Raw genomic sequence first — 72089 nt, forward strand, 5'->3', positions numbered from 1 at the left:
TCCATTCCTTCCTTGCATCCTCACTTTTTATAAGATCTTGCTGAAGAGATCAGAATATTTTTCAGCCATCTAGCTTTCCTTTCTCTGACCTTCTTCAAGGGATTAGGGAGCAGTCTGGAAGCCTGAACTGTCCCCAGAGTTTAATCATTTTTGTGTTTCACTGGGCTGATAAAGGGCTAAAACTCAGAAAGGACAAGGGTCTTGACTAATATTTGACCAACAAGAAGGAGGGAGAAGAGAGTGATGGGGGAACCCTGAAACTGTCCTTCTTGAAACTGTCCTTTTTGACTTTTGGGGTGAACCCTCCTGACAGGGACCCACCCTTCAGGGCAATTAAGTGATTTCATTAAGACTGGCCCAGGACCATTCCCTACTTAGCTCCAATTTAACTGGTCTCATTTAGCTGGAGATCTGGACCTGATACTTCTATGGATTTCTATTGAGATGAAAATTGGTTCAGAGTCATTCAACTAGAAATCTAGGCTGGAGGGAGTGACATTGAAGGAATTTCATTCTATTAAAAAAACACGAAATTTTGGGCTCATTTCTTTGCAGAGGCCTAAAAGCAGGACCATAGAATAGCTGCCTGCAAGGACCCTGCCCTCTGTGAAGACATTCTCTTCTCAGCATTAACCCTCTTTATCTCTCTGCCAGGATTTCTTTGCTAGACCTTTACTTCTCTGTCAGGACTTTGCCACTGAGGAAGATAGCCTCCTAGTAAAAGCTGACTTCTCAGTGCCAATAAACTTCTTTTTGCCAGTCTAACTTTTCAGGTTTGTGAATTCTTTCATGTTGGGCCTGAGTCGACCAGAGTGGATTCCCACAACTCTCTGCGCTGCCACTAACTGCATCAGGAGGAATGGGAAAGACCCTGAACTAGGAATCAGATATAGTGAGTCAGGAGGAATCAGGTTTAGCTCCTGACTTACTATGTGACCTTAGTGAAGCCCCTTACATTTTCAGGGTCTCAGTTTCCTTCTCTCTAAAATAAGGAGAATGAGTTAAATTTGTACTAAGGTCCTTAGGAGGTCTAGGTCTTATAACCCTTGTGGTCTGGGGGAGAAAAGAACCCAGTTCCAGATCCTATGATAGAAAATGACAAGAACCCAAGGCAGGATCCAGCTCTCTAGTGTCCTGGCTGTTTCCCCTTCCTGTATCACTGTTTCTTATTCTCTTGTTGGTCATGGCCTCTCCCTTCCTCACCTTCCCTCTTTATCCTGCATCCGAACCATAAACCGTCTGGATGAGCAGCAGCCCATAGGGTCTAAACTCAGATTAATCAGGAAGAGGTAGAACTGGGGGAATCTCATGGTGCTGGGTGTCTTGGCTTTGGATTTTCTCCAGCTTCCTGACTTTTCCCTGAACCAGCCCCACTAAATGGTTCAGCTAGGGGAGTCATAGGGCACTCATCCTTGTGCTGCAAACTCCATAGCATTCAGTTCCTACTCCCAGAGGGAAGAACATATGACACCGTGGTTTCTTGATTCCAATAAATCAATGACAGGTAAATAAGGCAGCTGAATTGATTTTATTTAAATCAAAGGTATATAGTGAGAGGCCCCCGAACCGAAGAAAATGCTGACCTCAGCTACTCCAGTCAGCTCCTTGGGAAAGATCTGGTTGAGAATCCTGTAGCTGAAGGACTAAAGTTATAGCGTGGCTCTCCAGAAGATGTGGACCTTGTCAGGTTTTCCAAACATATTCTGGCAGAGAACCTCAGGACAGGATGAGACAGGGGATGATTCTAGCCCAGGATAAACAAAGGACATCAGCCTTTAGGACATCAGGTCATTCTTGGAACTAAGTTCTCCCTGCCTCCACTCCATCTTGTTCAGCCATCTTGGGAATTCTTACAGTAATTCCCATTCTTTTCTTTTTTCTCTTTATCTTCCGACATGAGTTAAGATTTAGTGTTTCTAGGGCAGCTGGAGAGCACAGTGGATAAAGCACCAGCCCTGACATCAGGAGAACCTGAGTTCAAATCTATCTCAGACACTTAACACTTCCGAGGTGCGACCCTGGGCAAGTCACTTAACTTCAATTGCCTCAGGGGGAAAAGATAGTGTTGCTTTTTAATATAATTTATTCAGAAGAAAAAAGAGTACATCAATCTAAGAAAAAGATAATTGTTAAAGGATTGAAGAAAGGTAATGTGGTATAGAGAAAAGAACATTGGGAAATGAGAACATTCATTTCTTCCTCTGTCTTTTTACTTTGTGATTTGAGTCAAATCACACAATCACTTTTGGACCATACTTTGTCACTGGAAAAAAGTGTGGGTGGCTGGGGACTATTATTTTCTTTCAGCTTTAAAATCTCCAAATGCAGGGTCTTACCTGCTCCCTTTCCACCTCTTGGGCCCCATTCCCTCAGACTCTGTCTCTTCCCTGCAGCTTGGGAAGAAAAAAGCAGGGATAGAGATCTGATCCTGAAGTTCAAATTTGGATTCAGTGGAAAATCACTTACTCCTAATTGACTCACTTTCCTCATCTGTAAAATGAACTGGAAAAGGAAATTACAAACTGATCTTTGCCAAAAAAACAAACAAAAAAAAAAAAAAACCCAAAAAAGCCCAAATGGGATCATGAAGAGTTGGACGCTACTGAAATGACTTGACTACAAAAAAGTCCTGGCTCTGGGTGTTTGGGGACCATCATGGTCCTCTTGGCCTTGGGGAGCCATGTTTACATGTCTATTCATTGTGGCTCCACAGAGGACACCTCTTTTTTTCTACAATCACTGCTGACATTGTGAGATCTGCCGTGCTCAGCATTCCTCCCACAATTCCAAGCAGATTTTCCATCATCCTGGAGAGACTGCTTATAAATTAGAGCTTATAAAATAGACCCTCAAATCGCACCTCCTCATGGGACAGAGGAAAAAAATAAGGCTGGCAAAAGGGAAATGCCTTACACAGGGTCTCACATCTAAGAAGTGTCAGAATGTGAGGGAGTCTGATCCCAAGTTTTGTACTGACTTCCTGGGGGGCCTTGCGCATATGATCAAACTTTCTGATATGTAAAAATGGAATGGATAGCTTCAGAAGGGAGTGAGCTCCCCATCCCTGAAGGCCTTTAAGGAGATGCTGGAAGACGCCTTTCAATGGGATGTTGGGAGCAGATTTTGGAGAAGTAGACAGAAGACAAGAAGACCTCTGAGATGCTCTGTGAAACAGAGATTCCTGAAGCACGTCAGAGAGCTGCCTTTGCCTAAATTAGCACAGTAAATGGCTCCCCTTCCAGCTCAAAGAGTTTTATCGCTGTTCCATGTCCTAGAAGAAAGAAGAAAGTACAGATTCCTCATCTCCAAACCTCCCTCCCATTGGCCCCAGACCTCCTCCTCCTCCCATCTCTCCACAGGCAGGATGTCCAGCCTTATCTCATCCTCCCCTGGATCATGGACTGAATGTCCCAGACAACAAGGACATTTCCACACGGCAACAATTCATTCTGACTTCCTCATTTTTTGCCTTTGCTCATCCTTTGCAGAGCATAGCATCCCCCATACCTCCACCCCCGTGGCTCCGTCTCATCTCTAGAATCCAATATTAACTCCTCTGTTTTGGCATTCAAAGTCCCCTCATAACCTCCCAGTCTTCTCCACACACTTCCCCATAGGCTCCTTGACCCAGGACTCACTACTCCAGGTCCATATACATATACCCACAGAAGGGGGTTAGCTCCCCGTCCTGGTAGATAACTCACCACCCTTGCTTTGTTTGCACCTAGATGCTCCAGCTCATGCTAATGAGCATTATATATATATATATATATATATATATATATATATATATATATATATATATATATATATATATATATATATATATATATATTTTTTTTTTTTTTTTTTTTTTGCAAAGACATTGTTTACTGAGAACCATTAGGGTTCTTACAGTGGATAGTAGACCAGATAATGAAATATTAGTGTATTAATAATATATTCCCAGTAGGAGTCCTTTAAGAGAAAGAACCCCATTGGATTGTCTGATAATTAGGCTCATCTCAGGAAGCTTTTGCAAAACTAAGTCTGGCAGCCAGTACAAGCTGGAAGCCAGCTCTGGCCTTGAGACAGAAACAATTGGTCAAAGGAAAAAAAAAACTGTGTTCCTCTGGCTGGGTAGCAATGAGCACCTTCAGGAAAGGGGTACCAGTAGAAAAGTTGTGCATGGCCTCTGGCAGGAGTAAAGACTGGGGGCGCCTTGTTACTTCCCAAAGGACCAGCTGCCAACTGTCCACATGGTGGCCAGGAGTTAATGGGGATCAGAGCCTAATTGGATCCCTGGAGTCTGCCTCAGAGTCCAGGGCTCTTTCCATCAAACCCCGCTCCTGCCTCCTAAGTTTCTCACCAAATTCTAAACAGGTCCTCCTGCAAACTTGACGAGTCTGAAAGCTGTTTTTGCTTTTACTGCATTTGTTGAACTCAATGGGGAGACAACGATTTTTTGTAATATTGAAGTACCAGCGAGTTATAGATTGGGCACAAGGTTTAACTCTGGGAATCTCCTCACATGGATCTGAAAAGAGATTACAGCATTAGGGGATCAAGGAAAGACTTGGAGGGTTAACATTGGCCTCTCTTTTCCCACCCCCACACCACAAATGCTGACTATTTTATTTGGAAATCTTTCCCTGGGAATACAGGGATGTGGGTACCAGGTCCAGCTGTGTGCCCTTAGGGTCAATGTTTGTGATCCCAAGGTCCCATTGCTAAGCCGTGGCCCCGGATCACACAGTCATAGGGCTGGAGCCAGAATGCAAGTGTCCCCCTTCTTATTCAAGCCCTTTCCCACCATATCTGCTTCCTCAACTTAGAGCATAGGCTCCCAGAGTTCCTAAAGCAGGACCTTGGTGGTCCTGAATGCCGGAGAAGGGGCAATGAGATTTGGGGCTGTCAGCTGGGGCCATAAGCAGAAGTAGGCATCCTGCTGTAAGAGGGAGAGCAGGGAGCCCTGCCTAAAACAGACTTTCTATCTCTCCTGCTTTGAAATTCCTAACTAGTTTTGCAAGCCCAACTCAAATCTCCTTTGAAATTCCTACCTGTCTATGCAAACCCAGCTTTTCTACAACGTCTTCTCTGGTTCAGAAACCACCTTCTCTTTGGGCTCTTAAGTTATATTTGACATTTCTGAATTCCCAGTAATATTTATTCTGGATCTGTACTTGCCTTTTACCCAGTAGACTGGAGAAAGCTCCATAAGGACAGACACTTCTCAAAACTTTCTATCATTCCTAGTGGTCAGCCCTGCTATCTGAGTCTAGTAGGGGCTTCATAAACGCCTGCTAGCTGACTGGCTGAAGGAACGAAGGAAGGAAGGGATGTTGCTTACTGTCATCGATGCCCATGCATTTCATCCCACAGCTCAATATACAACATTTCTCCTGGATTTTGCAGTCCCAGTCACTGAAGCAATCAGGGAACTCTCTGTAAAGGCACTTCACTCTGATTTGGGGGCATGTCCCTAGGGTAGAACATGGTATGATTCATTCTGTTATCACCCTCTCTTTCCCTTGCCAACACCGCCATTCCCTCTCCCATTCTATGCTTGCTTCTGAAGGAAACTCTTTGGGGAAATTTTCTGAGCTTCAATAGATTCTTCTTTCCCGTTTGGATTTCGTTCTTTCCACAGTCTTCCCCTGGTCCCCTCCCCAGCTTTAGGAGTCTCCCTCAGGGATGGATATAGATTCTTCCCTCATACTTCCTCTCATCACTCCCCACCACATTTCCCTCCATCACTTACAGAAAGGTTTCATCTTGAAGAAAGCCAACAGCCTATTATGGTCCTGACTCAGCATCATTAGCAGCAGCAGCAACATCAGCAGGCAGCTTCGAGGACCCATGATGCTGAAGGTTGGCAGAAGTCAGGGCTCTTCTCTCCCACAGCCTCCTGCCTTCTTGGATTCTTCTTAATCTGGACTGTACTGACCTGACTCCCCTGCTAGTCTCTGAGCAGGTCTAACTATCTGTGGGCTGGTTATATATGTCAGAGCCCCTCCTACACTGATCTCCCTGAAGAGTCTGATTTGGCAATCCTTTTAAAATTTTTTTTAAATTAATTTTATAATTGTAACTTTTTTTTTGACAGTACAAATGCATGGGTAATTTTTTTTTTTTACAACATTATCCCTTGTACTCCCTTCTGCTCTAAATTTTCCCCTCCTTTCCTCCTAGTTAAAAATGATATATTTCTATCTGACCAGGATGCTAAGGCTACAAATATTGCAAGACATCAGATAACAGCCTGTTGGTCAGAGACAACTGAGTTTTTGTAACTAATGAACAGCAACAATGAGATGCTTAAAGGTCACACAGGAGCATACAAAACTGGGTGTTTGCCACTTGACCTAGTGCTGCTTTAGGCCTAAAAACATACCTCCAGAAGCTCTGCCCAGACAACTAGAGGTCCTGCACCTTGCACAGACTCAGAAGTAGACCACTCCTGAATTCTCACTCCAAGCTGTAAAATTAGCATGTCAGAGACATGAAGCACCTGGCCCTTCTCACCTTTCCCTATAAATTTGCTATTGTGCTCCTGATTCTTTGCTAACTTCTTGTGGAACTTAGCTTGTTTTTGGTAGCAAAAATAAATCTTTGCCCCTTAACTTGGAGACAAATTGAGCTCATGAATTCTTTTGTCATACCTGCGACAGTGATTTAGGGACCCTAACAGTGTTGAGATGTCTTACCCCTCAACAAACTCATCCCCTCAAGCTTCATTTAGAGTGAGGCACAGTGCCTCCTTTTCATGGTTCCATTTTCTTTTGTTTTACTCCTCAAATATGGTACAGGACATAACATCCCATCTCTCCCTCCCATCATGTGATAATGGGATGACAGGCTTTGGATCTGGATGGGATCCAAGATATAATCTAGTATAATCCGTTCAGTCTTCAGTGACAAATAGTCCCCCCTTCCACTGTGCTATCTGTTCTTTCCCTTGATACTATTTTCTTACTCCCACTGTTCTTTCAAGGAAATAATGGAAACCAGCTTAGTCATTGGTCCACATTGCCTTTATTGACAACTATTGGGAGGAATGAACAGTCTGGGAATATAAGATGATAAGTTGGTACCAAGTTGATTTACAGGAGAGAGTGTGATCAAAGAAAGAAGTGATTAACTTTCAAATTAATCAGGACCTAGATGGAGTAGAAATTCCATGAGTTATCTTGGAAGATGGCTCAAGAAAGAAGGCTGCCTTCTGTGTGGATTTTGTGGGTTTCCTTTTGAATCCCTTGCTGTTGTTTATCTGGAACTTCTCCAATGACTTATTCTGCTTCAACAAGATATTAGTGAATGAGGATTTATAGAGGGAATAATTTATCTCATCTAAGCTCATCATTAGTACATACCCCCCTGTATATACACACATATATATCTTATATATGTGTGCTTCTGTGTATATATGTATATGTGGGGTATGTGTGATGCCCAGATGAAATTCTCTCTTCTAGTTTAATCCCTTCAATCCCCCATTCATCTTAAATTTTTTGTATATTTCCTATATATAGCAATAAAGGGAATGGAAATTTTTTTAAAAGTGGAAGATGTTGAACCTGGGAATGGAGGAAGTAGGTTGCAACACTATAATAATTGTATTTATTTTCTGATAGATTTTAACATGTTTATCTTGATCCTAGAGGGCAGAACTGGCAGTGGGTTGTTAAGAAGGAAGTTTCAGTTCCATTTAAAGAAAAGCTCCCTAATAATTGAAACTATCTCAAAGTAAAATATTCCATCCAAGGAAGTAGTGAGCTCCCAACACTGGAAATTTGTTAGAAATGTATAAGAAGTATAAGGGTCACCAGTTGTCAGGGATGTAAATGCTGTGTTTTTTTGGCCACTAAAGCTGCCATTTTTATTAAGCTCAGCAATTATTTTAAAATGAAGATTTTAATTGATTATAAACATATTTTAAATACAGGAAATATAACAAATACATTCAAATGCTTACATTATACATTTACATTCATTCGAAGTACATGAAGTCATGTGTCTGTGTACTCTTTATATAACCAGCACTTACTATGCCCATTTTCTAAATGCCATTTTATATATGATCATTTGACAATTAGGACAATTTCCCCTCTGAAAAATAATTAACTCTGTCCATTCTCAAAAATAATTAGCTATCCCTAAATGTTTATTTTAAACTAATGTTCTACAAAGAGAAGTTATATAATTTGTAATATGTGAATTTCTTGGTATCAGGCTCTCTTGTTAGGTTTACAGTCTTAATGGCTCATAATAAACGAGGCAGCAAAAAGAATGAGACATAGATAATTTTGTCATGCCATAAATGAAATCACCACATAATGACCTCAGATAATCACACTAAAATCATATAATTTTAAAAGCACCCATTCAAAATGCTGAAGTTTGTCATTTATAATGAGGTGACTTAAAAAAATACAGAAATGATGAAGGTGGTACAAGCATTACTAACCTAAGACATTTGTTAGATTTTTAAGTCTGAACAATTCTAACTCGAATAACATTGCTTGATTTGAGAGTATAGTAGACTTTTGTCCAAGTCAGGACTGGCTTACATGCTCTCTGAGGGCATCATAATCCTGAGATTCCAAGAGTTATGATTTTCAACAATGATTTGGAAATTCAGCAGTGAAAGGTTGGTCTTGACCAAAAAGAATTATGGTAATGGAGGAGCTAGTGGTAATTTTTGGATAAGGGATTGAAGGATATTAAGTATTATATAAGAGAATAGTGAGGAACTGATAGAATTAAGAATTTTCAGAGAGGTAGGTATTTAACTGAAGCAAAAGAGGTTAGAAGAGGCGGCAATAATTATAAAAGAACTATTCAGAACTTCGAATCACTGATAACCACAGTAGTGTAATTACCGCGCAAGAGCCACTCATCCTGGAGAACGAAGTCGAATGGTCCTTAGGGAGCATTGATAACAATTAGGTTAGTAGAAATGATGGAATCACAGCTGAGCTTTTGAAAATCCTAAAAAATAATGGTGCTGTAAAAGGGCTGCACTGAATATTAATCACATTTGGAAAACTCAACAGTGGCCACCTGATTGAAAAAGATAAGTTTATACCCTAATCCTAAAGAACTCCAATGAATGTTCCAACTATCAAACAGTTCCAGTCATTTCACTTGCCAGCAATGTTATGCTTAAGATTTTGCAAGCAAGGCTAGCAATATGTGAATGAGAAATACCAGATGAGCTGGCTGGTTTCCAAAGAGGAAGACAAACTGGAGACCAAATTGCCAACATTCACTCATTATGGAGAAAGCAAGAGGAATTTTGGGAAGATGGCAGAGTGGATCAGAAATTTACAGGCTTTCCAGATTTCCTCCACAAAATAACAATGCAAAATAAAAAATAAAAGTATAAAGCAGTAGTCTCCCAAGATAACTTAAGAGGACCTCAGAGACAATAGGGCTTCTAGGGGTTGAGGTTTGTCATGAGTGACGTGTAGACATCTCCAGACCAGCTCTACTGAATCAACAAATAGTAGGCCTGGAGGGATGCTTGGTTGAGAAGAGGATTTGGCTTCAAAAAATTTCATCTCACAAAACTTTATCTCATAGCCTCCGGAACTTTTACATCACAACGAGATTAAGCCCAACCAAGATTGGAAACATAAGGGGATAAAATTTTCTGACAAGGTTTAAAGGGGGAAAGGGTCAAACCTCTTATCCTCAAATTAGGTACTTTATAAACCTATCAATTTGCTAGGAAGGGATTTAATAGTACAGTTGTATTTAAATTAAGTTGTGCAGAACAAATTAGTTATGGTTTCTATGGCTGTCTTCCCTGAAGAAGAGGAGAAATAAATCAATCCAATACTTTGGATGAAAGGTGATGATAGAAGTGGATTAAGGATACCCCTTTGAGGTTAACATTAAAGGGGGAGAGAGAAATAGTCAAAGGAAAAGATTTGGTTCATGAAGAAGGTCCATTTGTCAAGGAGATATCAGCAAGTTTATTATTAAATGGCCAAGGAAGCTGCTTTCTCTTACTTGCCATGACTACCATGGTGAGTCTCATCATATACCACAGTTTTCTTAAAACCATCTAAGTTTAAGCAGTTTGAAAGCTAGAAAAGTTATGTAATTAGGAGGACATGTATTTTAATGTCTTTATTTTGGGGAAAAAAGTTACTTTCAAAAAAGACAGCTTCAGAACAAAATGATTATATGGTTGCATATCATTGGGGATTCTTTTAAAATAAATATTTGAGGGTTTTGGATTTAAATTTAAATGTTATGCTCCATATAACATGGCTTTATACTTTATCTGGGATTTTTATTTTCTAACTTGGATGGTTATTTACAAACCAATCCATGAGTGGGGAGGCTGGAGTATTAAAGGGATTCTGCTGACATCTTGGGCTTGTTTTTCCCAGAGGTTCTAGACTTTAATCTTTATCTTTATATGTTACATTTGAACTATAAGAAGTAGATTTGGTTTTGTTTTAGAAACTTTGTGAACACATTGATTGTTTTCCTCATGATAATACTTTTTGTAACTAGATGACAGCTGAATTTTTTTCCTTTTTCCTTTTTTTTATATATTAATGAAAAGTCTGAGCAGGCAAAATTTCTCTGGGTCAGCCACACACTTTAATGACCAGTACTTGATAATCTTTTCTGTATATAATGTATATAATAAATACGCAGTTTTTTACACACTAACAAGCATGTAAAGGCAATGGTTGCCATGGACATAATGGAATCATGGCTGAACATTTGAGTTTCTGTTGAGAGAATATTCAATTTTCTCTCAACATTTTGTTGAGAGGACTTGATCTTGTACTATTTCCTCATAAATTGATTTTAGCACATCAGATACATTTAGTTAATAGAAAGGAGTTTGCTATCTTTTTGATTCTTATAATGATGTGATAAAAATATTACTGCTTATTATGGGACAGAAATACCTGTTTCATTTAGTAAAAGTAAAAGCATATCTGTGATGAAAATAGATATGTTAAAATACTGGGAAGGAACAAATCTGTATTAGACAGAAATAAAAGGAAACTAAATGTGGGCCATTGTGTATGTGTGTGTGGTGTGTGTATATCTCGTCTTTGGTTTGTTCTAAGTTTCTCTCTGTCTTCTGAATTACAAATGGAAAAATCTGGCCCAGTGTTTGAGTAGGTCTATTAGCATATCTAAAAGAATACCTGGGTATGTTGGTTTCTATGGGAGGTTGGAGCAGCAGTCTCCCTTGCATTTTTTTGCTCCTAACTGTAGGTGGAGTGAATGAAGGGTGGAAATATTAAGAAGAACCTTAATATTTTAAAAATAGAGCTTTGGAAAGATTCATTGCTGTTTTGTCCTGGAGAACCACTTGGAAAGGCCTGTTTCTCTCAGTTTCCAGGCCATTAGCTTAGTTTACTGCCATTTCAAAGATTTTTGAGAGTCTAAGAGAGTGGAGTTTCATGGGGGAAGAGGAGTTTTCTCCTAAAAATTTAACAAGAAGCTTTGGTCAAGATCCACTAAGGGGATGTGTATGTGGAGGGGAACATGAAGAGGTTTAAGTATGTGGGAGTGAGAGGAGGAATGAGGGGCCGCAGAGATGAGACCAAAGTCAATTGTTGCTTGCCTCTCCTTCCCCCTGCTGGTGCTCCCAATGTGGGAATCATTAATTTTCTCCAACGTATCTTTTATTATTAAATACAATCCTTGAAAGCTGAGCCTACCTAGAACTATAATTATTTGCTATTTGCAAAACTTGTACTTGGTGAGAGTTGTTATTTGAGATAAAATCTCTTGGGATCAATCATAATGTCTCTATTTCTGTCTGTCTCTATTTATCTTTGTCTCTGTTTCTCTGCCTTTCTGTCTCTCTGTCTTTCTCTGTTTCTCTGTCTCTGTCTCTTTTTCTTATCTCTCTCTGTCTCCCTTCCCTTTCTCTGTCTCTCTTGCCCTCTCTCAGTATCTGTCTATCTGTGTTTTTCTCTCTGTCTCTGTCTCTTTCTGACTCTCTGTCTCTATCTCTCTCCCCTCCCCCCTTCTTTTCTTCCCCTGCCTCTCTCCCTCTGCCCAACCTCACAGGCTGGAATAACAATTTGGTCACAACTATCCTAACCCATGCTTGCTAGGTTTGTTTTCTTTTAGGCTTTGGTCAACTCACCCTCAAATGATCAGCACTTGGACAGTTCTATTAACCAACTTCATGGATCTGCCCTGGATCCATCGGATGCTGCTTCACTCAGCTCCTCAAGCTCAGGACCTCTCCAAATTGGGAACCTCTACGCCCATTCCCAGCTAGAAGTAGTTTCAGAAGATAAGACATCACTCCATACTCCAAAAGACTTGGATTGGGGCAACTGAAACTGATTGGTGAATGGACCCTAAACTCCAGTGACTGAGTAGGTAAAAATCCCCAGTAAAGATTTGATTGATTCCATGGGAGTGGGAGGGACTTGTATAGTATTAATTCTCCTGCCCTGTTACCATGGTATTTGGGACTTAGTGAGGAGGCTGGCTCTAGCAAATTGGATGTGTGGAAATGAAAGTACTCAAGCCAGGAAGAAACCATCAGTGCAGTCCATTTATTGAGCTGAGAGCCAGAGTTTATATCCTTTTAAAGAGAGGATTGCTATAATATTAAATGTCTCCAGGTGGTGCTGTGGTCATTCCAGCCTTAATGTATACTGTGGAATTAACTTTAAAAAGTAACTAGCATTAACAATCTATTTGCTGTAACAGAGTCATCAGTTGCTCCTTTCACAGCTTGCTCCTGTTATATGCATCCTTCATTGATTCTATTGTGGAAGATGGAGCTACAAGCACTGTAGCCACATCTCCTTAAGCTCTAGAAAAGAGGGGCAATGGATAGAGCACCAGCCCTAAAGTCAGGAGGACCTGAGTTCAAATCTGGCCTCAGATACTTAACACTTCCTAGCTGTCACTTAACCCCAATTTCCTTAGCCCCCCCAAAAAAAACTTAGAAAAGAACTTCCTTGTTACCAAAGTCTTTGATTTTGTAAAATAGTTCAGCATCAGAATCTGACCTCATTTTATCGGGAATGACATTTAGGAGCAACGACCATTTATTTTGCTGCTGTACTCTAAAGATGAAGGAACCTTTCCTACTGACTTGTAACTGAAATCTTTCATATGTTCTGCACTGAAATGCAATTTTCCTGAGAATAGGGACTGTTTTTTCTATTTGTATCCCAAGCAATTAACACAGTATTCTGCACACAGTGAGTGGTTAATTAATGCTTTATTCACTCATTCAGACAGCTGTCTGACCCTGGGTAGAGAGAGATCTTTCCCCCAGAGATATCCACCGACAGCTTCCAAATTCTGGAGGGGATGGATTAGTTACAACAGGGTTTCCTGTATTTGTCCAACGCCTTACACGTCTTCCTACAGATCTCCTGGGTCTGAAAGTTGTTGTTGTTTCCCTCGCAGCCCCCATAGATGAATTTGACACAGTCTTTGATTTCATCGTCATATGCCCAGCGCATTATAGAAGCCAGGCAAGGCCCAGGGTCTGCAGGCAGCTTGCATATGACTGAGGAAAGAATAACCTGATCAGGGGAGTCAGCTAAAGAAGCCAAAATAACAATACCCCCGCTCCCCTTTGCATTTTTCCCATCACGCATAGCTCTCATCTTTATTACTTGGGGGAAAATCCAAGTAATGGTAAATAGGCGTCCTGGGACCTGGATTTGTGGCATTACCCTTCCACCATCTTGCTAAGTATCCTTGACAATTGATTCCTTAATATCTCAAGGCAAATATGAATAAATGAAAGAAATTTCAGATTAGGTGGTTAAAGAGAAGGTGACATTTTGAATCACAGGATCTCATTGTCAGGCTAAGGCCCAGAGAGGGGAAATGCCTTTTATAATGTCCTCTGGTAAATTGTGGAAAGATCTGGGAATGGATAGCTAACATGTAATGACTTATTTATATGACACCCAATGCCTTGAATTGTGTCAATTGAAATTGTTATGTCAGGTCCTTAGACCAAAAGATGATCAATATCTGACCCTTTGGTGGAATAAAGCAGGGAAGGGTTTCATCATGGGACCCTAAAAGTCTGGTCTGAACCTTCGGTGAAGTTCATGCATTTCCTTCCACAGCTAAACAAGCAGCACTTCTCGGGGCCTGGGCAGTTGCTGTCAACATCACAAACATCCGTCTCCTTGTAGACACAATGAACCTTGACCTTGGGGCAGCTCCCTGGAAGACAATTTAGTTTTCACCTTGAAAAGCAATGACCACTTCCCCTTTTGTTTTCTGCCAGTCTTTCCCCTCATGCATTTCCTCACCTTAAATAGAGTAAGTGCTTAGTAAATGTCTGTTAACTTGTCAGGCTGAATCAGATTTGGTCCAAGGGCTTCATTTAGCAGAAGAATAACTGGACCCAGAGAGGAAGGGTTTTACTTAAGGCAATGGGGAAGGGTCAGAGGTAGATTTTGAAACTAAGTCTTTTTATCCCCCATTCAATTTCAGAAATCATATCTGAAGATTGTCCTCTTCCTAGGGACCTCTACCCCACTCTACTCCTCCTACAAGTAACCCTAACCCTAAATGCTCCCCCATCCAGGATGATTAATGAGACTCCTGCTGTGTGTTTTCATTTATTAAAGGAAAAGGTTTGGAAAGAAAAAGATTCTAGAAAAGAACAGATTCATATCAAAACATAGGACTCATAAAGTTAGTGGGAAGAGGAAGGAAGAACTGATACAAATGGGGAAGAGGTGAAAAGAGAAGTGGGAATAAGCATCATCAGGAGGGCCCTGGGATGGGAGGGAGAAGTCAGCCCTAGTGAGGTGGCTGGGAACTTTGGGCATTATCTTTTGGGTTAAATTAGAATTGCGTTGGGAGTCCTTAAACTTATTTTTTGTTGTATGTGTGTGTGTATATATATATATGTGTGTGTGTGTGTGTGTGTGTATGTATAAAGACTAAGGCAATTGGGGTTAAGTGACTTGCCCAAGGTCACACAGCTAGGAAGTAGTAAGTATAAGTATTAAGTGTCTGAGATCAGATTTGAACTCAGGTCCTCCTGACTTCAGGGCTGGTGCTCTATCCACTGCGCCCCCTAGCTACCCCTTTTTATTTAATATTTTGATAACTATTTCAATACAATTGGCACATGATTTATTTTTATGCTTTTAAAAACCTCATTTGCCAAGGACTCCATAGGTTTTACCAGGCCACAACACACAAAAGCTCAAGGGGAACTGGATTAGATCATTTCTAAACATCTTATTCCAGATCCTAAAATCTTTGAAATAGTCCTTAAAGCAGCCTTGTTGACCTCTCATGGGTCTGTCCTTGGGAAAACTCAAAAGGTCAAGGGGAACTGGATTAGATCATTTCTAAACCCTTTCTTGCTCCAAATCCTAGAATCCTTGAAATAATCCTTAAAGACCTCTCATGGGTCTGTCCTTGGGAACAGAGACAAGATGACCCTACCCAAAACCTCTTTCCCCAGAAGCTCCTCTTGTATTCTCCCCCAACCCATATTCCTCCTCCTTCACCTCTGTGCCCAAGGGTAGGGGGAGGGACTCCATTGGGGTACCTACTGTTATTCACATCAGCCTGAGTGATCTGAGTCCCCTGGATCTTCAGACACACTGAAAACAAAAATGGGAAAAGAAGGAAGCTCAGAGTACCCATGATGCCTAGGATTTGGGGTCCCTCCTCAGGGCTGGTCCCTCCAGTCTGATTGCCTCCCCTTCTTGGCCTTGTCCTTGAGTCCTTCTTCATGCAGTCAGGCTCTGGGACTATGGGAACTGACTGTGTTTGGTTCTTTCTAGTTTCCCATCCTCAGGACACCAAGTCCTCCCACCCACATGTGGGTCTGAAGCTTGATGCCAAATACACCCACGACTCCTCATAGGCAGGTAGGGCAAGTTGAAGGGGCAGGGAGATTCCATCAGCTACCCTGACTTTAAACTGACCTCCAGATTTCAAAGAGATCTAGAACAAGAATTCTTGAACTTGTCTATGGTCATCCTCTTTGGAAGTATGGTGAGGCTCAGGATAATGTATGAGCTTGACTTTTGCGGTTGTTGTTGTTGTTGTGGAGGCAAACAAGGGTGACACAGATAGTTAGTGTCAAGTGTCTGAGCCTGGATTTGAATTCAGATCCTTCTGTCATCAGGACTGATGCTATATCTATTGTGTCATACAGCTGCCTCCATTTTCTTTTTAATGCATAAATAAAACACATAGGATTAATAAGTACAGAAATCATAGTGAAATACAATTATCAAAATATTTTTAAAACCAGGTCACAGACCATAGGCTATTACTCCCCTGAGAGAGGCTAAACTCAGCAACTATATGCAAGTTTAGTTTGTTTCCAAAATCTTTCAGGGTAATTGATACTGATTGACTAAGGGAATCAATCAGTTCCTTATTAGCAAACATTATCAATCACCTACTGGGTTAGGGAACCACTAGGAAGCTCCATGATGCCGGCCTGGAGTCAAAAAGACTGGCTTTGGACTCTTACTAGCTATATGATCCTGGGTAACTTATATGAATCTATTTGCCTCAATTTCCTCATCTGTTAAATAAGTTGGAGAAGGAAATTCAAACTATTCCAGTATTTTTGCCAAGAAAATATTGAATGGGGTTCCAAAGAGTTGGACATGACTAACAACACAAAAAAGTATCTGAGTCAAAGAATGACATGGAAGTTTAAAAAAATGATATGATGTTAGGATGCATTGAGATGCAGGGCTAGGGAGGTGATGGATAGCCCTGCTGTACTCTGCCTTGGCCACACCACATGTTCAGAGTACCGGACTCCATATTTCATCAATGATATTGGCATATTAGAGTGTGCTCCGAAGAGAAATTTTGGGATGATGAGGGGATTAGAGGCTGTCATACAAGTATCAGTTGAAGGAAGTGGAGACATCTAGCCTGAAGAAGACAGGATGGGGAATGTGATCACTGTCCTCAAGCATTTAAGAGTCCTATGGGGGAGCAATTAGGTTTATTCTATATATCAGAAGTCAGATCTAGGGAAAATGACAGGAAGATACAGAGAAATAATTTCCTCTCAATATAAGGAGGACTTAAACTAGAGTTATCCTAAGGTGGGAGTTAACTGTTCTGTCATCCTGACTCCTTGTGAGCTCACTTGGGATCTGCTTAGCAAAGATGCTGGAATGGGCTACCATTTTCTTCTCTTGCTCATATTATAGATGAGAAAACCGAAACAAACAGGGTTAAGTGACTTGCTCAGAGTCACACAACTAATAAGTGTCTGAGGCTAGAACTCATAAGAATAAGTCTTCCTGATTCTAAGACCAGTGCTCTATCTACTGTTTTTTTTTTTTTTAATCAGTATCTATTAATTGAAAGATCTTAAGAACAAAATATTATTATGAATGTAGCCATTGTTTTCAATGGGAAAGTACTAAAACATGCCATTTCCCCAAGTTTTAAAGATTTTGTTTCTTTCTTTAATTCTGATACTTGTTAGTTTACATACTATCTGGAGTCATTTGATGAGAGGGTTTTCCATAACTCAGGGAATCTTAGAGGGCTGCTTTGGAATCCTCCCATCTCTGACACAATTTTGGGGGCCTCGGTTTTCTCAGCTGGAAAAATGAAAGCATTAGATTAGTTGACCTCTAAGGTCCCATCTGATCTTATGTTCCTAAATCACTATGATTCACTGTGTGGCCCCCTTCTGAGGTGGTCTACATTCCTTGAGCAGAGGACCATTGGCTCATTGAAGATGATGTCCGAGATTCTATCTTAACTCTAAAGCTTATGACTGACAAAATATAGAGAATGATTCTCACACTCCTTACTGGTTCTTGTATGGGCAAAAATTCATAAAAACTCAAAGGATTAAATAAAGATGAGTTAATATTATGTTCTCTGTTCACTTCAAGACTAATGTTCATATCTCTCTTTTCTCTCATCTCTCTCAATCATTTCTTAGGTGATACACAATCCTTATCCCCAAAGGGATGAGAAACCAACTCAGAAATCTGTGATATATAATATCAGGGGGAAAATGATGAGAAAGTTGATTCCATAAGGACCCCTACTCTAATTCTAAACAATATTAGTTCATTAGGGCTTTATAAAGGATAATGATTGTTAGTAATTATTCACCTAGTAATATGTATCTAGCCAATTATTTAATAGGAGGTAGAAGTAATGTATATTTTGTATAAATTATATAGGGATATATATCTGGATAGAAAGGTTTTATAATAGGCCTCATGCTTTAATAAAATGGATATTACTTGATTTTTAAATTAAAGCTTTTTTATTTTCAAAACATATGCATGGATAATTTTTCAACATTGATCCTTACAAAACCTTGTGTTCCAAATTTTCTTCTTTCCCCCCCATCCCCTTCTTTAGATGGCAAGTAATCCAATATATGTTAAACATGTTAAAATATATGTTAAATCCAATATATTTATACAATAATCTTGCTGCACAAGAAAAATCTGATCAAAGATGAGAAAGAAAACAAAATGCAAGCAAACAACAAAAAGAGTGAAAATGCTGTGTTGTGATCCACACTCAGTTCCCACAGTTCTCTTTCTGGGTGAAGATGGCTCTCTTCATCACAAGATCATTGGAACTAATCTCAATCATCTCATTGTTTAAAAGAATCACATCCCCTTTTTTTGTCATGGGACCTTTGAAATCATCTTGGATCATTGTCTTGGTCAGAGAAGCTAAGACTTTCATATTTAATTATCCTTAAAATATTTCTTTTCCTGTGTATAATTTTATTCTGAGTCTGCTCACTTTATTTTGCATCAGCTCATGTAAGTCTTCCCACGCTTCTCTGAAACCATCTTGCTCACCATTTCTTTTAATACAATAATATTTCATTTTAATATATACCACAGCTTGTTCAGCTGTTTCATAATTTAAAGGGTATCCCCTCAAATTGATTTATGGATTGAAAAATACTTCACAAAATAAATGTAAATACAATAAAAGATAGATAATGTTTATTGGTGATTTTTTAAGTCAACATGTGACCCTCAGGGATTCTTAGTTATGGCTTAATGGCCCCCATTGCTACTTGATCTTAGCACTACTGGCCTAGATCACTGACCTACCCAGGTTTACAGAGTCAGTATGTACAAAAGATCAGACTCCAACCCAAGGTCAAATTTTTGTTAATAATGCTATGTCACCTTACGTTACATGATGAATATGTTACGGAGAGCAAACAAAGTGAGGTACCAGAACAGCCATTATTTACTAAGAGGAATAGGGAAGGCTTCATGAAGGAGGGAGCATCTGACTTGGAAGCTGAAGAGTAAATAGCCTTTTAACAGACAAAGATGAAAAGGGAAAACATTCTTTTTAAAGGGTAAATAAAAAAAAAGACACTGAAGGATATGGACAGGAAGTTCTAGAGGGTAGAGATTATTCCATAATACATGGGAAAAGAATTCTTTGGCATGAAAAATGATGGTGGCGTTCCACAAATTAGACTCTTCCCAAGATTTGGGAAGGATTCCTTCTTTTTTTCATGATTCAAGTTTTTTCTTCATTTGGATCTTTTCCAGTCAAAAGTTCAGCCAATACAGTTGCGAGTCATCATGACAGCTAGATTAGGACTTGGGTTAATTTCCTAAATCAAATGAGATGACATACATAAAACCTTTGCAAATCTGAAAGCATTATAGAAGTATTAAATAACATTATCATCATCATTATTACTATCTACTTCCCATATGATCTTAGGAAAGTTATTTAAACTCTCTGGGCCTCCGTTTCCTTAAATTGTAAAATGTGGTGATGATCCTCAAGGTCAGATTAATCTCTATATGAAAAGTTCTTAACCTGGAGTCCATGAATTTAAAAAAAATTGACAACTTCATTTCAAAAAAGATTGAATTCCTTCATAATCGTATATATTCTATTTCATGAATTAAGAAAACATTCAAAGATGGGGTCCATTGACTTTACTAGAAATGGACAAGATGATTGAGGGATCTATAATACAAAATAGATGAAGGACCCCTCACCCATAACTTAGGATGTGGATCCAGCAGCTACATAGCAAGGTGACTCTCAGCAATATCCTAAGATCGAGGGACTTCTTCGAAGGCCTTGAAATTGGCTCATTTCCCTGGAAGTCTGGTGCAGGATGTGGTAGATGAAAGGGAACTTCTCCTAACCCTAGCTTTTGTTACAGATCTTGGTGGCAATGTGCTCTGGACTTTCTAATTAGGAAAAAATTTGCTCCATCTTTTTTCTCTTTGAGCCGGGCTTCATTTGCCATCATCAAGTCTTTCCCTTCCAAACGTAAGAGCCCACAATCCAGTAAGGAGGGGGACTTGACACTCTTTCCAAGGGCTCTTACTTCCCTTCCATCCCACCTTCCCCCAATCTAACCCATTACTAACTTTTAATGCAGGTGAAGCCACAATTAGGACAGCACTTTTCATCAATTTTACATTCTTCATCACTCTGACACATGGGCTTCTGAATAACCATGCAGGTGGATGGTTGAGGAGGACAGTCCCAGGGCTTAGCTGTTACAACACAAGAAAGTAGACACCTCTGTGACCCAGGCCTAGAACTCAGCCTTTAGTGGTTTTAATCGATGCTTAGGATTTTACCTCACAAAACAGGGGAATTATTTGGATAAATATCTGATGGGCTACCACAAAGCTAGACTGCCAAGTTTTTCTTCTGGCTGTGCCCTTTCCTTCATCCTCTTAAGGACTCACCAGAGACAATAGCCCTGGGTCTGTTCTTAAGATAAAATGTCTATGTACTCCTAAATTTTCCTCTAATAAATCTGTCACAGGAAGCGGATTTCCTTACATTATTAGTCCTTTTAAATAATAGATTCCTAGAATGTTGCATCTAGAAAAAACTTTAGAGTGCAGAACATAGAATGTTAGACTTGGAAGGGAACTTACATGATAGAACACAGAATATTAGAGGTAGAAAGGACTATGAAATATCCAAATGTCCAGAATGGCAGAAATCTGATACCTGGGGTTGAAGTTGCTTTACGGACACATATTCCTAAGGTTATAGCTTATGAGCTCATGCTGATGCATTTACCTTTAATAGTCACCCAGTTGACATAATTTTTCTCCCAAAAGAGGTATTTATTGTAATTCATCATAGAAATAATAACTACACAATACTCCCCTTGTAAAGTTGGGGCATAGTCTCCCACAGACACATATTGCATTAGTAGGAAGATTGAGGACATATGGGCTAGTAATAAGTAGAGCAAATTAAAAAAAAAACAACAAAACAAAACACTTAGGGAATATATGTGTCAAGGAGACACAGATCTCTGATGCTGCAGGATCTTGATATTCTGCTTCTTCCTATGTCCTCCCTGGGCGTGGTGTCTCTCTTAAGAATGTTTCTCTCTTGGTCTCTATGGTCCTGCTTCTCTATGTAGCTCACTTTCTCATTGTGGAGACTAATTCTTTCTTGAATCCATGATTGGCTCTCTTCTCTGCTTCTTGGAGTCACGCTTCTTATAGTGGCAACAATTGACCTTTGATTAAACTGAAGGAACTAGAGAACAGCCAGTCATTGACTTTAAAAGTTTGGCTAGCCCCCTGAATTTGATTGAAACAAATTGGGACGCTCTCTAAAAGTCAAAGATTCCCCCTGAATCCCAGTGTCCTCCTTAGCAAAATGAAATGAATTCTTTTCTCCTTCAGTTAAATATTGTTTATGAACAACTTGGATGCTGGGAATCTTTGCTCATGGCCAACCTAGATGTCCCAGATCTCTAATTCTGGTCTTGTGTCTGGCCAACGTTTAAAATTTTTTATTTTAAAACTTTTTTATTTTCAAAACATATGCATATTCCTTAAATATGCTTAAAATTAAATAAAAAGAAAAAAGTTATGCATAAATAGTTTTCAACATTCACTTTTGCAAAACCTTGTGTTCCTTTTTTTTTTTTTTTTTTTTTTTTTTTGAGGCTGGGGTTAAGTGACTTGCCCAGGGTCACACAGCTAGGAAGTGTTAAGTGTCTGAGCCCAGATTTGAACTCGGGTCCTCCTGAATTCAGGGCTGGTGCTCTATCCATTGCGCCACTTAGCTGCCCCAAAACCTTGTGTTCCCAATTTTTTTCTCCCTCCCTTCCCTCACCCCCACCCCTAGATGGAAAATAATCTAATATATATTAAACTCATGCAATTCTTCTATATACATTTCTACAATTATCATGCTGAACAGGAAAAATCAGATCAAAAGGGGAAAAATGAGGAAGAAAACAAAATGCAAACAAACAAACAAAAAAAACCCCAAAAAAGTGAAAAGACTATGTTGTGATCCACACTCAGTTCCTATTTCTGATTGCAGATGGCTTTCTCCATCACAAGACCATAGCAACTGCTGGCCAGCTTCGAGCAAAAAATCCCACCTCCAGAGCTCACCTTTCCAGGGTGGGGTACACACCAAGCCACAACTAGAATCACAGCATTTGTATGGGTTTTGACAGTGCTGGTCTTTCCGACAGGGCGCAGAGCAGTTTTTAAAACCTTTGAAGGGGAATGGTGGACACTTTCCTGGCCTGACTGAAAGAGAAGACACAGGTACTCCCATTATTTGCAGCCACCCCTGCTTCCCACCAAAATCTATTTCACCAAAATAATATCCGTCTCATCTTTCAAAGCATGATCTAAACCCTTCTCCAGGACATCTTCCCTCTAATCCACTCATCACTCCTCTCCTTTTTCTAAGTCTAAAGATATTGTTATATAAGATTACTGAAAACTGCATCTTCCACATCCTTGCAACTCTGCTCCCCATCATGATCAAGATGAGGCCCTGAATATAGTCAGCTAACTAACCATAGGCATGGACCAATCTTTCCTTCCCCCTCTCATACACTGCCCTAGTCTGGTTTCTAGTATCCCTTATTCCTGTAATGTCAGTTAAATCCTCTTTCCTGGCCCTGCATCTTTCACTAGAGGGAGAGAAAGGACAAAGATGGAACTGTAGCAAGTCTTCTCAGGGAGGAGGGATGGACCAAAGAGACCCAGTGTCTGAGGGACATGACCTTTAAGAAATGCTCTTCAGAATGCCCTGCCAGAAGTCAAAAAAGCACAGGATTCCAGGTTCTAAACTAAACTCTTCCATTTACAAACTATGACCTCAGTCAAATAATTTCCTTTTCTCTGGACTTCAGTTTATCCCTTCTATAAAAGAATCAGATTAGACATAGTTAGGTGTCAAATAGTTTTCAGTTAGACTGTTAACTTGAATGGTAGAAAGAAAAATACATCTTTATTTTAGTAACTTCTAGCTGAAATTGAACACTTCCTTAAATGATTAATTAAAATGAAAATACCATTATTCTGAGGAGTACATATTCTCCAGACTGCCAAGGTAGCTTTCCATACAAAAAGGGCTAAATACCTCTGAACTAGATGATTTCTAGGGTGTCTTGAAAGATCAGGTAGGCTCTTCCCTTTATCCCAAGCCCAACCCTTCAGCCCAGGTCTGCCATACTTAGCAACTCACCAGTTCCTGCACAAGTCTGCTCACAGATTTTCTTGGTGGGAAAATTATTGACATTCCCATTGCAGCCACTGTAGAAGAAATATTTGCAGGCCCGTGCCTCGGTACTATAGTACCATCGGAAGGAAAACATTTCACAGTCACCCACTTCTGGTATTAGCCGGCATACGTCTAGGTGAAGGATGAAAAATGAGGGACAAGTATGGGAACAGATTCCTTTCCTCTATGTGCTGTATCTTCCCAGTCCCAGTCAGGTCTATGGGACTTAGCCTGAACTCTGTCATTCCTTATTCCTGTGGTCTTAAGCAAAATCCCTTTCCCTCTCCAATCCTCCATACAAACTGAAGATTGGTATAAAACTATAGGTTTATACTTGTTTTTTTCCCTCTCTTGAAGATGTCTCATGGAGATTGGATGGAATAGTTGAGTACCTTTGAAACTAAATTGAAAGTACCCAGCAAACAAAAGGAGCTAATGTGGACCATTCACATTGAGTTGGAAGGACTTTGGGGGTCATCTTGTTAAAGATCCTCATTTTGTAAATGAAGGTGATTGTTAGTAGCTAACATGATTTAAGGTAATCTGTTCAGTTTTCAAGGGTGAATAGAAAAATGAATAATAAAAAAATAATTATAGCTGCTTATATTATCAAGAAAATACTTCCAAATCCATTATCTTATTTAAGGCACAAAATATTATAAGTCTAGTGAGGCAGATATCATTTTCATGTGATGAAAGAGTAAATAGCCTTGGGAAGATTAAGTATTTCATCTGATTCATAAAATAAGAGGTGGGGAGATGACTTGAGTCATATTTTTTGATTTCCAGATCTAGCTTTGTTGGGGTCTCGTATGTAGATACTAGAGTAGATAAAATGTCAGTCTTATAGTCAGAGAGATCTGAGTTCAAATTCGATCTCAGACACTTACTAACATGTGACCAGGCAAGTCCCTTAATTTCTGGCTGCCTCAGTTTCCTTAATGATAAAATGATGATAGTAATAGCATCTACTTCCCGGAGTTATGATAATCAAGCACACAGTTGATGCTTAATAAATACTTATTTGCTTCCTTTTAAAGGAAGTAAGTATCTCTCTCCATCCACAAAGTTAGTTAGCAAAGATACCAGTGAGACAACCTTGCCAACGACTTTCTGAATTTTAGTTTTGTATTGGAAGGATCAGGGTGTAGAGAACTTTCAATTTTCATCTTTAGCATTTTCTTTATGTTTTATTATCTTTTTAGTTTATTTACCATTTATCCTTATCTTTATGTTTTGGTCCCAAATATTTCATTTCATTCAGTTCTAGGATATAGTTTTAGGATGAAGAAGAGTGGTCACAGTCACAAAAGGAGCAGAGATCCCACCTGTTTAAGGAGCAGACCGAGGGTAAAAAACGGATCTCTTCCTGGATCATACTATGTGGAGGTACTACAAACTTGTAGGTACCCATATTTAGGTATTAAAAAACTCATACATTAACTAATTAATGTCCATTATTCATTGCAGAATGTAAATATGTACTTTATATTCATACATACATATGTTCATACATACATAACACATATATACTTGTTATCTCTATATTTATGCTGTATATAATTTTCTGTGCATTTTAATAAATGCTTACTATGTAACAACCTCTTCACTTTTTGGTTAAGGAACTGAGCCCTAGAGTCCAAGGTAACATAGTTGCTTAATGCAGAGTCATCATTTGAATACAGGTTTTTTCCTTTTACCTTTTAGGAGCAAATGTACACCAAGGTATTGACTAAGAAATTGTTATAAAATGTTCCCTAAACCTGGGGTACACTCTCTTGCATTGCAATTAGAGAGTGCCGGGAGAAATGGACTTGGATTTACAGGATTTACAACAAAAGACTAACTGGATTTTTAAAAAACTTTTTTTAAATTTCTTTTTTATTTTTTTACTCCCATGATAACATATCCATTGACATTGCAGATGCTCTGCTGAGCCGTTTACCTGGAAGGTTTGTTGACTGTTCAGGAGAAGGAGTCTGAACAGAACAGTTGACTTGCCCTGATACTAACTCACTCTTTTTGCATTTGAATCTTGGTGTGAGAGGCTGATAACAGCCCAGTTTTGCCTCACTCAAATCCCTTTCAAGTCAACACATCCCTCTTGATGTCCTTGGTCTTTTCCTAGGAGGAAGGGTAAACAACAACAACAATCTGTTGGTGGGAAACCTAGAACAATCCCTGTTCAATATCTTTCTTTACCTGTGTTTGGCTTCAAGCATTTCTTTCCACAGCTGTAATTGCAGCACTTCATTGAATACTTGCAGTTGAAATCCGAAATACACTGCTCCTTTTCGACAAAGCCACATGTTATATTTTGGGTTGGACATATTCCTGGCTTCTCAGGTACTTAAGGAGATGAAGGAGAAACATTAGATAAACATTAGATGGATGAGAACTTTGAAGGGGTAGTGTGATATAGTAGAACAAACACTAAAATTAGGGTCAGAAGATCTGAATTCAAATTCTGATTTTTGCCATTTGCTAAACTGTATGGTGCTGGGAAAATCACTTAATTTTTCTGAGTTTCACCTCTCTCACTTACAAAGTGAAAAACTTGGAAGGCAAAACCCATAAGGTTCCTTCAAGCCCAACACCAATAATTTTACAGACCCAGAATGTCAGAGCTGGAAGAATGTTAGAAAATGGGATTCTCAGGAGCTTCAGAATAGGAGACAAAGAGAATGAATACTGGAAATGGGAGTGGGAAAAGACAATCTCCCTCCACAACTATTGGATCATGGGGAGTTTGGATGAACTTTTTTCTTTTAGAGATGTCAGCCCATCATGTATGATTTAGGAGGGAATAGGGAAGAATAGAGAAAAGAAGAAAAAGGAATGTTCTATTGGAAGCTCCTTGAGATCAGAGGCTGTCTTTTGGTTCTTTTTGTTATCTCCATCATTTAATACAGTGCTTCAAATGTGCTCAGTACTTAGCAAATGTCGATTGATTGATGTGCTCTGGCCCAAGATAGAATTCTTGCTCTCATATTGAGTCTTGGATCACCCAGTGGTCCAAGAACCAACAAGAGCAACAATGCCTTTTAGATGAGTGTCATCTGGAAGTTTTGTCACCAATTACCCAGTTCTGGAATCTGGTTTTAGGATGAAGAGGAGAGCTCATAGTCACCAAAGGAGACCTTGCCTATGAAAGGAGCAGACCAAGAGGGTAGAAAACAGACCTCTTCCTGGATCACACTATGTTGAGGCACTAAAAACCTATAGACACCCATGTTGAATTGTAAAAGCAGTAGAGGGACGTAAAAGACAAAAGCTTGGGCCAGACATTCCCCATGAATGAGCAGAAATCAACTCTAACAAAGTTCAAAGTAAAAAAATAGACTGGAAACATGAGCAAAAAATCTTCTGTACTTACAGTTCAAGGTAAGAACTAAAAAAAAAAAGTGGTAACTTCAGTACTTGTTGTGAATTGATTCCAAAAGGCAAGACAAGTGGCGAAAAGGATGAGTACTGAATGAATTTTTCTCATAAGGAGCACAACTCCAGTCCACAGCCTAATCATTCCTTTCCAGCCAATTCCCCAAAGAGGAAAGTGGGACTTCTAGCTCTGGAGAGCCAACCCAGCTCAGCCCAGCTGGGTTCTTCCCTTCTTGACCCAATTTACTTTCTGACAGGAACCTCAAAATTTATTTCTCCCACCCCACAATGTCTAAGCTCCCTTGGGGGGAACCTGGATGTGGAGGAAGAAGCTATGATCCTGAATCCTCTGCCACCCAGTCCTCTGGCCACAACACAGGGCTTAAGGCTGCCAGGAGTCCTAGGTCCTCCACTCCAGCTATTGCTCTTGGTTCTGTTAATTATCTTACTTCTGAGCAAGCCAGGAGCTCTGTGCCCTTTCCAGTACAACTGTTTTAGAAGTGGGGAGATTATACTCAGCAGCCATATTATTCTATAGGAATTGCCCTTGGAAATATGATATTCCAGAAGGCATAGAATAACTTACTCAGCAAAACAAAGTATAATCCTATGGGAAGGGAGAATAAATATTTAATGAAACAAGGGATTTTAAAGCATTCCTCATGAATAGATCAGAGAAGAGTAGAAATTCTTACTTTCAAATAAAAGACTTAAGAGATGTATACATGTAAAGAACTTTATTATCACTAGAGCAGTTAGAGTGTATGCGTATAATGATCTCAAGTGAATAATGAAAGTGAAAAGGAGGAATGAGTTGCGAGAATGGGGAAAGGAGAAGAAGAAGGGTAAATTTATGTTCTATAAATGATGTGTACAAGGAAGAGTTTATACCATGGAGGGTAGAATGGAAGATGAGAGCAGATAATATTGAACTTCATTCTCATCTTAACTTGTTCAAAGGGGGAAGAATAAATATACACATAATAGGGAAGTAGAAAGGAAATGGTTCAGAGAAAGATTAAAAATAATAATAGAGAGAGATTAAAAAAAGTAGGCATAATAATAATAGAAGAATAAAGTCAGAGGCAAATAAAAGAAGAAGCAAGTCAGAGGCAAATCCCCTTAAGGAGGGGATAGGATTAAAAAAGGGAAGGCTAAATATAACATAACCAGATAGAAAAAAATACACAGCACTCATATCTGTGAATGTGAATGGGATGAACTCACCTGTGAAATGGAAGAGGATAATAGAATGGATTAAAAAGTAGAAATCAATGCCAAGTTGTTTACACAAAACACACTTGAAATGAAAAAGTACAAATAGAAGTTAAAATAAGGAGTTGTAATAGAATCTATTACATCTCATCTAAAGTTAAAAAAGATAAAGATATAAATTAATGTCCAAGACAAAGCAAAACCAGAAATAAACCTAATTGAAAGATAATCATGGAAATTATATTTTGCTTAAAGGTACAATAAACCATAAATTAATATAAATATTGGTAGTGATGAAATTTTTAAAGGAAAAGTTAAATGAGTTACATGAATAAATAAGCAATAAAACTATACTAACAGGGGACCCCAATTTACCCCTATCATACCTAGATAAATCTAACTATAAAATGAACAATAAAGAAGTTTAGGAGATAAATAGTTTTAGAAAAGTTAGATATGATAGGGGCAGTGAGTTGGTGCAGTGGATAGAGCACCAGCCTTGAATTCAGGAGGACCTGAGTTCAAATCTGATCTCACACACTTAACACTTCCTAGCTGTATGACCCTGGGCAAGTCACTTAGCCCCAGCCTCGGGGATGGGGGGAAGTTAGATATGATAGACTTGTAGAGAATATTGAAAGAAAAAAGAGAATGAGTATATACCTATTTCTCAGCTCTGCATAGCACCTTTATAAAAAATTGGTCAGGAATTAAGGCATAAAATCCTCATAAACAAATTTAGAAGAGCAGAAATAATACATGCATCTTTTTTTTCTGAGCATAATTCAATAAGAAATGCATTTGAGAAAGGGTCTTTGACCTCTACATGTGAAAACAATTTCAAAACACTCCACACAAATAAAGATACCTAGTAATTGCTCATGGATAGGCCAAACAACTACATTAAATGTTAATACTGCTAAAATTAACTTACTTGTGTCTTATAAACAAATTCCAAGAGAATCTTTTTGTAGAGCTAGAAAAAATGATATCAAAATTCTTCTGGAAGAACAAAAGGTTAAGAATATCAAAAGAATCAATGGAAAAAACGTGAAGGAAGGGGATCAACAGTATCAGATCTCAAATTATATTGTAATCATCAAAATAACTTGGATAAGAAATATAAGAGCTGATCAATGAAACAGGTTAGATTTATAACATAAAGAAGCAAACGAACACACTACTAGTTTGATAAATCTGAAGATTCTGGTTTCTGGGTCAAGAACTCGTTATTTGACAAAAACTTCTGGAAAAACTGGAAAGTAATCTGGCTGAAACTAGACTTAGCTCAACATTTCAAGGTCAAAATGATCACATGATTTATATATAAAGGATTATCTCATAAGCAAATTACATTGCACATGGGAGAAATTATTTGTCAAATCTCTGTTTAGGGAAATAATTCATGATGAAAGAATAGATATAAAGAAGTTAACAAAAAGTAAAATAGCTAATTTTAATTGTATAAAATTTAAAAGATTTTTCTCACATACAGAACTAATGCAGTTAAAATTAGAAGAAAAATAGGAAACTAGGGGAAAATCTTTAGAGCATGTGTCTCTGATAAAGATTTCATGTCTCAAATATATAAGGAATTCAGCCAAATACATAAGGAAAAAAACATTTCTCATTTGATAAATGGTCAAAATCAGGCAGTTTTAATAGGAAGAAATCAAAGTAATCATTAGTCATGTATTGTTTGGTTTTTTGTTCTTGAAGAGGACCATGAAATCAGGGAGGTGATGCCATGACATGTGGGTAAACTGGATTTTTAAGTAAGGGAGGGCTGTGCAAAGTCACCTGTCTCACTTTCTCCTCCAGAGCCATCTGAGTCCAGTGGAAAGATATAGTTCAAGAGCACTGGAGATGGCTCTGGATGCAATGGGTGACTGTCCTATAAAGATTCTCTAAATGACTAATAATTAAAGAAATGCAAATTAAAACAACTCTGAGGTACCACCTCACAACTATTGGATAGACTAAGATGATATAAAAGAGAAATGATAATTCCTTGAGGTTATGTGGGAAAATAGGAACAGTAATGAACTGTTTGTTGGTAAAGCTGTGAACTAGTCTAGAGCTTTTTAAACTTTTCCACTTGTGACTCCTTTTTGCCTGAGAATTTTTTACATGATCCCAGTTATATAGACATTTACTAATAATAAATCATAATTTTGAGAGCTCCACATTCAGTTATGAGAACACATATAGGAAGATGAACATAATTTGAGAAGTTTGGAATTAGGCTAAACATTGTGGAGAACATTTTGGAACTATGTCAAAAAATTTAAACAACTTTGTATATGTTTTGACTTAACAATATCAGTACTAAGTCTATACTACAAAGAGGGCTGCCACAAACATTTTTGCACATGTGGGTCCCTTTCCCTCCTTTAAGATCTCTTTGGGATAAAGCCCAGTAGAAACACTGCTGGATCAAAGGGTATGTACAATTTGATAACCTTTGGAGCATAGTTTCAAATTGCTCTCCAGAATGGTTGAATCAATTCCCAATTCCACCAACACTGTATTAATAATCCAGTTTTCCTACATCCCTTCCAACATTCATCATTATTTTTTTCCTGTCTTCTTAGCCAGTCTGAGAGGTATGTAGTGGTACCTCAGAGCTCTTTTTAGTGACTAGAAATGGTTTTAATTTCTTCACCTGAAAATTTTGTCTGTTTGTATCCTTTGATCATTTATCAATTGGATAATTGCTCATATTCCTATAAATTTGAGTCAAATCTACATATATTTTAAAAATGAGGCCTTTATCAGAGCCCTTACATGCAAAATTTTTTTTCCCCAGTTTTCTGCTTCCCTTCTAATTTTGGCTATATTGTTTTTGTTTGTATAGAACCTTTTAAATTTAACATAATAAAAAGTATCCATTTTGTATTCATAATGTTTTCTCATTATTCTTTGGCCATAAATTCCTTCCTTCTCCACAGTTCTGAGAGAGAGACTATCGCTTGTCCTCCTGATTTGCTTATAGTATGTCTATATCTTTTTTTCTAAATTATGAACCCATATTGAGCTTATCTTTGGTGTTGGCCCATGCTTAGTTTCTGCCATACTATTTTCCAATTTTCCCACTGGCTAGATTTCTTAAGGGCCAAGCCTTAAATCAAAATCAATCTGATTCTCATTGTTTGACCACCAATATATCCCAGGCCAAACTCCATTTGGTCATTATTTGGGTCCTGATTGACTCAGGTTAAATGTAAATAGCAAAAAATTTTTTGTTTGATCAGAAACCCTGAGGGTCTTCCCCTCCCAGATTCATTCATTTATTTAGCTTTTTTTGGACTAAGTGAAGAAGGAGATTCTTTAAAGACTTCAATTGCTACCCAGCCTTAAACACATATGGATGTAGTCCCAGTAAACCTGAGACCTGTTGAAGACCTTAGCTTAAAAAGGCCAAGGTTTCCTATTTCATGCAGGGTTATCTCCAGTCCTCTCGATCTGTATCTTGACACTAGACTCAACTGATTCTGGAGGGGAAAATGAGGTAGATGACCTTACACAGCCCTCCCTCACTTAAATCCAATTCACTTACATGTCATGGTTTACTTCCCTGAAGTCATGGTACTCTTTGAGAAGAAAGGACAAACAACAACAACATTTTACTTTGGTTGAGTTCATGGAGGCCTTTCCAGGTTTTTTTTTCTGAGATTATCTAACTCATCATTTCCCATAGAACAATATTCCATGACAATCACATACCATAATTTATTCAGCCATCCCTATACTGATGGACATCCACTTAGTTTTGGATTTTTTGCCCTGAGAGAAGAACTGCTACAAATATTTTTGTATATATATATATATATATATATATATATATATATATGTATATTTGTCCTTTCCCCTCCCCCCCCTTTTTGGTAAATCTCTTTTGGTATTCGTGCCTACTAATGGTATTTTTAGGTCAAAGGATGTGCAATTTATAGGTAAAGGCAGGAACTCTCCCAATATCTCCAAACCCCTCCAAATTCCTTTAAATAAAGACTCTAAACAAATTTTAGAATGTCAGAACATCCAAAAAGAAGGAATAAAACATTTACTAGCTGAAGGCAATTTAGAAGGTCAGCAGAAAAGGTTTATGACACCAGTGTAGGTGTCTAGCATACAGTTCTTATGTGGATTGTACCTTTAATTATTTATAGCCCTTTGGGTGCAGATCATATCTTTTGATCATTTATCAATTGAGGCTCTCATTTTTTATAAATCTGACTCAGTTCTCATTGAGAAATAAGGCCTTATCACAGAAATTTGCTTCAAAATTCTTTTTATAATTACTATGGCTAGCTATATTCCCTCCATTTATTCTATTCTCTCTTTTCTTTCACTCTCTCTGTCCTCAAGTGTTCTTCTACTGACCACTTCCTCCCTCAATATGCCCTCTCTTTTATCGCCCTCCCCTTTCCCATGTTCCATTCCTCTCATATTTTCCTGCAGGATAAGGTAGATTTTTATACCCATCCTGAGTGTGTATGTTATTCCTTCTTTGAGCCAATTTCTATGAAAGCAAGGCTCACTAACTCACCCTCTCCTCCCCCTTTCCTCCTCTATTATAAAAGATGTTTTCTTGCTTCTTTTTTTATGGTAGATGATTTATACTATTCCACTTCTCCTCTTCCCTTTCTCTCAGTACATTCCTCTCTCAATACTTAATTTCATTATTTTTTTAGATACTATCCTTTCATATTCAACTCATTCCTATGCCCTATGCCTATGTATACTCCTTCAAAATGCCATAATTCTAATGAATTATAAGTATGATCCTCCCATGGTGGAATGTAAACAGATAAACGTTATTAAGTTTCTTATGATGTCACTTTCCTGATTATCTCCTTATGCTTCTCCTGAGTCCTGCATTTGAAAATAAAATTTTCTATTCAGCTCTGGTCTTTTCATCATGAATGCTTGAAAATCATTTATTTCATTAAATATTTCCCTGAAGGATTATACTCAATTTTTTATGATAGGACATTCTTGGTTGTAATCCTAATTCCACTGCTCTTTGGAATATCATATTCCAAGCCCTCCTGTCCTTTAATGTAGAAGCTGCTAAATCTTGGGTTATCTTGTCTGTGGCTCCACTATAGTTAAATTATTTTTTTCTGGATGCTTACAATATTCTCTCCTTGATCTAAGAGTTCTGGAATTTGGCTACAATATTCCTGGGAGGTTCATTTTGGGATCTCTTTTAGGAGGTGATCAGTAGATTCTTCCAATTTCTATTTTACCCTCTGGTTTTAGAATATCAGGACAGTTTTCTTTGATAATTTCTTGAAATATGATGTCCAGACTCTTTTTTTGAACATGACTTTCAAGTAAATCAATAATTTTTAACTTATAGCTTTTGAACATATTTTCTAGGTCAGTTGTTTTTCCAAAGAGATATTGCACATTTCCCCCTATTTTTTCATTTGATTTATTGTATATTGCTTTCTCATAAAGTCATTAGCTCCCATTTGCTCAGTCCTAACATTTTTCTTTTAAAAAATACATATTGCTTTATTAATTATGTTGGGGAAAAAAATCAGAGCAAATGGGAAAAACCATGGGAGAGATTGTTTTAGAAATACAGAAAAAAGAAGGGACTATAACATGTGTTGATTTACATTTAGTTCCTTATTCTTTTTCTAGGTGCACATGGTATTTTCTGTACAAAGTGTATGGGATTATTTTGGATCACTGAACCACTAAGAAGAACCAAGGCTTTCATAGTTGATCATTGCACATTCTTGTGATGTATTCCTGATTGTGCTTTTTTCACTCAGCATCAGTTTGTGTAAATTTTTTCAGGCCTTTCTAAAATCAGATTTTTCATAATTTTTATAGAATAATAATATTCCATTACTTTCACATGATCAACCATTCCCCGATTGATGGGCATCTACTCCTTTTCCAATTCTTTGTTACCACAAAAAGAGCTGCTACAAACATTTTTTCACTTGTGGTCCTTTCTTCGTCTTTCTTCTTTATTCCATTTCCTTGGAATACAGACCCAGTAAAAGTATTGTTGGGTCAAAGGATATAAACAGTTTGATAGCCCTTTGGGCATAGTTCCATATTGTTCTTTAGAGTGGTTGGATCATACCACAACTCTACCAACAATGCATTAATGTCTGAGTTTTCCCACATCTCCTCCAACATTTGTCACTATCTTTTCCTGTCATCTAAGTCAATCTGAGAGGTATTGAGGTGATACCTCAGAGTTGTTTTAATTTGTATTTTTCTAATAGATTTAGAACATTTTTTTTCATATAACTATAAATGGCTTTAATTTTGTCATCTGTAAAGTGTTCACATTCTTTGGCTCAATTCTAATTTTTAAGAAATTGTTTTTCCTTAATAAGCATTAATAATTTTTCCCAATTGACCAATTTTGCTTTTTAAGATCTTCTTTTCTTCATTAGCTTTTTGTATTTCCTTTTGCACCACTCTCAATTCTTTTCCTAATTTTTCCCTCTATCTGTCTTACTTGATTTTCAAAATCCCTTTTGAACTCTTCCATGACCTGAACTCAATTCTTATTTTTCTTGGACATTTGGATATAGGAGTTCTGACTTTGTTATCTTCTTCTGAGTATGTGTTTTGATCTTCCTTGTCACCATGGTAACTTTCTATGATCAGAAACTTTCTTTGTCGTCTGCTTATTTTCCTAGCCTATTACTCAGCTTTTCTTAAAGTAGGGCTCTGTTTTCAAGGTGAAGGGCATGCTGTTTCAAGCTTTAGGGCTTTTGTGCAGTTGTTTTCAGAGATCCTTCTAGGACCTGACATAAGTATTCTTTTCTGCCCTGGATGTTAGAAATATACTTACCCCACTGTTGCTGTAAGATATGAGTATGTAAAAGCAACAGAGTTCAGCTTTGCTGACACTGGGGCTGAGGCTGTATGGGTGTGGTCTGTGCAGGGATTACATCCTGAATTCTCACCCTGTTTTCATAAACCTTTTCTGTTGACCTTCCAAGTCCTCTTTGGTGTTTCTAGACTGAGAGGTCTAGAAACCATTAGTACTGGTGCTGATTTAGAAGTCCCCAGACCTGTTCCTGCTTTTTTGGCATGGGCTGAGGCTGCACTGGTGCAATTTGCATCAGAACTATACTCTGGTCTCTCACCCTGGTGACAGATATTTTTTTTGCTGACCTAGGTTGCCTTCAGCTGGAAAATGTTCTACTCTATCTTTTGGAGTGTTCTGACGTTCTAAAATTTATTTAGAGTCACTATTTAAAGGAATTTGGAGTGATTTGGGGGAGAGTTGGGCGTTTACTGCCTTTACTCTGCCATCTTGGTTCTGCCTCCTTAAATGAATTTATACATACCAAGGTATTGTATTTTTGCCTATCTTAATGGCTAGGAGAGAGAGCAAGGGAAGGGAAAAAATTTGAAGCTAAAAACAAAATAAATTTTTTTTAAAGAGCCAAAATATTATTCTCACCAAAAACCAAAAACCTGTGATCTCAGCAAATCTTATCAACCCAACTAACTGATCGACATTATTATTGCTATTTTATAGAGGAGGAAATTGAAAGGAAAAAATATTTATTGATGAGAGGTGATTCTTAGTAGAATTAGAACTAGTGTTGAGTGGAAGACACCCCAACAATGTTAGTATCCCCAGGTTGGTATTGTGAGAATGGCAAAAGAATTCACAAACTCAATTTGTCTTCACCTTAAGGGACAAACATTTATTAGGCTGCTTTATGGCAGGCTAAATTAAAAGGGACCAAAGATACAGAAGCAAGAAGATAATTTTATAGGAAAGAGAAACAAAGATTAGGTTCAGGTCACTGATATGCTAGTTTTATGGTTTAGAGAAATAATTGAGGAGTGACAGGGGTAGGGTTGCCCCCATTATTGAATTGGTTGGCTTCTTGAAAAGTATAGAATAGAGTTAGAACAGTTCCCATCATTGAATTCTATGGTTTACTGAACAACAAATTGTTCTCTGATAGCCAGCATTGTTTGTGGCACTCCCAAGACAGGGTAACCTTAGGGTTTCTCAGAAATTGCTACATTCTCCCTAGATGCTACATCTCATTATTAGCTTAGAGTCCCTGAGGCTCACAGGGTTAAAGTTGGAAACAACTTAAGAGAAGATTAAGTCCATGAGGATGAGGAAACCGAGGCATAGAAAGATTAAATGAGTTGTCCAAGACAACTCCCACAGGTAGTAAGTATCTGGAGCAGAATTTGAACTCAGGTGTCCCAACCCTAACCCTCCTTGACACTCTATTCACTGCTCCAAGCCCAGTCTATCAATCAAGAAGCATTTATTAAGTGCTAACTCTCTGTCAGATGGCATCCAGATGGTGTAGTAGAATGTAAGTTCTAAAGTCAGGAAGATTTATTTTCAAGAGTTCAAGTTATTTTCAAGACACTATCTGTGTGATCTTAAAAAAGGCACTTAACCCTGCTTAGGCTCAACTTCCTCACATGTAAAATGAGTTAGAGAGAGAAATGGCAAACCATTCCAATGTCTTTGCCAAGAAAACCCCAAATGGAGTCATGAAGAGTTGGATATCACCAAAATGACTGTAGAACAACTTTCTGCCAGACACTGAACTAAATGCTGGAAATACAAAGAAAGGCAAAGGCCTTGTACTCAAGAAGCTCCCAGTCTAATGGGGGAGATACATGCAAACAAGTGTACATAAATGAGGTACAAACAGTGTAGAAGAAGATAATCTGAAAGGGGGGCACTAACTGGTTAGGGCTAGTGAATGCAGAAAAAGCCTTCTTTGACAAGGGATGGGAATTTGGCCTGAGTCTTGAAGTAAATCAGAGAAAAGAAGAGCTGAGAAGGGAGAGTATTTTGTGTATTTTGTGAAAGCCAGTGCAAACGAAAGAAGGTGATAGACTAGGTACTGACATGATGGAAGAGTCTATTTCCAAGGTTTACCCTCAGAGTAAACATCAATTATGGCCTTTTAGGCACTTAAGGGCAGGCAAGTGGCCAAGTGGGGCCTTGAGTTAGGAAGACCTGAGTTCTATGAACTCTGTGACCCATAACTTCTGTTTGCCTCTTTTCTCATTTGTAAAAAGAAGACAATCCTATCAGGATCATATAAAATGCCAGATCCATAGTAGCTGCTCTGTAAATGTATAGTCCCTTTCCTTACCACTCAAGTGTCTAGTTAGATGGTAGGTTACCCTCGAAGTACTGAGGAGATCTTAACGTCACTCTAGCTCTCTGTCATTTGGGCAGTCCCAAATGTGTTTTACTATACTGCTCTTCCCCCAATTTTCACTGGATGAACTTCTATCTAATTGTGATTCTTATTCCTGGAATCAAACTCAAGCCTTCTGATTTTTAGCTTGGGCTGTAACAACTTTTCTTCTCCAATATTATTTAATCCATTATCACTTGTGATGTGTGTGGTGTATTATTAGATTTCTCTCTGTTGGAGTCCCTTCACAGGCTGTGGGTCCTTGTGGACATCTACCCTGTCCACGAGCAAGCCATCTACCCATAATCCTCAACCACAATCCAGTCTTCAACCCACACTCAATGGGGCCTGTCAATGGGGAAATGGCATCAGGGCAGTTACAGGTGGTGAGCAGGGTCCTCTCTGCACCTACCATACTCTTTCCTATGTATAAAACCACGTGTCCATTTCAAGGAATGAATGAGGATCAGGAAGATGTTGATCACACACTTCCAAAACCATGTGTGATGGGGGCTGAGGAAAAAGCAGAGAGAATAAAGTTAGGAAGAAGCTTAAACATGTAGAACATTTGAAAATATCCCAGTGGAGAGAATCATATGTGAATATAATTTATTGTGAATAGATGATTGAAGACGTTAAAAGGAAATAACCCAAGATACAAATGATTAACAGGAAATTCCTATCTTAGCAGAGGTTAAAGGAGATAACCTGAGACACAAATGATTAATAGAAATTCCTGTCTTATTTACAAATCTCTCCAAAACCTCTTGTATAACATCTCTATATCTGAAAGACAAACTTTGTTTTATGACCCTGATTATGTATAAAATGAATCTCCAAAATTCTATTCCTTGCACTTGGTTTTTCCTTGCCTTGTGCCCACCAACTTTGTTCTGGACTCCCTGCCCCCTTTCAGGCAAGTCTGGCCTTTCTCCCTAGAGGCCAATTGCCTGTCTATCCCTTTACTATCAAGAAAGACTTTGTTTTAACACAGCATTGAATAGCAAATTCATTTGCTAAAGGAACCCAGCCTTTGGTACTTAGGAGGAGAAGAAAGCATTGAACCATTTTTCCCTTTGAGCCTCAGTTTTTGTCCTTATCAGTGATGACCGTCTATTACCATATATGGTAAGGAGGCAAACTGCAACAGTGAAAATTTAAATTACTAGCTGTGTGACCCTGATAATTTAATATTTTTATTAATTAATTAAATTTAATTTAAAGTCAAGTCTTGTTTTCAAATTCTGATGGCTACTTATCACTTTTGTGGCGTTCAAAAGTCAATTAACCCTCGGGCCTCTGCTTCTTAATGAGCTGATCTCGATGGTCCTTCTAGCTCTGATATTTTTCGTTTCTATAAAAAATAAGACTAATAGTATTGGGGAGCAGTGATTCTGGATGTTTGCTGAGAGAGGCACCAGGTGTGAATTAGAAGAGGAATGAGAACTAGGTGGGACTAGGGAGGAGAGGTACAAAATCTGAGGCATCTGGCCATGATGGCAAACCAAGATGGGAGGTTCTAAATATGTCTTTAAGGATAAGAAGACTTGGAAGATGTGTTGATCTCTCCCATTATCTTGAGACTAAACTATCAGTGATTCATTCTGGCATTCAAAGCCCTCAATCATGTGACCTTCACCTGCCTTTTTAACCTTATTCCCTATTAGTCTTCCTCATAAATCCAATATACTGGCCATGCTGCTCTCTTTATCTTTTTGTTTCCCACTCCTAGGAATTGGTGCAAGCCTTCTTCCTGGAATGCGCTCCCTCCTCACATGTTCTAGATGATACCATTCTCTTCCTTCCAGAACCAAATTTGTGCCACTTATCTGATATTTCCAACAGTTTCTCATCCCATTTTATTTGACAGTATTCTATATTCATAAAGGTGGGGTGGAATTGGCTTTCTGCTTTTATTTATTTATTTATTTATTGTTATATTTTTGTTTATTGATAGAAATCAATGTAAACCATCAATTGTTTTGTGATTCATACTTATTTGGGACACTGAAAGGTTACTTTCAAAGGATCATTGATATTTTTTCTTTTTTTAAATTATTACTTTTTGTTGACAGAATATATGCATAGGTAATTTTTAAAATAACATTATCCCTTGAACTCACGTCTGTTCCAACTTTCCCCTTCCCTCTCTCCACTCCCTCTCCTAGATGGCAAGCAGTCTTATACATGTTAAATATGTTACAGTATATCCTAGATACAATATATATGTGCAGAACTGAACAGTTCTCTTGTTGCACAAGAAGAATTGAATTCAGAAGATAAAAATAACCTGGGAAGAAAAACAAAAATGCAAGTAGTCCACATTCATTTCCCAGTGTTCCTTCTCTGGGAGTAGCTGATTCTGTCCATCATTTATCATTTGGAACTGAATTAGCTCTTCTTTATGTTGAAGATATCCACTTCCATCAGAATACGTCCTCATACAGTATCATTTTTGAAGTATATAATGATCTCCTGGTTCTGCTCATTTCACTCAGCATCACTCTCTGTATTCCTCCTGCTGGTCATTTCTTACAGAGCAATAATATTCCATAACCTTCATATACCATAATTTACCCAACCATTCTCCAACTGATGGACATCCATTCATCTTCCAGTTTCTAGCCACTACAAAAAGGGCTGCCACAAACAGTTTGGCACCTACAGGTCCCTTTCCCTTCTTTAGTATTTCTTTGGGATATAAGCCCAGTAGTAGCACTGCTGGATCAAGGCGTATGCACAGTTTGATAACTTTTTGAGCAGAGTTCCAGATTGCTCTCCAGAATGGTTGGATTCTTTCACAACTCCACCAACAATGCATCAATGTCCCAGTTTTCCCACATCCCCTCCAACATTCATCATTATTTGTTCCTGTCATTTTAGCCAATCTGACAGGTGTGTAGTGGTATCTCAGAGTTGTCTTAATTTGCATTTCTCTGATCAATAGTGATTTGGAACACTCTTTCATATGAGTAGATATAATTTCAATTTCATCATCTGAAAATTATTCATATCCTTTGACCATTTGTCAATTGGAGAATGGCTTGATTTCTTATAAATTAGAGTCAGTTCTCTATATATTTTGGAAATGAGGCCTTTATCAGAACCTTTAACTGTAAAAATGTTTTCCCAATTTATTGTTTCCCTTCTAATCTTGTTTGCATTGGTTTTATTTGTACAATGGCTTTTTAATTTGATAATCAAAATTTTCTATTTTATGATCAATAATGATCTCTAGTTCTTTGGTCACAAATTCCTTTCTCCTCCACAAGTCTGAGAGGTAAATTATCCTATGTTCCTCCAATTTATTTATAATCTCATTTTTTATGCCTAAATCATGGACCCATTTTGATCTTATCTTGGTGTATGGTGTTAAGTGTGGGTCCATGCCTAGTTCCTGCCATATTAATTTCCAGTTTTCCCAGCAGTTTTTGTCAAATAGTGAATTCTTATCCCAAAAGTTGGAATCTTTGGGTTTGTCAAATACTAGATTGCTATAGTTATTGACTATTTTGTCCTATGAGCCTAATCTCTTCCACTGATCTATTTCTTAGCCAATACCAAATGGGTTTGGTGACTGCTGCTTTATAATATAGTTTTAGATCAGATACAGCTAGGCCACCTTCATTTGATTTTTTTCATTAATTCCCTTGAAATTCTTGACCTTTTATCTTCCATATGAATTTTGTTGTTATTTTTTCTAGGTCATTAAATTAGTTTCTTGGGAGTCTGATTGGTATAGCACTAAATAAATAGCTTAGTTTAGGGAATATTGTCATCTTTATTGTATTCGCTCGGCCTATCCAAGAGCTCTTAATATTTTTCCAATTATTTAAATCTGACTTTATTTTTGTGGTAAGACTTCCATGAGCTGATGCTAAGGGAAATGTACTGTGTACAAATATTGTAAGATCATCAGCCGTGAACAATATAACTATTGTCAACAATACAATGATCCAAGGTAACTCTGAAGGACTTCTGATGAAAAATGTTATATGTATCCAGAGAAAGAACTGTTGGTCTCTGAATGCAAATTGAAAATTTTTTTTTAAACTTTACTTTTCTTAAGAGTGTTTTTTGTCTATGTTTTCTTTCACAACACGACTATTATGGAAATGTTTTGCATGACTATACTTATATAACCTATATTGAATTGCTTATATTCTCAATAAGGAGGGATGGGAAGGGAGGAAAGGAAAGAATCTAGAAGTCAAACTTTTAAAAATGATTAAAATTATTTATTCAATGTAAAATAAAATACCAAATAACTTAAAAAGTAAAATATTAAATCTCTGAATTTTATAATTCAAAATTTTGTTCTAGAAATCGCACTCAATTTACTTTATTTTCCTTTAAGTACTAGTAAAAATGCTTTTGTCCAACCAAACCTCCATGTTGAGCACACTAAATGGAAGAAAAAAGAACCAACTGAATCTGAGAAATCAGAGAATTAGAGCTGAAAGGGGACTTCAGAGTCTGACCCTTAGTAGAAGCCTAGATTTTTCCCCTGGCTATGCTTCTAATTCTTTAGTCTTTGCCATCATGGCACACTCTGAAGCATCCCCTTGACTCCATAATCCCCTTCTCCAACTTAGGAGTTTCTGCAAAGCCTTCCATTTTGGGATGGAGCTAACCTGGACATTCACATTCTTCTCCAGGTATATTTCTGGCTGGAGTCCCACCACAACACTGCCCCAGCAGGGACTTGCTCAAAGTTATAAAGTTAGTAAGTGGCAGTGTTGGATTTGAAACCCCAGGTGCTCTTGCTGGGTTACTTGGTTCTATTCCATACCTCTTTGCTCGGTTTCTCCGGCCAGTGGTCATTGTCCGAAGTATCCAGAAGAACATCAGAGAGCAGGGTCTGGTCTACCTTACAGGTGATTTGGAGAGCTGAGGTCCAAGTTAATCTCTGGGAGGTGAATCTCAGACTCTGCAGAAAAAAAGGGACTGGTTTCCACGTGACTTCATCAGCTCCCCATGTCCCCAGCTGAACATTTTGCTTTTATGGCAGCGAACTCACTGTCCCAGAAGCATGTCTCAACCTGATCTATTTCATCAGCCTGTGCCAACCCTTATCCCTGAGCCACTGGACAGGGCAATAGTAACGGGCCCAAGCTGCATTCAGGGAAGATACAAAAGTCCCTCTTTGAGCTTATAAATACCCAGAGAAGGGGCAACTGATTCAGCCCTGACTTTAATAACAAAAGTTCATGGCATTTCCCACACATTTGGGAAATGTTTTTGGTTTTCATTTATTTATTTAGTTAGTTTTTTAGTTTTTAAAATGTACTTTGTTTTTATTTATTTTCAATATTTATTTTATAAGCTTTTGAGTTCCATTGTTTCTCTCTCCCTCCCTCTTCTTCCCCTACCCAAGATAGCAATCAATCTGACATCAGGTAAACCTTTCCAATCATATTAAATATATTTCCACATTAGTCATGTTGTGAAAAAAGAACCAGAATAAAAGGGGAAAATCATAAGAAAAAAAACAAAAAGGTGAGAATGATATGTTTTAATCAGCATTCAGATCTCATAGTTCTTTCTCTGGATATGAACAGCATTTTCCATTATGAGTCTTTTGGAATTGTTTTAGATCATTGCTGAGAAGAGCAAAAGTCTGTCAAAGTTTATCATCCACACAATGTTGATGAATAGTAACACTTTAGAGTAAAGTGGTTTATTAAAAATTCTTTGAAAACACTTCTTCTAGATCAGGTCATCTTTTTTTGTTGTTGTTGCATAGAAGTGGTGAGTTTAAACACATCAATGATGGACTACTTTAATAAGAAGTTATATTTTTAGAAAAAATAAAAAGTAAAGTGTACTTGGGTCAGTCTCACACACACAGGGAAACTCTTCGTGATTTGTACCCCAGGAAGACAACATAGTATGGGAGAGACTCCATGTTTAATGGTAAGTGAATCACTTGCTCTGCTGAAGCTGTAAAAGCAAAGGGTCTCACTTAAAGCCCATTTCTGGTTTTCCACTAAAGCTTGTTGTAATTTGGGGCATATAATTTTCTTTTGGAGGCCATTTGTAAAAGGGGGATAACAGTGATCCTTTACAGAGATGGGATTATATGGTACAGATGAGGTATTTTTGGTCAACTCTGTGGTATCATAAGGAGATAAAGGTGGGATGTGAGCATTTCTTCATTTTTTAATTGAAATTTTTATTTTCACAACATATGTAAGGATAATTTTTCACCACTGACCTTTGCAACACCTTGTGTTCCAAATTCTCCCCCCATTCCCTCCCTTCCCTCTAGATGGCAAGTAATCCAATATAGAGTATTCCTTTTTAAGGAATAGTGTCGTGCTTTGGGGAGAAGGACAAAGGAGGGAAGAATTATAATCGTTCATGTTTCCATTGCATTTTAAGAACCTATTTTCTACAGGAAACATGTGAAATAAGCCATTACCATTCTCCCCCATCCTCTTTTCACAGAAGAGGAAATAAAGCTTAGAGAGAATTTATCCAGTTACACAGCTGGCCAACGTTACAGCTAGGATGAGAATGCTCCAAATGGAGGAAGAAGTCTAGATCTGCCCCTCAATCAACCTCTAGACTCTAAATTATGTGTTTCTATTATCTCTCTTTGGCAGTACTTCCACAGACTTTCTTTGTAATTCTCCTTCGAGGTAATGCTATTAGTGTTGCCTTTGCAGTCACTATAAAAAAAGTGCTGGCAAGTGTGGTTGGTTGCCAAGTATTATTGAGAGGTAAATGGAAAAAAGGAGTGGAGAAGTGTTCAAAGGAAGAAAGAGGGTGGGAGGTAGGGAGAGAAGAAAATCAGAGCTCAGGAAAAAAGGGAAAGAAGATAGAATCTATAAAGCAGCATTCAATTTCCTTTCCTTATTCCCTCATTTTGCATGACTTCTGAGGTGAGGGTGAGCAGGTAAATTACTTGATTTTCTATCTGCTGAATTTTCTAAGTGGGTGCACAGATCAGATAATCTGGGCTAGAGAGAGTGGAGAAACTTGTTTCCTTTCTTGCCAACAACCAGGATCTTTTAAAGTGTCCTAAGAATGAGTCAAGAAATAGTTCAGGGTGGCTGATGACTATTAGAATTGGGAGGATCCTTAGAACAGAAACGAATTTATTAAAATAATATTATAGTTTTCTTTAAGCTTATACAATCTCCTCACCTTTGATGATTAGGGAGCTGTTTGGAGGCAAGAAGGGAAAGGTGTTAGCTTCTTCCCTTTGCTGACTGAAAACAAGCTCTGTCTCGAGAGATGACCCATGAGTAGGTGGGGAGAAGGGCAGGGTCTGTGCTGGGTCTGAGAAAACGGTCCCAGAAGGGCCAGGACTGAGCTACCCTCAGTCCTTGGACCATTTTTAAACATGGTTTAGCAGAGAGTGCCCTGCTTGACTAATTCAAATGCTGCCTGCAGCACTTCTGTGATCTTGGATGAGGTAATCCCCCTCTAAGCCAACCTCCCCACCTTATCCCCATCCCTCCAGTGTTGTCTATATTATAGGACTGTTGAGAGGACTGGACCCCATAATCCTCAGAGCACTAAGTAAATAGGAGTAGATTTAGGACAGGAAGCCAGAGGACCTATTTTCTTGGGATTTATTCAGGGTTAAGGAAGATAGGGAAAGTGAAGGGGAGGGCCCAGGGTGTGTGGGGGAACAAAGAGGGAGATATGACTTTCTTGGGACAAATGGGCTGAAGATATGGGATGTTGAGGGCAAGGTAGTGCATGGGGGAGATAGCTGACTCACCTCCCTCCCTGCCCCCTCTCTCCCTAGGTTTTTTTTTAATTTTAGCTTTTTATTGACAGAACATATGCATGGGTAATTTTTTTTACAACCTTATCCCTTGCACTCACTTCTATTCCGAATTTTTCCTCCTTCTCTCCACCCCCTTCTCTAGATGGCAGGCAGTCCCATACATGTTAAATGTGTTATGTATTGTATCCTAGATACAATACATGTGAGCAGAACCGAATTTCTTGTTGCAAAGGAAGAATTGGATTCAGAAGGTAAAAATAACAGTTTACGCTCATTTCGCAGTGTTCCTTTTCTGGGTGTAGCTGATTTTGTCCATCATTGATCAATTGGAACTGAATTAGCTCTTCTTTATGTTGAAGATTTCCACTTCCATCAGAATACATCCTCATACAGTATTGCTGTTGAAGTGTACAATGATCTCCTGGTTCTGTTCATTTCACTCAGAATCAGTTGGTGTAAGTCTCTCCAGGCCTCTCTGTATTCCTCCTGTTGGTCATTTCTTACAGAACAATAATATTCCATACCATTCATAGACCATAATTTACCCAACCATTCTCCAACTGATGGGCATCCATTCATTTTCTAGTTTCTAACCACTATGAAAAGGACTGCCACAAGCATTCTTTTTTATTAATTTTATAATTATAACTTTTTTTGACAATACATATGCATGGGTAATTTTTTTTACAACATTATCCCTTGTATTCACTTTTCCAAATTTTCCCCTCCCTCCCTAGATGACAGACAATCCCATATATAATGAATGTGCCACAAACATTTTGGCACACACAGGTCCCTTTCCCTTCTTTAAGATCTCTTTGGAATATAAGCCTAGTAGTAGCACTGCTGGATCAAACAATATGCACTGTTTGATAACTTTTTGGGCATAGTTCCAAATCATTCTCCAGAATGGCTGGATTCGTTCACAACCCCACCCATAATGCATCAGTGTCCCAGTTTTCCCACATCCCCTCCAACATCCATCGTTATCTTTTCCTGTCATTCTAGCCAATCTGACAGGTATGTAATAGTTATCTCAGAGTTGTCTCTCCCTAGGATTTAGAATCTTGCCAGCACCTGTATTCAACTGCAGCTGAAACGACAAAATTTCATATTTCCCGGGAACCTGATTATCTTCAAAGCAATCCCAGAGATCCTCAATAATACATTTTAAATATCTTCTGGGCAGATGCTTGGTTTCTGCAGACCTGAGGAAGTTTGGCCAGTACCCATTATCCCCTCTTCATTTCCTCCAAACTCAGGGAATTAATTTCCTTTCATCCACTCTCTTTGGTTCAGAATAAGATCCCTCTCCCACCTCAGATCTCCACTCCAGGACTCTGAAACGTGTTTCCACTATCATCATATTTCTTAGGCTTAAAATCCAAGGGTTGGTATCCAGAATCCAAATTGGTTCCAACTCTTGGACAAGTCGGGGAGCAAAGGAAGGGGGATAGGGGCGCAATTGTTGTGGCTTGGATGGGAATGCGTTTGTCAAATCCTTGCCAAAGGATGCCTGGTGCTGAGCAGCTTGAACAGGGAAAGGATGGAAGTTTGATTAGTGGGGTCAGCTTGAGAGGGAAAATGCCGGAGAAGCCTGGTTTATCCTCCCAAGGTGAGACAGAGGAGTGAGAGGCTAGGAAAGAGGCTGCTGGAAGTCCAGCGCCAGAAACCAGGAAAGGACGAGTTGTTGAGGCTATTTATGAAGTTCCTACAGGATAGGAAGTGTTCAAAATCCCCTTGCTACAGGCATCTATTCTGGAAGTGGAGGCTAGAGGCAGAAGACCACCCCTGTTTGCCTGAGGATAGGTAAGTCTGGCTCAGGACTTGTGCCCTGTGCTGGATATTATTGCCAGCTAGCTAGATAAGACATTTGTTAAACCTTTCCCATGGGTCACTGTGTTAAGTGCTAGGGATACACATGTAAACAAACAGTACCTGCCCTCAAGGAGCTGGAATTCTAGTAGGGAACCTAATATACAAGAGAGAACTGGGGAAGGAAATACATAGAGATGATAAAGAAGTGTTAGGGTGACCTGATTCTAGGTAGGATGAGGGGAAAGCTCATGTATGTGAGCCAGAGGATCCAGGGGCAGAATCCAGGATTTAGAAGATTGGGGTCCAGGGGGAAGAGGAGATGAGGGTACGGGTTGAGGAGAATATAGGCAGCATGGAGGGGAGACCACTAAACAACAGCAGTGTCTAGGTAGGGACCAATAGTGTTGGCAGTGAATTGTAAAATTCTAACCTCAATGTTTTTCTTTTCCCTCATCCTAGATTAGGTTCTGTGATATAATAGAGCTGGTCAGCTCTAGACTGTTTTTTTCCTTCTTTTCTTACTGTGCTTTCTCTGTCTGCTTTTACTGACTGCCCTGACCAATTAACCACTGGCAATCTCAATGTGAATTTTTGACTTTAGATAATTTCTAGCTTTCCTCTTTCCTTAACTATCTCCCAACTAAAATTCAAATAGCCCTTTGATAAGTCACTTTTCAGTCGTGTCTCACTCTTTGTGATCCTATTTGGGGGGTCCCTTGGCAGAGATACTGGAGTGATTTGCCATTTCCTTCTTCAGTTCATTTTATAGATGGGAAAACTAAAGCAAATAGTGTTAAGTGACTTGTAGGGTCACATAGCTAGTAGTATCTGAGGCCAGATTTTAACTCAGAAAGATGAGTATTTCTGACTCCAAGCATGGTGCTCCCTCCACCGAATCCCTGGCCCCTTCATTATAATGATCCCAAATCTATCTCCAGCCTTGATTTTTCTCTCTTATTCCAGAATAACATCTCCAACTACTAGGTGGGCATTTCAATATACTCTCTCAAACTCGATATATCCTATGTCATTCCCCTCCTTACTTCCCTCCAAACAGTCCCCTTCTATTTCTGCTAATATCATCTTCAGTTTCCAATTACCTTAGGCTAAAAGTTGATCTATGACTTCAATTCATCTCTGACTCTTCCCTCTCAGCCTTTGTCAGCATCTAGCCAGTTCCTAAGACCTGTATTCCTGTTTTCCTTCTTAAAGTAGGTCATCCATTCCATCCTTTCCATCCTCTCACCACACTTGGAGTTCAGACCCTCATCCACTCATACTGAGACTATTGCAATAGCTTTTTAACCAGTCTCCTCACCACTCTGGCTCATTTCAGTGCGGCTACACATGCTGCCAAATCATCTTCTAAGACACTGAATTTCAGGGGGACCTAGGACAAATTAATTCTTCCAGTATTTCAGTTTCCTCTTCTGTTAATGAGAAGTGTTGAAATGGATATTTAAGATTTCTCTCACTTGAGGCACCTAAGTAGCATAGGCCTATAGTGAGGAAAACCTGAGTTCAAATTCTGCTTCAGGAACTTCATAGCTATGTGATCTTGGCAAGTCAAAAATCTTCATTTGCCTCAATTTCCTTATTTGTAAAGTAGGGATAATACTAGAAGGGTTTCTGTGAGCATCAAATGAGATACTTTCAATTATTTTTCAAAATAATATTTTATTTCTCCCATTTACATGTAAGACAATTTTTAACATTTTTTTTTGCAGAGACAATTGGGGTTAAGTGACTTGCCCAGGGTCACACAGCCAGGGAGTGTTAAGTGTCTGAGGCCAGATTTAAACTTATATCCTCCTGACTTCAGGCTGGTGCTCTATCCACTGCACCACCGAACTGCCCCTAACATTCATTTTTTTTTGAAAAAAATTTAAATTCTAAAATTTCTTCCTTCTTTCCTTCCCTCCTCTCTCCCTAAGATTGTAAATAATCTGATATAGGCTATATATATGCAATTCTGTAAAACATATTTCCTTGTAATGATATAATATTTATAAAGAATTTTATAAACTTTAAAGTGCTCTATGAAATATTAATTATTAGCTTTTGTTCCAAGGTCCTTTACAATCCCGATATACTTTAAATATTTTTCTACTTCTAATATTCTCCTTTATGTTAGTGAGATGACATAATAATTGGGTTAATAGTAATTGTAGTAATAGAATTGTTGATCAGAGCTAGAAAAAGTCTCAGATGTCATAATGTCTCATGATTTCATTTTACCTTATTTATAATCAACTTAGTTGAAAAAAACTGAGACAAAAAGTTAAATGATTTTGGTCACACAGACAGTTAAGTGTCTCAGGCTGGATTTGAACTCAGGTCTTCCTAACTCCAGACCCAGGGGATAAACCCTTCATAATCTAGCTTCCTCTATAATGACTGAGCATCTTTATTTCCTTTTCAAATGATACCACTACTGATCACATATACCAAGGAGATTAAGGACAAAGGTCCCTATGCACAAAAATATTCACAGTAAACACTTTTTTTGCTAGCCAAAAATTGAAAATAGAGTGTGTGTTTGTTAGTTGGAAGAATTACTCAACAAATTGAGATTTAACAATGTTCTACAAATGGCTAATTTTTTGTAAAAGTGCTATGCATGCCTGAAAGATATTTAAACTTCCTTCTGTTTCCATTTAGTAATTTCCAATGATCTATCATATATAATTTTCAAAAAGTTCTATTCAGGTCCTCAAATTTTTTTTGTTTATCTTTTTTTTTTTTACATTTATCTGTACCTTAAACAGCTATTGAAATCCCTGTGGCATGTGATTGTAATAGGATGCTTTTGTTTCATAAGAAATGAGGAGCCTTGAAGTCAGAAGGAACTGAGTTCAAATCTGGCCTCAGATACTTAATACTTCCTAACTGTGTGACCCTAGGCAAGTCACTTAACCCCAATTGCTTCAGAAAAAAAAAAACAACCTCTTCCCCCTCCCCCTCAAAAAACCATAAGAAGTGAGGAATAGGAAGAAATCAAAGAAACTTGGGAAAGTTGATTTGAATCAAGAAAAATGAAAAGATCAGAAATAAGAGAAAATTTACAACTGGCACAACACTGTAAAAGGAAAACAACACTGGAAGCCATTGAAATTTATATCAAAGCAATGAAACGTTTTGATTCTTGAATATAGATCATGAAGCATCCCTCCCCCCTCTCATCAGAGAAGTGTGGAACAAAACATACTTTATTAGAAGTAGTCAAGGTATAGTCTTGTTTTATTTAACTGTTCTTCTCATAAGGGAGGATATTTTTGATAATCATAGTGGTGGCAATAATGATATTACTGGTAAGTGATATCAATTTAAAAACCTTCAAGATGTCAATAAAACTCTTTTTAAAAAGCACATTTTCCATCTTGGGTCTGTTTTCTTATCTACAAAATAAAGGAATTGGACCAAGAGTCCATCTACTCTTTCAGCTCTCATTTTTTTCTCTAGCTCTCATTTTTAAGACCTCAAAACTTGTCACTTGACTTCTTATTTGGCCCTCACAAAAATTTCTCCAGCCAAGTCCAGGTGGCCACTTGGTGGTCAGAAATGACCACCAATCTCCTGACTTCTGTTTTGGTACCAGGAACAGTTTTCCAGCTGCCTTAGGACAAGACCCTGTCACTCAGATCCTAGCTTTCATTCTCTTCTTAGGAAGTTAAGCAGCCTTGAATTCAGAGAGAAGAGCTTGGACAGTCTAATAAAAAACTTTCCCTCTATAGACCTCTCTCTTATCACTAATACTGTTTCTGATCTCATTCCTAAATGATTAGCACACTCGCCGTTTTATACTCTGTCTCAGTGATTCTGAAGCTCCATTTACCAACATACATTCTCCTACTCCTCCCCTATCATCAAATAACTATTCCTTTACTTTCATTCTCCTCATCTCTATTCTCCCCAGTTTCTAGTTCCAGATCTACCCACACCTTCCATGGTGCCCTCTAAAATACCTGCTCTATAATGAACAATTTTCCTTTCTTTTTATACATCTTTGCTCTCACTCCTTTCATCTTCTGGCACTCATTGATATCACTGAACTTTTTTTTAAAAAGATAAAAAGACATTTATTAAAAAAACAAAACAAAACAAAAAAAAAACCTAAGGCACAAAATGCTGGAGAAGTGACATGTTTTCATAAACAACAGTAAAAAGCCCTCTTACATCTTTATCTTCTCCACCATTTGAGGATGTGAGTATTCATGTGTATGTGTAAATGCGTGTGTGTGTGCGCATGTGTGTGTATACCTTGAATCAACTTGAATAAATGAGATACTTCAAGGATTTAATCTTATACACGAATATACAACTATTAGCAAAGGGATGGCAAGTCTAAGAATTCATTTGCCTTCAGGTAGTTTAAATTCTGGTGGGAGAGACAAACATGAAGATAATCATATATGTAAAGATATATATATATATATAATATATGATAGATGCAGAGTAGATGGAAGATGATATCATAGGGAAGGCATTAATCATTCAGGGTGGGGTGAAGGACTGGGAAAAAAACTTCTGCAGAAGATAGGATTTGAATTATATCTTAAAAGAAGACAAATAAACTAAAGCATGGAAGGGTATCTAGGGATAAGGGACAACCAGTACAAAGACACAGAGATGGGAGATGGGATTTCATATGTAAGGAACAGCTAGCATCCCTGGATCAGAGAATGCACAGGGGGAGAGTCAGTCAGTCAGTAAACATCTATTAGGCACCTACTATATTCCAGGAACTGTACTAAACAGTGGAGATAAAAAAAGACAAAAGATATTCCCTGTCCTTGAGGAGTTTACAATCTAGTGGGGGTAATGAAATGCAAATAATTGTGTTCAAACAAGCTATAGACAGGATAAACTGGAGACAGTCAACAATGTAAAGGCTCTAGAATTAGTGGGAACTGGGAAAGACTTCCTGTAGAAGCTTGGATTTGAACAGGAACTTGAAGGAAGCCAGGGAAGATGAGGAGGGAGTGTCTTCCAGGAATGGAGGCAGTCGGGAAAATGCCTGGAGTTAGATGGAGAGTCTTGTTTTGCAATATCTAAGAGGCCAATGTCATTGGATCAAAGAGTAAAAATGTGGATATTCACTGTAAAAAGACTAGAAAGGTAAGGGGGAGGGTGTCAAGTTATGAAGGGCTTTGAATGCCAAATAACAAATTTTATGTTTGATCCTAGAGGTGATATGGAGCTACTGATTTTATACAGTGGGGGCTGGGGGCAGGGAATGACAGTCAAACCTGTGTTTAATTAAGGAAGATCACTTTGATAGCTTAATGGAAGATGGATCAGAGGGGAGAAAGGCTAGAGGCAGCCAGACTCCCCAAGAGCTGTTTCGATGAGGGCTGGGTAGGGAAAATGTTAGAAGAGAAGAGGAGATGTATTTGGGAGATGCTACAGAGGTGAAATCAAGAGGCATGGATTTGAGAGATGAGAGATGGTGAAGAGTTGAGGATGACATCTAGGTGGTGAGCCTGGGGAATTGGCAATAAGACTGAAAAGGTAGGTAAGGGCCAGGTTTCGAGAAACTTTCAATGTCAAGCAGGAGATAATACTTGGTACTGTAAGTAATAGGCATCAATTAAGTTTTCTGAGTAGAGAAGTGATGTAGTCAGATTATGCTTAAAGAAAATCATTTTTTAAAGAATTAAGACCCCCTAATGTCTTATTAAAATTAATTATCTGAAATAAAAGGGATAAGAGCAAAGTTGCAGAGCATCTATGATTTAATTTTCAATTAATTTCTGTGTTAGCAGAATGGGAAGTTGGGTTGGATCCAGACTGTGAAGGGCTTTAAATGCCAGAAAATCTATTCTATTCCAGAGACAATGGGGACCTTCTTGATCAGGAAAGTGCTTTGGTCAAAGTTTAATAAATATCAATTTGGCATCGGTGTGGAGGATGGTTTAGCAAGGAAAGTGGGTGGAGGCAGGGAAGTCCATTTGGAAGTGATGAGGGCTTGAACTCTAACACTGTGGATATGTAAATAGAAAGAGACAAAGGTAAAAAGGGTTTTTTAAATTTTTTTTTAAAATAACCTTTCTTTGTATTTTTTTTGGTGCTATTTAAATTTTTTTTCTCAAGCACATATAAAATTTTTTTTACATTTATGTTTTTAAAAAATTAGATTCCAAATTCTCTCTCTCCCTCTTTTTCCCCTTCTTGAGCAAGCAAGCAATTTCATATAGATTATACAATACAATCATGCAAAATATTTCCATATTAGCCATGTTGCAAAACACACATACATACATACTTCAATCTGCACTTATACTTCATCAGTATATTCCATTTTTTCTCTGGCGGGGGAATAGCATTTTTCAACATAAATCTTGGAATTTTCTTGGATCATCATGTTGCTGAGAATAATTAAATGATTCATGGTTGATTATTGCTGTTGATGAGTACTTTATTCTCCTTGTTTCACTCATTTTACTTTGCATCAGTAAATCTTTTCAGGTTTTTCTGAAAAGATCCTGTTCATCCTTTATTACAGAATAATAGTATTCCATCTCAATCATATATCACAATTTGTGCTCAATTTTTCCTAATTGATAGGCTTCCCTTCAATTTCCAATTCTTTCCATTAACAAAAAGCTACTATAAATATTTTTATAACCATAGATCATTTTCCCTTTTCTTTGATCTCTTTGGGATACAGACCTTAGTAGTGGTATTGCTGGTTCAAAGGGTGTGCAGTTTTCATAACCCTTTGTTCATGGTTCCATAATGCTCACCAGAAAAGTTGGATCATTTTACTACTCAATCAATAATGCATCAATAATGTGTTCCTGTTTTCCCACATTCCCTCCAATATTTGTCATTTTCCTTTTCCGTCATATTAGCCAATCTAATAGATGTAAGGAAGTACTTAAGATGTTTTAATTTGTTTTTCTCTAATCTATAGTGCATCTAAGTGGCACAGTGAATATAATGTCAAGCCTAGAGTCAGGAAGTCATAAATTCAAATCTGACCTCAGATACTTATCACCTATGTGTCATTTAACCCTGTTTAAATCGGTTTCCTCATCTGTAACATGAGCTAGAGAAGGAAATGACAAACCACTCCAGGATCTTGTCAAGAAAACTGGCTATGAAGAATTATATATAACTGAAAAATGACTAAACAATAATCAATAGTAATTGGGAACATTTTTCCATATGATTATAGATAGATTTGATTTCTTCTGAAAACTCCTTAGCCATATCTTTTGATCATTTATTAGTTGAGGAAAGGCTCACATTCATAGAAATTTGACTCAGTTCTCTATATGTTTGGAAAAATGTGTCTTTTATCAGAGATTCTGATTTTTTTCCAGTTTCCTGTTTTCCTTCTAATCTTGATTGCATTAGTTTTGTTTGTGCAAAACAAAGGTAAAAGATATTATAAGGATGAAAATGACAAGACTTGACAACTGATTGATTACAGAGTCTGGTGGAAAGTAACATAGTTGATGACACTGAGATTGTAAACATGGAAGTAAATGGGATGAAATAGGCATTTATATAAAGCCTACTATATGCCAGCTAAATGCTTCTTCTCCAACTCCTTTCATGTACTTTATGATATTCTTTTTTGGGGGGAGTATATTAATCATATCCAATTCTTTGTGACACCATTTAGTTTTTTTTTTTTTGGTAAGCATATTGGAATAGTTTGCCCTTTCCTTCTCCAGATTCTTTTACAGATAGAGAAACTGAGGCAAACAAGTGACTTGTCCTGTGTCACACAACTAGTTACTATCTGAGGCCAGATTTAAACTCAAGATACTCCAGATCATTACACTGGCTGACCAAGGATATTCTTACATTTATGTTCTCTATGATTCCTGGTTCTTGTTGTCTAAGGTCCAAGCTTTGCTCAGATTTATGTCAACTACTTCCAAATGCCAGTCTGTTGGAGAAGAGAGACTGGGGAAGGGAATGAAAGTTTGGTTTTGGATGGGGACAATAGCTCTAGAGAACCAAGGAATGTAGGAAGAGGATAGGAGAGAACCATTGGAAAGTCTATTACTTCTTTCTGGACTTCCTCTTCTGTAAAACAAGGGGAATAAACTATAGTTTTCTTTTTTTTTTATTCATTTTTCCAAATTATCCCCTCCCTCCCTCCACTCCCTCCCCCCGATGGCAGGTAATCCCATACATTTTACATGTGTTACAATATAACCTAGATACAATATATGTGTGCAAATACCATTTTCTTGTTGCACATTAAGTATTAGATTCCGAAGGTATAAGTAACCTGGGTAGATAGACAGTAGTGCTAACAATTTACATTCACTTCCCAGTGTTCCTTCTCTGGGTGTAGTAATTTCTGTCCATCATTGATCAACTGGAAGTGAGTTGGATCTTCTTTATGTTGAAGATTTCCACTTCCATCAGAATACATCCTCATACAGTATTGTTGTTGAAGTGTACAGTGATCTTCTGGTTCTGCTTATTTCACTCAGCATCAGTTGATTTAAGTCTCTCCAGGCCTGTTGGTCATTTCTTACAGAACAATAATATTCCATAACCTTCATATACCACAATTTACCCAACCATTTTCCAATTGATGGACATCCATTCAACTTCCAGTTTCTAGCCACTATGAAAAGAGCTGCCACAAACATTTTGGCACATACAGGTCCCTTTCCACTCTTTAGTATTTCTTTGGGATATAATCCCAATAACAGCAATGCTGGGTCAAAGGGTATGTACAGTTTGATAACTTTTTGCTCTCCAGAATGGCTGGATTATTTCACAACTCCACCAACAATGCATCAGTGTCCCAGCTTTCCCACATCCCCTCCAACATTCATCATTATCTTTTCCTGTCATCTTAGCCAATCTGACAGGTGTGTAGTGGTATCTCAGAGTAGTCTTAATTTGCATTTCTCTGATCAGTAGTGATTTGGAACACTCTTTCATATGAGTGGAAATAGTTTCAATTTCATCATCTGAGAATTGTCTGTTCATATCCCTTGACCATTTATCAATTGGAGAATGGTTTGGTTTCCTATAAATTAGGGTCAGTTCTCTGTATATTTTGGAAATGAGACCTTTCTCAGAACCTTTACTTTTAAAAATATTTTCCCAATTTGTTACTTCCCTTCTAATCTTGTTTGCATTGGTTCTGTTTGTACAGAAACTTTTTAGTTTGATGTAATCAAAATCTTCTATTTTGTGATCAATAATGATCTCTAGCTCTCCTCTGGTCATAAATTCCTTCCTCCTCCACAAGTCTGAGAGGTAGATTATCCTCTGTTCCTCTAATCTATTTATGATCTCATTCTTTATGCCTAAATCATGGACCCATTTTGATCTTATCTTGGTATATGGTGTTAAGTGTGGATCCATATCTAATTTCTGCCATACTAATTTCCAGTTTTCCCAACAGTTTTTTCCGAATAATGAATTTTTATCCCTAATGTTGGAATCTTTGGGTTTGTCAAAGATTAGATTGCTATAGATGTACCCTTTTTTGTCCTTTGTATCTAATCTGTTCCACTGATCTACCGTTCTATTTCGTAGCCAATACCAAATGGTTTTGGTAACTGCTGCTATATAATATAGCTTTAGATCAGGTACACTTAGACCACCTTCCTCTGACTTTTTTTTCATTAGTTTGGAAGAGCTGCTTCTAATTGATGATGATGCCATAGAATTGATTGAACTACCTAGATCTGGATCTGTAGGAGGATCTTCGATGAAGGGAAGAAGTTCCCCGGGACAATTATGCCTCCAATCCAGGTAAGCCATCACCAGGTGAACCAAGGGCCTTGGGCATTTGTGTGGCAATAAACTTGAAAGACTTCAGAATAAAGAACGAGAGATGAGAGGGCGGGTCTCTGGGCAGATTAGGTGATAAAGGAAGCCTCTGTGAGTTCCAGGTCTCCTTTCCCCTGACTCTTTATCATAATTGTCCACATTGTACCACACTGACTTGACCTGGGGCTAAGAAGGCTGCACCTAAGTCACTCCTTTGGCTCCCACCCAAGCCCCTACTGCTCAGATGACCCTAACAGTCAGCATTTATTGGAGGAGGGTTCTTTGGAGAAAATGGCAGAGGTTGGGAAGCCAGCACACCAGGGCACAGCCAACCTCTACTCCCACCCCCACAGTACAGGTGACAGTTGCTAGCCCCTCCCAGCCTCCCAGCTCTTGCCTTCCAGACTCAGCATGTGGCTCAGCAGTCTCTTTTTTGGCCTCCTAATACTCAACTTCACCCTGAAAGGAAGCTCCGAACTATTTAATGAACCGAAAGGTAGGCAGCCCTAAGGAGCATTCAAGGACCCATGACCCAGGGACCATTTTCCTTCAGCTTCCTGTTCCTCTTTCCACTCTCCTGGGATCCCCTTAAAACTCCTATTTTCCTGGTCTAAGAATCTTCAGTGGCCAAAAGCTAGGTACTTAGCAAGCCTAGGACTGGAGTGGGTGGTGGGAATAAGGAAGAGAGTAAGGAGGGGAGAACTTTGGATGGACAAAGACATCACAGAGGTGAGTTTTCCCAGAGGAGGTCCAGGACTGTCCCTTTTTGGCCAGGTTATAGTATCACCGAGTTCCAGAGTTGGATGAGCCCTTGAAAATCTCTCTGTGGTCTCTCAGCCCTGGGGCATATTTGGGAATACTGAATCAAGAAAAGTGGTCTTCCAGCCTCTATTGAAAGACCTCGAGAAATCTGGAATAAGCATTCTTCCAAAGCAGGACGATTCCAGTTTGGGAATGAATTTTTCTTTATACCAAGCTTGAACCTGTTTCCAAAACTGCTCTTACACCTGCCCCCATCACTTCTAGTTCTGACCCCTGGGTTGAAAGGTTGAAATCTCTATCTCTCTGTCTCTTTCTTTCTCTATATTTCTCTCTCTCTCTCTCTCTCTTTCTTTCTTTCTCATCTCTCACTCTCCATCTTCTATTTCTTTTCTTTCTTTCTATTCACCCTCTTTTCTATTTCCTCTCCCTTTCTTGTCTCTTCTTTGTCTCTGTCTCTGTTTCTGTCTGGCTCTTTTCTTTATTTTTCTTCTCTCTCCCTCTTTTCTTTCTTTCTTTTCTTTTTCCTCTCTGTTATCTCTTTCTATTCTAATTCTCCCTTTCTCTTTTTCCTCTAACAAGTTTTAGGAGATGGGAAGCCAGGGATGTGCCCTGTGGATCATTTCAAATGTCGGCGGAAGCTGCCTAGAGAATGTACTACAGATTATCAGTGCTTCGGGATGATGAAATGCTGTTTTCTTAGTTGCCAATTCAGATGCTTGAATCCTGGAGAAGGTAGGATTGTTCCTCCTTGTACAATGCTTAGGCTGAGACAACATTGGGAAAGAGCTTTGCAGTGTTAGCTATTGATTATTATCATAATTGTAGAATCCCAATGTCCCCAGCCTTTTTTCTCTTCTCACCCTTAAATTTTCCTTTCTGGCCCAAATCTTGGACTCTTCTCCTTCTTTCTTCCCTGAGGTTGGGTGAGAATGTCAGGGATCTTAAGACAATTTATTGACAGAGGTTGTGGGGGGGGGAGCTCAGCCTCATTCCAAATTATGGACAGTATCAAATGCAGCCCTGAGGGCCCTTTAATATGGAGGCCTAAGGTGCAAAAATGACTAACAGTCCAAGGTCTTGGAAGAAATGACATCCAGCTGGTGGAGATGAGAGAGTGCATCCTACATGGAGATGACTTTAATTGTATTTAACCTAATGATGCTGAGGGTTGAGGGCTCTGGGTAAAATTGGGAGATCAGGAGGTGATAGAACAGGTTGTAAGTAAATTTGGGACATTGAGAAGATGAAAGGGGGAAGGAGGACATTGTATCTGAAGGGGAAGGGGAGGAGATAACTGGGAGATGCCTTGGGATTTAAAAATTTAGGAGAAATGATTCTGTGGGAGGGCAGTGAAACTTGATTTAGGGGATCAGAGAAGGAGTAAAGGTCAGGTTTGGGGAGTGTGAGCAAGTAAGTAAAAACATGAATGGGAGGTCTGATCAGAGAGATTGGAAAAAGAGTGGGAACTCAGGTTTCAAGAGACGTGAGAGAATGATAGATTTGAGAGGGCTGGACTGGGGTCCTTAGAGGTGATACCTGGACTGGAACATGGGTAGTTTTCAGGAGCACATTCAGGGAGCTAGAATCCCATTTGCTCTTATTTTATTTAGCCCAAGTGTCAAGACTCAGACTGTGTGACGAAATGCCCCCACTACCATACTGCAAACTGGGTTGTTATGAAGACAAAGATTGCCATAATCAGAAAAACTGTTGTAATTCTTACTGTGGAAACATTTGCTTCTTGTCTCCAGACCTCGAGACCACTGTTAGCCCAGACTAGTTACTGGTCTTTAGTTTTGTAATTCAGGCACTTAATAAATGCTTATTGACTGATTGATGACTACTCGAGTTTTTATTTTCTTCTGATTGGGGGCATCTGGATAGTGTGAAAACAAGGCAAAAAGTTCATAAGCTGGCTGCAAATATATCACCACAGTAGTCTGGAACCTATACTTTGACTCCTTTTGTGTATGGGTTGGACTAGATGGCCTTTTCCAGCGCTCAAATTCTATGATTCTGTGACTTGAGTGTTGCATCTGTCATTGGCTGCTCTCACCAGCTTGCCTGTCTACCATCTCTACTCCCTTCTCCTCAGTCCTTCAAGTCATAAACATTGTCCCCTTTCTGGACCCAAATTTCATTCCTGTACCCAAATAAAGTTATAGGAAATCACCACTGGTGTAACTCCCTAATATTAGGGGAAAAGTAGGGTCCACAGATCACATCTCTACCTCTGAGGTCCCATCTTATTCTCCCAATCTTCTCCTCCTTCCCCTTCTCCTAAACTCACAGGATTGAAAGTAAGAAAGAACCTTAGTAGTCACCTAATTACCTCATCTTATAGAGCCCCTATAAATGAAGTGATTTTTTAAAAAGGATCATGGATTATAGAACTAGAAAAAAAAAGAAAAAAAAAAGATATTACGTGAAGGAGAAACAGGAAATAGGAGGTGCCACGTTACTCAAATTACTATTCCCTCAATCCCCACAGCCATTAGTGAGAGGAGCAATTGCTGAAGAGAAAGGGCTCGCCTTCTTGCCCCCATCAATACCAACTGCTGACCGGCTACCATGAACAAACAGAAAATCACAAGAACAAGGGAATGGTGGCATCCCACCAGCCACACATCCCGCTTTCATCTTCACCCTCATTCTAGGCAGCAAACTCCATGGAGACATGGACTGGCAACTCTTTCTGAGGATGCTGTAACATTCACTGAAAATGAGAAAATAAAACTCTTGGGGGGCACTAGAGCATCAGAAACTGAACTCATTTTACCAGTGGAAATGTCACAGCAGCTTTGCTGCTATTTCTTAAGGACCATGGAACTGAAGTCCTCCATATGAGTTCTTGTCTCATTTTTCTAAGTACTTACTACAGCGCTATTTGCACATAATATACTTAATTAGTGATTTTTCACTCATTCATTGCAGATGGGGAAACTGAGGCTCAAGTCTCATTAAGTTTCACAGGGTCATTAATTTAGAGCTGTTAGGGGTGTTAAAAGCCATCTAGACTAACTCTCATATTACAGATGAGGTAGCTGAGTCCCAGAGAAGGGAAGTAATTTAGAATCATAATGGAATACTTCCTCCAAGCCTATTCTTTCCAGAAGTTTATGTTCTCAGAGAGGAAAATAATACTTCTTCCCTTAAGATGCTAGAGATAACCAGGAGGACTTGTAGCTTCTAGTATTCTTCATGAGTGCCTATCTCATGGCCTTCTGATATCAACCAACCAGTAGAATTCTTTTACAAAGAAATATTTACTGAGGACAGAGGAAGGACAGAAGTTACAAAAATAGTCCTTGAATAGGGAGCATACTGTTGCCCCATGTGTGGGGGGAGATATATACAAATGACAAAGTAGAAAGTTTGACATGAACAGAAAGTACCTTCAGACTCCTGGCTCAAATTTCTTTTCTCTTTTTCCCTTGGGTTTAGCTTTTTGGGGGATGCGTTGATGGGTACCTTTCTAGAGTACATAGCTACCGCATCTTTCTGTCATGAGGGGTTGTTATCCTTAAATCTGAGATTGTCCTTGGGGATCTCTCCATCTCAAGCTGCAGAGGTAAGGATTCTTTGATTCCAAATTGAGAACTCCCAGTGATATCAACTCTGTTGAAATCCCCCTCTCCTAAACCTACCACTTTTATGTCCTTTCACTAAGTCCATGGCCTCAGCACCCAGTGTTTCTTATGTAAATTGTTTAAAATTACTCAGGGGTACAGCAAGGTAACTTCTCCTTCCCAACCTAGATCTCTTGTTATGGTACTATGTCCAAGAGATGTGGCTGGGAGAAAAGATGAAGTGGATGACCCTTAGGTCCATACTTCAATAACTTTTCTGAAATTCTGAAGTTGTAGATTGGGATCAGAGAGGAGCTTTGAAGAATCCCTTAGAAGATTAACTACTTTAGAGGGGACAGCTGTCCCTGCAAGGCTTTCTGGCTTGGTAGAAGACATAACTTGGAGCCAACCTTGCCCAAGGCAAAGCACACCAAGCTACAGGGTTCTGACTTCTGAGGAAATGGGCAATAGAAGCATTAGGGGGAAAACCCCCAGACATTTTGAGAATAGTAAGTACTTGTCCCTGGGTAGCATCACAAGGCTCAGTGATCTTTCTGCTACTATCAACTGATAGTAGTGACAAGTGCAAGTGGGAAGCAGAGGAATGATTTGAACAGGAATTTTCTTCTTTGCAACTTGAATGAATGGATGATCATTTGGAATTTGCTGGACTATTTCCAGTGTGGGAGACATTTTTTTTCCAGGGGCAGTCTATCCTACTTTTAGTTAGTTGGAATTATTAGAATCTTTCCCTTACATAAAACAGAAACCTGTAACATGCCCTCCTGGCAGTTACAATTACTAGTCTGCCCTAGGCCCAACAGAGCACCTTTGACCACTGTCCTTTGCAGTGTCAACACTACCCGGCTCGCCTCCTCTGAGGCCTTCAAAGGTCTCTGGCCACAATCTCTTGAATCTATAGTTTAATAACCGGTAGCGCACTCAAGAACAGCCATGTGTAATCTTAAAAGCCTTTATTATACCTACTCACATAATGCCTGACTTGTCAGCTCCCTAGTGAACTCCTGGTCTGAAGACCCATGTGTTCACTACCAAACTCCTTACCTCTTGGCTATCCATCAGCTTGGTTTGGCCACCCAGGCTAGGGAGCCAGGTTAAAGAGAGCGCCTGCTATCTGCAGTGGGCTTATAAAGGGCAAAAATGGAAATTTATTGTTGGATAGGAAGCCAGTTTTGCTAAGAGAATGACTTCTTTAGTGGGAAAGTCCTATTAGGGAAATGGAGGCTGACGCTGAGAAGAGAAAGCCTTCTCAATGGGCAGAGTCCTGACAGGCAGCTATACCAAGCAACAAGGCATAGTCCTGCTTTGGACATTCTGCAAAGAAATGAGTAAAAGGAAACCTATTTTATGAGCAGATCTTGGCAGGGACCTGGGGCAGCCTAAGATGATCAGACCAGGATCTCCCAAGTGAAATAGCTTTGAAGGCTTTTTCAGCCTGATGGCAGAGCTCCTTTACTCTCTGTATACATTCTCCTATGTATCATTTTTCTCTTTTCTGTTTTGCCATCAAATTTGATAAATAGGCTTCTTTGTTATTTGTTATGTATATTCTAAAGATCCAGAAAATAATATTCTAACCAGTAGAGTTCTTGGTACTATTAAATAGTTCAATACCAGAAATGGATGTAATTTTGTCAAAGGAAAAGACTAAAAAATCCAATACATTGCAATCTGCTGTGTTACCATACTTTAAGGATAATGGGATTTTCCCATCTGACTTGCAGCAGAAATCTCTCTATATGTGTGTTCTTCACGATTAAAATGTGAGCTTTTGGGGATCATAGAGATGCTATTTGTGTTCCCAGAGTTTAGCATAGTATTTTGCTCATGATAAGACCTGAACAAATTCATTTCATTTCACTCATTTATTTATCCATCCATTTATTGATTTCCTGCTATCTCATTCTGTCTTCTCAAGAACCCTGGAAAGGATTTTGGACAGAGATCATTATGCCCTATTCTGGATGAAGAGATGGTCAATTGACACTCCAAAATCACAGAAGTACTAAGTGGTTCCTTGATTTGACTTGTCTTGACTATGTGGCCCCTTCATTATCTGATACAAGTTTATTGATTAAATGACTTAAATGAATCTGTATATGTGCTATTGCCTGTAACTCAATAGTGGGTTTCACAAGAGCAAAAACCTGGCCTTACCCAAATTTTGTAGCTTTCCCAGTTCAAAGCTCAGAGCCTGGCACATGGTAGGCACTTTAAGAGATATTAGTTGAATTGAATTAAGAATACAAAATATTCTCTAGGTCTCCATGAAGCAGCCCATATGAACTAGAATTATACCAAGGGTAGAATTATAATTATTACTCTCACTAACATTTTCCTCAAGAACCTACCCTAGGATTAAAACTGCCATCCCATCACTAAGATCACTGCTCCGGTGATATTGCTGCTCCTAGATAGTTATTTTACCAGATTAGCAAGTCAGCAGTAGGGTATGATACCCTGTGTGTTGGTACGTGGAACAGAAAAAGTGCTTTGTAAATGCTTATTTATTAATTGGGAAGGGAAGGTAAATGTCAGATGACAAAGAATGGGGTTTAATCCTCACAGTAAAAGAATTGAGGGACAATTAGGTGGTGCAGTGGATGAAGCACCAGCCGTGAAGTCAGGAGGACCTGAGTACAAATCTGGTCTCAGATACTTAACGCTTTCCAGCTGTGTGACCCCGGGCAAGTCACTTAACCCCAATTGTCTCAGCAAAAAATTAAATTAAATTAAATTTTAAAAAAGAAGAATTGACTATTCCCTAAGGGATAGGCTAGCATGGATCAAGCTCAAGTTTTCCAATCCAGATGTCCTCAATTGCTCAAAAAATAAGATTTACTTAGAGAGATTTATAGGCAGGAAAAATCAACAGATAAAATTGTTGTCCTGTTTAGAAAATTGAAGAGATAGATCAATGATCATTGGCACAATGAATAGAATGCAAGAAAATTCATATTCCTGAATTCAAATCTGGCCTCAGACACTTACTTGCTATGTGTCTCTGGACAAGTCACTTCACCCTGTTTGCCTCAGTTTCCTCATTTGTAAAATGATCTGGAGAAGAAAATGGCAAAGCACTCAGGTATCTTTGCCAAGAAAATTCAAATGGGATCACAAAGAGTTGGATACCATTGAAAAATAACTGAACATTCTTGGTCATATCCACTCCCATTGTGGGATCTAGTCAGTCTACTCCTCCAAGGGATATTGCTTTTGGATTATTTCATTGCTAAATGAAAGAAAATTCCTTTAAGAAAAACACCAAGCTGTTTTAAACCTAGTTTTACTTTTGTGAAAATATCTGGACTGAGTTAACTTCTGGCACTGGAAATCTTTGACTTTGGGAAAGATCTTTTAAAAATGAATTGCTTTCAAGATTATGCAATGATCAATTCTGATGGACTTTTCTCAACAATGAGATGATTCAGACTAGTTCCAATGATCTTGTGATAATGAGAACCATCTACACCCAGGGAGAGGCCTGTGGGAACTGAGTGTGGATCACAACATAGCCTTTTCACTTTCTTTTTTGTTGTTTGCTGGCATTTTGTTTTCTTTCTCATTTTTTCCTTTTTGATCTAATTTTTTGGCAGCAAGAGAATTGCATAAATATGTATGTCTATAAAAATGAATTGTCTTCCTTTAAGACCAAGCTTCATACTCCTAAGTTTCTGTAACTACCACAACTTTAATGCTAAATTCACCTTCCCCAAAATAGGGACTTCTGAGTCTTTGATTAAAATGTCACTGGGAGTTTTAAATTTCAAGCAACAGATAGGAAAGATTGGAATTTTTTCCTGATATCAAAAGGGTATGATCTCACTTTTGTGTTCCTAATTCCATCCATGTTAGAAATCCAAAGAGGAAGAAAAATGAAGCATAGAAAGAAAGCTATGACATTAACCCTGTAAAGGTTTGAAAAAGTTTCTTTAATTGTGATATAAGGGCAGAGTACCAGTGTCATCATTGCTACTTTTTGTCCTAGCTCTCAAGGATGCCCCAGAAGGGGGAGACTTGCCTCTCTTCCCCAGATAGACAGAAAAGTCAGAAAAGGTTGCTTTCAATAGCTCCCATACAGAGATAGGGGTCTTGATTGGAGAACCATTCATAGGGCCCTATATGAGATAAAAATGGTCAAAGGGAGTAACTGTGCCCATATGTTTCCTGAGTTTAGCCCTATTGTTCCCAGAACCAGCTGAGTAGATCTACTTGCCCCTTCTAATGTGCTCCATGAGCCATGGTGCTGTCCTAGGTGGCCAAGTGCTCAGCTCTCTCCAATGGCCTCCAGAACATTTTGGAAAGTCTTACCTGATCAATGGAGTCTGGCTGACTTGCTATTGACAACATGGAGTTCCAACTCCATGTCGCCAGGTCCCCAGATTTTAGATGGGACTTAGATGGTACCTAGGAGAACCAGGACAAGTGGAAACCACTGAGTCAGGGGGAAGATGCACACCTGGAAAGTCCAGATGGAGAAACACATGTACTGGTGGTCAGTCTGCAAAATTATAGGGCAGAATTGGAGCAAACAAAATGTCTGGGAAGACTTGCAAATTAGAGACACTGACCGAGGAGTGAACAGGTACCCATTATGAGCAGAAGAAGGGTCTCAAACCTGTAGAAGGCTGGAGGTCGCTCAGATGGTTGGGAGGGCACAGCTACCCAAGGGGAAAGGCAGGCCATAGAGTAGAATTTTAAAATTCATAATACAAAATACATAGGGTTATAGAAGAAATTAAAGGTTATTTAAATAAAGATGCAATTGTTCTCTTTCAAGTTTATGGATCCCCTAAAATCAATTCAGCAACCCTTGGCGGGGTCTGGGAAGCTGTGGCCCCTAGATTAACAATTCATATAATAAGATGGAGAGGAGAGAAGAGGAAAACAGGAGGGAGAAAAAGAACAAGTAGGGGGAAATAGAAAGGTGGGAAAACAAGTGAGGAGAAAAGAAAGGAAAGAAACAAAAGGAAGGAAAAGAGGGAAGAATAGGAACAGGAGCAGAAGAAGAAGGGAGTGGAACAGGAGAACTGTAAGGAACTTTAGGATAATCCTAGATGACTAAAGAGCTAATCTGTGAGATGTGATGGAGACTAAGCCTTGTTTAAGAGATAAGGGTTACAGTGGCCACCAAAAGTGTTGAGGACACAAAAATGGTTAGGAGCCTCTGGAGAAAGGGGAACACTAGATTTTGAATCAATGGAATCTTGACTCAGTTATTTGTGTAGCTGTGTGACCTGGGACAAAATACTTGCTGTCTTTGGGTCCCTTTTTTCTCAATTGTAAAGTCCTTGGTTGTCTAAGGGGCATCCTAACACCCAACATATGACTGTCCAATGCTCCCGTCCCATTTCCATTCCATGCTCTTTCCTTTAGTTCTCCTCTTGGAGGGTTTGTCTTTCCCTTTGTATGGGGGCAGGGCAGATTCATTCCCTAGGCTAGGGTTCCCAAAGGCTCAATCGATATTAATCTAGAGCCATTAAAAAAGCTCTCTAGAGTCTCCAGGGAATGTGATGCATGGGTCAATAATAAAAAGCCAGTTCTTCATGGCTTAGTGCTCAGATACTGGTTGTCTTGCCAAGGGCATTATTCTAAATGCTACAGATGGACCTTTATGGAAATATGAAGTTTGGGGCCTGGGGAAGGAGTCATCCTAATCCTTGTTCTAATCCCAGTCCTGGGTTGAATGAACCTTTAGTCCAATCCTTAGCTTCCTGGAAGGCCAATTACTTACATTTTAAGAAGAGGCTCTTGAGAGTTTCTTGTCCAATCCTACCATTTGTCAGATGAGAAAACAGCCAAGAAAAGGAATGTACCTTGCTCAAAATTACACAGAGATATGATAAATTAGCTGGGAACCAAACCCAGGACTTTTGGTTCCAAAGTCAATCTCATTCTGCCAGGAAAGACCTCCTCATCTTCTCTAGCCCCAGGGCTCCAAGTAGAGGCAAGGAGGGGAGAAAAGCCATCTAGACCTCTGCTAAACCCAGGAGAGTGACCTGGATTACCCTCGGAGAGGAACCTAGTGGGAAGAGGACAGAGAGAGGGTCTGTTCCTGTCTATGCTACTAAGACTGGATACCCAGATTTCCAGGAATAAAGGCATTTTGTGCATCAGCCCCTTTGGTTCCTCCTTATCTCCAGGAACACATATAAAACGCTTTGTTTAGCATTTAAAGACCTCCATAAACTTCCTTCTGCTTCCCTTCTCCTCCACAGACCAACAATCCAGTGACATTGGTTTTCTTGCAGTTCCCTCCATGTCACATTCTTTCTCCCAAGAGGAGAACCTGGCAGCCCAGCCTCTGCTTATCCACCACTGGGTGTCAAAACTGCAAAGTAATCTCATTGTGATCACAGAATATAGCATGGGATACAGAACTGGGACTTCTGAGGTAATTTAGTCAGGAATTCTCAAACTTTTTGGTCTCAGGACTCCTTTTCACTCTTAAACTTAATGAGATTCCTTCCTTCTAAGAACTTCTATTTAAGTGAGTTCAATCTAATGATTTACCACATGAGAAAATAAACTTCCTAGTATTAGGGAAATGGTTTCAACCTTGAGGACTTGCTTAAAAGTGCTGGGGACTCACCTGCAGACCACACTATGAGAACAACTAATTTAACCCAATGTCCTCATTTTGCTGAGGAATCTGGGCTAAAGCAAGTAACTTTATACAATTAACAAGTGGCCAAGCTGGGGTTTGGTGGGGTTTTTAAAAATTATTATTTTAATCTGTTACTAATGCCTATTGTTGGGATTTTTGTATCATAATCATTTCTGGATATGCCCGACGTCATCTAGTGAGCCTCTCTTGTCACGAATCAGTTAATCAACAAGCATTTAGTAAGTATCTACCATGTGTCAGACACCATATTAGACACTAGGAATATAAACATAAAAATGAAATAATCCCTTCTTTCAAGGATTTTCCATTCTATTGTGAGAGACAATGTATATAGATAGACATATACAGAATTCATATTAAATTCATTTATATATTATTCATTATATTTATATTAAATTATTTATCTATATTTAATTTATAATGTATATTATCATTTATATTATATAGTATATAGTATACATATACTATATATAATTTATACTATATATTATATAATTATATGCAACAATGTTATTGTATATTTATATTATTATTATTGTATATTTATAATTTAATCATAATGTATATTGTATATATTATATAATTATATGCAATAACAATGTTATTATTGTTATTGTATATTTATAATTTAATCATAATGTAATAATTTATAATTTAATAAAATAAATAATAATATATAATGTTATATATAATTTATATATAATTCTATTATATCATAAATTATTTATTTATATTAAACTTATTTATATTTACTATTATTTATATTAAATTACTATAAATTATCACAAAGTAATTATGGGGAGAAAAGATAGTCATGGCCATAGGAAATAGAAGAAAGGGGAAAAATAATCATTATAGGGTGCCTAGTGTGTGCTAGGCACTGGGTTAAGAGTTTTAAAATTATTCACAACAACTTTTTTATCTCCATTTTAAAGTTAAAAAAAAAACTGAGTAAGACAGCAGTTAAATGATTTGCTCAGAAATATGTAACTAAGGAGTGTCTGAATTTGAACTCGGGACTTCCTGATTTCAGATCCAGCCCTCTTTCCAATATGTCACCTAATTTTGGAAGGTGATCTTAGAGCTGAGTCTTTAAGGAGACTAAGAATTCTAAGCACAGAGCAGAACATTCTCAAGTCTCCTCTCAGCCATGCTCTCCTCTGACTTCATTTCTCCTGACAGTTCCTTCTCTTAGGAATGAGAGGGGCTAGGCTAGCAATGTCTAGGTTTCAGGGGTTCTCCAATTAATCAAGATTAAAATACTGCAGAATTCCCTAATCATCATTCAGCATTGTTTTCCATTATCCTGCTACAAGTACAATGATATTCAATGATCATCCTTTCTCCCCATGTTTCACCTTTTGCTCTGGGAATAGTAAGATACTTGTTTGGGAAAGGGAATATCATTCATTTATTCCATGGCTCTCCTCACCAACCCTGTAAATTCCCCCTTTACTGGCTTTCACCACTCTATATCTTTTACTTCTCCCTAATATCATGCAGTAATAATGCTAATAGCAGCATTTATATAATTCTTAAAGATTTGCAGAATACTTTGTATGTCAATTCGTTTTATCCTTATATCAACCTTGTAAAGTGAGTGCTATAACTATCCACATTTTACAGGTGGTTTGAAACCTGAGGAGGCACAAGTCTGGGTCACAAAGTCAGACATAAGGGAGATCTGAAGCAGGAAAAGCAAATAAAACCTCCCCCCTTAGAGCTCTTTGCTTAGAGGCCCCCACAGATTTTTCTTCCTTCACTCAAAAAAAAACCCTCTCTGGAATTCCAATGTCACCCATTTAGACCCCTGAATTTTTCCAATGGAGAGAAGGTGAGAGAAATAGTAGGAGATTAGATCAATATTCAAGTCACAACATATTTACCAAATACTAAACATGTGTGAGGTTCTTGGCTAAGCTCTGAGGATTCAAAGAAAGCAAAACATGGGTTCTGCCCTCCAGAAGCCCCATTCTAAAGGCCAGCGTGAAGAACCCCATTTTGTATACATAGATATATATATATCTAAAACACATTGTTTTGTTATATATCCATATATTTAAATTGTGTTGTTGTATATATGACAAATATAGAAATATGGTTAAAAGAATAGCACATGTTTAACCTGTGCTAGATTACTTGCCATCTTGGGGAGGGAGAAAATTTTGTCAAATTTGTAACATAATATTACAAAAGTGAATGTTGAAAACTATTTTTACATTTATTTAGAAAAATAAAATACTATTTAAAAACCCATATTGTTATATATGTTATATGGATATGGAAATATATGTTGTATATAGATATAAACATACACACATATATTTGTGTGTGTGTGTGTGTGTGTGTGTGTGTGTGTGTGTATGTGTGTGTATTAGCTAAGTGGTGCAATGGATAGAGTGCCAGACCTGGAGTTAGAAAGACTGATCTTCCCGAGTTCAAATCCGATCTCAGACATTTATTAGCTCTTTTGAGCAATCTGTTTGGCTCACTTTCCCCATCTATAAAATGAGCTGGAGAAGGAAGTGACAACCACTTCTTTGTCAAGAAAACCTTAAACAGGGTCATGAAGAGTCAGACATGACTGAATTATTACTGAACAACAGCAACAAGATATGTTTTGTGTATTTTATATATATATATATATATATATATATATATATATATATATATATATATATATATATATATATATTTAACACACATCATTATATAAATATATGTGTATACACACACATATATATATGTATATATATATATATATATATAAAACATAACAATATGTTAAATATCTATGGTATTGTATATAAATAAGGTGCTGGGCTATTTGTCCTGATCCCATTGGAGTAACTGGAGAATATGAAGAATGTCTGCCACAAGAGATATGAGTATCAATCATATGGGAATCAAAAGACAGAGAACAAGGAGTAAGAGAGCCAAGATGTGCAGTGAGACCGTCACTCAGAAGAACTCATCTTATTCTATGAAGTAACAACAAGGCCTTCATCTTACTCCATGAAGATGGAATGAAAAGATTGGAAGATTCTATAGAGATTTTCATTTGAGAATTGGTAAACTATGCAAAATGGAAAATGGAAAATGGAAAAGAACTTGGAGAGAGATTGGGAAGGACCAAGTGTTCACAGCAAGCCCAGGAGTAGGGATAGGGATAATGATTAAATCAACGAACATTTATTAAATACCTACCATGAACCAAGTGCTTGGAATTACTTTGGGCACTCTACCATTAGAAGTCCATACCTTCTCTACAACACAGGACTTAGAGAGTTGTCTTGAGTATGGAGAAGCTAATCACCTTGTCTAAGAGTCAGATTTAGGATTTAAACTCAGACTTTCCTGGCTCCAAAGCCAGCTCTCTTTGGTGCATCTTGATGTTTCTTTTAAGTCCAGGAGTATCCAGGGCATCAGAGAGACCCAGATCCTGGAGGTAGATTGGCATTGGCTGAAGAGAAATGAACTCTATCCAAATGATCTATGGGTCTCAAGGCCCATGACCATTGACAAAGGTCTTGCAACCTTTGACCCAAGCCTGCCTGAAACAATTGGGAAGGGCTCCTGAGGTGTGATTGAGAAGGTAGCTATTTTTGATCTTGTAATCCTGACCTTTGATGTTGTCTCTACTTGAAATCTCAGACTTCTTCTATCACAGCCCAATGCATGAAACTTTCTAGGGATCTCCACTACATAAGGGAACGCAAAACAGGTTCAAGAGAAGTGGCCATGGGCCACATTTATTTGCCATCAAAGGATCTTTTGCTTTCCCTCCTGTCACTACAGTGATTGTTATAGCTTGAGCTGGAGGCTCGAGCACTTCCTACTCTTACCTATTGCTTCTAGGGAGTCTGAGAGCAAGACAGAAGAAGGGGACCTCATTAGTTGTTGTTCAGTCATTTAAGCCATGTCTGACTCTCCGGGACTCCATTTGGAGGGGTTTTTTGGCCAGAGATATTGAAGTGGTTTGCATTTTCTTCTGGAGCTCATTTTACAGATGAGGAAACTTTGTCAAACAGGATTTGCCTAGAAAGTGTCTAAGACCAGATATGAACTCAGGAAGGTGTCTCCCTGACTCTGGGTCCAGGGTTCTAGCCACTGGGCACCCAAACCTGCTGTCTTTCTGCTGCCCTAACTAACCTTTCTCTGGCTACAATAACAGTGGGAAACTAAGAAAGTTAAATAGAAAGATAGAAATACAAAAGAGTTATGGTAGACCAAAGTCTCTGGGTGGGATTTATAACCAGAAAATCCTATTTCTTACTGGGGGTCTCATTTTTGGACAGATGCAATGGACGCAGAGGCCCCAGGGTCTAATCTAGAGATAAAAACATCATGCTGGAGAGAGATTGTAGATTGTATCATTAGATTCTGTTCCATCTCTAGTCATGCTTACTGTACCATTGGGCCAAGGCATGGTTGGACGGCTTGTTCTTGCACCTACCATCTCAGCCTTTTTTGTTCTCAGGTGTGATTTCATTCCTTTCATCCCTGAGAGA

General features: G+C 38.5%; 3 protein-coding genes across 3 annotated transcripts; all 3 read right to left on the bottom strand.

The window, feature by feature from the left end:
* Positions 1–1509: 1509 nt before the first annotated feature.
* Positions 1510–6021, bottom strand: LOC141554200 (eppin-like). Its single transcript, XM_074285853.1, has 4 exons — positions 5741–6021; positions 5330–5461; positions 4349–4516; positions 1510–3271 (listed from the first exon to the last, which is right to left on the bottom strand). The coding sequence occupies exons 1-4, from the start codon at positions 5838–5840 to the stop codon at positions 3210–3212; spliced, it is 462 nt and encodes a 153-aa protein (XP_074141954.1). The 5' UTR covers positions 5841–6021; the 3' UTR covers positions 1510–3209.
* A 7289-nt stretch (positions 6022–13310) lies between these two features.
* On the bottom strand, positions 13311–19552 carry LOC141552622 (eppin-like). Its single transcript, XM_074284700.1, has 4 exons — positions 19540–19552; positions 15489–15584; positions 14050–14181; positions 13311–13507 (listed from the first exon to the last, which is right to left on the bottom strand). The coding sequence occupies exons 1-4, from the start codon at positions 19550–19552 to the stop codon at positions 13311–13313; spliced, it is 438 nt and encodes a 145-aa protein (XP_074140801.1).
* On the bottom strand, positions 18337–25846 carry LOC141553179 (chelonianin-like). Its single transcript, XM_074285005.1, has 5 exons — positions 25705–25846; positions 23467–23634; positions 22377–22517; positions 20364–20492; positions 18337–19585 (listed from the first exon to the last, which is right to left on the bottom strand). Exons 1-5 carry the CDS (start codon positions 25754–25756, stop codon positions 19578–19580), a joined length of 498 nt encoding a protein of 165 aa, XP_074141106.1. The 5' UTR covers positions 25757–25846; the 3' UTR covers positions 18337–19577.
* Between the last annotated feature and the right edge of the window lie 46243 nt (positions 25847–72089).

This window comes from Sminthopsis crassicaudata, chromosome 2 (assembly GCF_048593235.1).
Source record: "Sminthopsis crassicaudata isolate SCR6 chromosome 2, ASM4859323v1, whole genome shotgun sequence".
NCBI lineage: Eukaryota > Metazoa > Chordata > Mammalia > Dasyuromorphia > Dasyuridae > Sminthopsis > Sminthopsis crassicaudata.

Bases quoted from the DNA above. Each gene is read 5' to 3' on its own strand.
- LOC141552622 (XM_074284700.1), bottom strand. The intron at 14,182-15,488 runs GTGAAGGAGGAG...ATTGTCTTCCAG, and splicing joins CCCTACCCTTGGGCACAGAG to GGAGCTGCCCCAAGGTCAAG. The intron at 13,508-14,049 runs GTTCAGACCAGA...TTCTTTCCTCAG, and splicing joins ATGCATGAACTTCACCGAAG to TCATATGCAAGCTGCCTGCA.
- LOC141553179 (XM_074285005.1), bottom strand. From the start codon at position 25,756: ATGAAGTGCTGCAATTACAGCTGTGGAAAGAAATGCTTGAAGCCAAAC. The intron at 23,635-25,704 runs GTAAAGAAAGAT...TCCTTCACCTAG, and splicing joins ATGCTTGAAGCCAAACACAG to ACGTATGCCGGCTAATACCA. The intron at 20,493-22,376 runs GTGAGCTCTGGA...GTGTTGTAACAG, and splicing joins GTGTACCCCACCCTGGAAAG to CTAAGCCCTGGGACTGTCCT.
- LOC141554200 (XM_074285853.1), bottom strand. From the start codon at position 5,840: ATGGGTCCTCGAAGCTGCCTGCTGATGTTGCTGCTGCTGCTAATGATG. The intron at 5,462-5,740 runs GTAAGTGATGGA...GTTCTACCCTAG, and splicing joins CTTCAAGATGAAACCTTTCT to GGACATGCCCCCAAATCAGA. The intron at 4,517-5,329 runs GTAAGCAACATC...ATCTCTTTTCAG, and splicing joins ATGCATGGGCATCGATGACA to ATCCATGTGAGGAGATTCCC.